Source organism: Poromitra crassiceps, assembly GCF_964638095.1.
Source record: "Poromitra crassiceps genome assembly, chromosome: 7".
NCBI lineage: Eukaryota > Metazoa > Chordata > Actinopteri > Beryciformes > Melamphaidae > Poromitra > Poromitra crassiceps.
This window is the reverse complement of record NC_139628.1, coordinates 12499496-12571584: the sequence shown is the minus strand read 5'-3', so window position 1 is coordinate 12571584 and position 72089 is coordinate 12499496. Positions and strand designations below refer to the sequence as shown.

Here is a 72089-nt window from a genome sequence, read left to right as displayed (position 1 = left end):
GTTCAAACCTTAATACCATGGTGCTGCGTCTATACGACAATATAAGACAATGCAGAGCCCACAAGCAGAACCAGCTGAGCGAGGCGGCGTGCAGCGTGTCGGTGGGTTTGATTTGATTTATTTATTTCGACGGGACAATGTATTAATTAATACACAGGACAAGATGTTACTATCCCTTGTGCCAAAATCCGAGGAAAAACACATTTAGAAGCCCAATCCAGAATAAAACAAGCTAACAGGCTAACAAACTAATACACAAGACACAAATCACCAGTTACCTACCCTAGCCAACAGCAGTATGAAGCATGTCATTGGGGTTTTCAAGTGGGCACCTTCCTTCACCGACGTTTCGTTAAGTTAGGCCCACGACACCTCAAGAAGGCTTAACGGTGTAATCCAGCGTCCTGGAAACACCCCCCTCCATGCTACCACCGCACAACTGCATATTACCTCACTATCTAAGCCTAGCTATCCAGGTCGATTCGGTATGACATTCCTGACTACACCACCACTGTCAATGATTCAGCCCTGTTGATGCGGACCGTTAATCATGACCACCAACAAACAATCCCTAACTACACCACCACTGTCAATGATTCAGCCCTGTTGATGCGGACCGTTAATCATGACCAACAAACAATCCCTAACTACACCACCACCGTCAATGATTCAGCCCTGTTGATGCGGACCGTTAATCATGACCAACAACAAACAATCCCTAACTACACCACCACTGTCAATGATTCAGCCCTGTTGATGCGGACCGTTAATCATGACCAACAACAAACAATCAATCTGACCTTAGCGAGCTCCCCAGCTAGCATGTTTCCTCCTTATCCACAGCCATTCACTTGCTCGTTCTGCTGCCTGAGACATGTTGCTAACCGCAAGTTTCAGGCTCCGTCCCCGAATGCCCAACTCAGTTAGTAAGGCAATAACGGACTTTGCCACAAAACCACGGCAGCCCACCTCTACAGGCCGCACTCGAGCCCTCCAACCTCGCTGCTCTGCCTCTGCTGCCATTTCAGCATACCTAGCTTTCTTGCGCTCATAAGCCTCCTCAACTCGATCTTCCCACGGGACTGTGAGTTCGATAAAATAAACTCTCTTCTCTACCTCAGACCACAGTAACAAGTCCGGACGTAGCCGGGTGCTAACTATATATGCTGGGATGACTAGCTGTTCATTCAAGTCAACCCTCATTTCCCAGGCTCCACCTACACTTAGCTGCCCTAACTTGTGCCTGACCTTAATTGGTCTAATCTTTTCTCCCTCACGTACAAATTTGATCTGTCTATTCTCTTTGCTAGCAACTAGAGAATTTACTTCTAGCCGCTTTTCCTCAACTGCAGCTGCCAAACATTTCAACACCTGGTTGTGACGCCAGGTGTATCGCCCCTGGGAGAGACTGACCTTACACCCTGACAGTATATGCCTCAATGTACATACACTAGAACACAACGGGCAGGCACCATCCTCGCCCAACCACTGATTTAAGTTCTGGGGAGATGGCAGCACATCATAAGTAGCCCCTAGAATAAATCTAATTCTGCTGGCCTCCATGCTCCACAACTCTCTCCACTTCAACTTTCTCTTCTCTACACTCTCCCAGTTCACCCACTGTCCTTGCTTTGCCTGCGACACTGCCTTAGTACATCTTACTGCCTCCTCTTGCCTATGTACTTCTTCAACTACCATCTTCCTCTTTTCTATTACTGATGCCTTGTTCCACACAGGTTTCCCTATGCACAACCCTAAGCCTCCACGCCCATGCTGCACCTGACCTATGATATCCCTGTGTCTAAGAGCTGACTGTGCTTGCTGTACTGCCTCCTTTGGGTTCCACTTCCTCCCTGTTTTAACTGTGGGCGCTACACTCCTAACCACTGGATCCTTTGACTGAGTCAGAGTCATTTCCAGTCTAACCTTAGCACACTTGAACTCCTCTGTCAGGCTAGATAATGGCAATTCCAATATGCCTTTCCCATATAAGGCTACACTGCTTAGCCAGCGTGGGACTCCGAGCCATTTTCTAATGAATGTGTTAATCATCCTTTCTAGCTTTTCTACCTTTGAAAGGGGAACCTCATACACTGTCAGTGGCCACATCAACCGAGGCAACAATCCAAACTGCAAACACCACAACTTTAACTTTCCTGGGAGCCCTGACTTGTCTATACTTGAAATACCTTGAATCATTTCCTGCCTCACCTCCTCAAACTGTCCCTTATCACTGAGACTTGCATCATACCATCTTCCCAAACTCTTGACTGGTTTCTCTAACACTGTAGGCACCACCTCATCATTTATAACAAACTTCTTACCTACTACCCTCCCTTTAATGATTGAAATACTCCTGGACTTACTTGGCTTCACTTTCATTCTAGCCCACTGCAGATTACTATTTAACTTATCCAACAATCTGCTAGTACATGGAGCGGTTGACGTCATAGTCGTCATGTCATCCATGTATGCCCTAATTGGAGGGAGCCGCAGCCCTCCCTGCAGCCTTTCTCCACCCACTACCCATTTTGAAGCCCTAATAATGATCTCCATTGCCATGGTAAAAGCTAATGGGGAAATTGTACACCCTGCCATAATGCCTATCTCCAGCTGCTGCCAAGCTGTAGTGTACTCTGCTGTGGTAAAGCAGAGTTGAATATCTAAGAAGTAGGCTTTAACTAAGCTCTTTATACTACCTGGCACTCTAAAGAAATCAAAGGCCTCCCATAACAGACTATGCGGCACTGACCCGAAAGCATTAGCCAGGTCCAAGAATACTACATGCAGGTCTCTCTTCTCACGCCTAGCTGACTGGATTTGGTGCCAGATCATGCTGGTGTGCTCTAAGCACCCGGAGAAGCCGGGAATTCCAGCCTTTTGCACCGAAGTATCTATTAGCCTATTCTTTTCTAGATAACTAGACAGCCTCTGTGCCACAACACTAAAGAAAACCTTCCCTTCAACATTAAGTAGACTGATAGGTCTAAACTGACTTATCTCTAACGAGTCCCTTTCTTTAGGAATGAAGATTCCCCCTGCTCTACGCCATGCCTTAGGAATAACCTGCTTCTTCCAGACTACCTTCATCAGCTTCCATAGAAACTGCAACACATCTGGAGCACTCTTATACAGCCGGTAGGGGACTCCATTAGGACCCGGGGCTGAAGAGGCCCTTGCACGTCTCACTACTTCTTGAACTTCTTTCCACCTTGGTGGGCTATCATCACACTGGCTCTCTATTTCACCAATAGGTGGAATATCAGCTGGGACTGTCATCTCTCTAAACCTTTCCCTATCTTTGTGAACCTCCTCCAAATATTCCTCAAGCTTCTGCTTAGGTACCATAAGGCTACCATTCTTTTCCTTACTAAACAATGACTTCACAAATCTAAATGGATCCTTATAGAATGCTATTCTAGCTCGCTCTTTCTTTTTCCTATTTTTCCTAATGCTCTCTGCTCTTCTTAAAACTGCCAACCGATCCCTCACATCTGACTGCAAGCAATCAATGCCTTCCTTCTCAACCTCTGTAGCTTTCCTCCACTGCCTCTTAAGCTGTCTTCTCTCCTGGATAAGTCTATCTATCTCTTGTTGGCGCCTAGATTTAACTACCTCACCCTCTAGTTTCGTCCTTTTCTCAAAGACGCCAAACCTTTCCTTACCATAATCATAAATACAATCTCCCATTTTCTCCAACTTACTCTCAGCAGTTCCTTTAAGCTTCTCTAACATCCTAACCAAATCACTATTGATATCTTCCCACTTCCTACTTTCCGCTGCACCTGGCCACTTAACTCTAGGCTTCTGACTGCTAATCTTCTCCCTTTTTGGCTGGCTGGCCTCTCTGCTTTCCTCGGTGCTAGGACCTGCCTCAACATCAGGGGTGCTGATGTCCTGCGAGCTGTGGGTTACTTCCTGTCGCTGGACTTCACCCGACTGACTTGATAAACTTCTTAAGAAATAATTATCAATGCGGGGTCCCTGTGTTCCCTCTACCAAGCACCTCTTCCTGCCTTGATGGATTCTAAGGCCCCTCAAAGTTGTTACCTTCTGCCAGCCACACAAGCAAACCTGATGCTTCTTTCCATCTACATCTGAACTAGTGGCTTCCACTGACATGTTTTCCCTACTCATAGTCAAGTCCGTTCCAGAGTCAATAACCGTGTCAACCATAGGTGAGTCATCTTCCGCCCCCGCTCTCGCAGACTCTAGGGGTGTTTTTTCATAATTCTGTTTCGTAGCAAGTTTGGGTGTAACCAATGGCCTATTGGCCTTGGCTACTGCCACAATGAGCAGCTAACCCATTGCAGCCCCGGTGGGGTCTAATCCCTCCTGTCAGCTGTCTTTCCATGCTGTCACTAGGTCTTTCCCTAGTTGTCAGCTGCACTATTCACAACAGTCACTAGCCTAAGCTAGCTTTAGTATTAATTAATACACAGGACAAGATGTTACTATCCCTTGTGCCAAAATTAATGAACACAATAACCATGGAACAGATAAAAACATCTGGAACATAATAAAAGTGTAAAAATCGCCGGATTTAGCACAAGGCTAGTTTCCATCCGTTGTCCCGAAAGCATAAAACACAAAAACATAAAAACAGAATATATAAAACAACACTGGACTGGACTGGCTTAAGCTCCTGCACGGCTCCAGCACGCTGGGCTCCAGCCCTAACCCCTAACCCTACCGGGCTGTCGGCTTTGCCGGTTGTCGGCATTGCCGGTTGTCTGCATAGTGAGTGGACCCAAATACCATTCCATGATAACAGATTAACCGATCTTTCCATTGAATTTGGAAATTCTAAAGAAACAATAGCTATGGTTTTCTTTGACTAAGATAAGACTATAATACTCAGACTTTCAGTCGACTAAAACGACTAAATAACAACAGGAAGAGTTTGACTAAATCTAAAACTGAGGACATTCGACACGGGGCTAAGACTAATAATAATTTAAAAAAAGCAAACAAAAGTGACCCCGGCCTTTACGTAAAGCACATTACGCGACTCGTAGCACGACGTAATACTGAATGTTGATAATATTTTATTTCCATTCGTTTTTTTGTGTCTTGAGCTTGTGAGTTTGTCTTGTACGTATGTTGTTCAAAAAAGGTGAAAATAAAATATTGGAAAAAAAAGTGTCACGGCCAGTGCTTCTAGCATTAACAGTAACAAACGTTAATACTATGCTGCATACTATATAGTATACAAACGTGTATACTATATGCCGACAACCCGCAATGCAGAGCCCACAAGCAGATCCAGCTGAGCGAGCTGAGCGGTGCAGCATGTCGGTGGACTGGCTTTAGCTCCTGCACGGCTCCAGCACGGTGGGCTCCAGCCCTAACCCCTAACCCCTAACCCCTAACCCTACCGGGCTGTCGGCAATGCAGGTTGTCGGCATTGCGGGTTGTCGGCATAGTGAGTGGACCCAAATACCATTCCATGACAACAGATGAATGGATCTTTCCATTAAACTTGGAAATTCTAAAGAAACAATAGCGATGGTTTTCTTTGACTAAGATAAGACTATAATACTCAGACTTTTAGTCGACTAAAACTTGACTAAATAACAACAGGATGAGGTTGACTAAATATGATATATAACTAAGGACATTTGACACGGGGCTAAGACTAATAATTAAAAAAAAGCAAACAAAATTGACGCCAACCTGGCCTGCTGCCACCACTGTGGGGAAATAAGGGAGCTAGTCAGGAAATCTAATATCTGTTTTGATTTTAACTTGTAGATTCCATCACCTGTGAGCGATGCCATCCTGAATTCTGGTCAAATGAGAAAAGAGATGACTGTGAAAAGAAGGACACAGAGTTTCTATCATATGAAGAGACTATGGGAGCACTGCTCGCGGCGGCGTCCCTGTTAGGAACTGGCATGACTGTTATGGTGGCTTTCATCTTCTTCAGATACAGGAACAGCCCCATAGTCAAGGCCAACAACTCTGAGCTGAGCTTCCTGCTGCTCTTCTCCCTGGCTCTGTGTTTCCTGTGTTCTCTGACCTTCATAGGCCGGCCCTCTGAGTGGTCCTGCATGCTGCGACACACAGCATTTGGGATCACCTTTGTCCTCTGCATGTCTTGTGTTCTGGGGAAAACTATAGTCGTGTTACTGGCCTTCAGGGCTACACTTCCAGGGAGTAATATCATGAAATGGTTTGGCCCTGCTCAGCAGAGACTCAGTGTTGTGGCTTTCACTCTCATACAGGTCCTGATTTGCATACTTTGGCTAACTATCTCTCCTCCTTTTCCTTTCAAGAATTTTAAACATTTTAAAGACAAACTCATCTTAGAATGTGCATTAGGCTCAGCTGTAGGCTTCTGGGCTGTGTTGGGCTATATAGGAGTCCTGGCTATGTTATGTTTCTTTCTAGCTTTTTTGGCTCGGAAACTTCCCGATAATTTCAATGAAGCCAAATTCATCACCTTCAGCATGCTGATATTCTGTGCGGTCTGGATCACCTTTATCCCTGCGTATGTCAGCTCTCCAGGGAAGTTCAGTGTTGCTGTGGAGATATTTGCAATTCTGGCCTCCAGTTTTGCACTGCTAATCTGTATTTTTATTCCAAAATGTTACATAATCTTATTGAAGCCAGAAAAGAATACAAAAAAGAACATGATGGGTAAAATGCCATCAAAATCATCATGACGAGTGAATATAATAAGCATAGTAGAATGACAATAACTTGTTTCAATAAAAACACATTTAATTCATGAATGCAATAGGGTACTATTATAATTAGCTGTGCTTACTGTCATTGATGTTGGTGAGCCCAGGAATCGAGCGAGCGAGATGCCTAGTTGTTTTGAAAAGTACTACAAATAAAGTTATTATTATAAAGTTATTATTAATCCCAATCATTGATACAGTACACTGCCCCCCTGTGGCAAACAATGGAGGCCAGCTTTTATTGCAAACTCCTCCCTGTCAGCAATGCTATTTTCTAAGCTAGAGACGCCTGGGGCTTGAAGGAATCTGAGTTTTGTTGTGAAAAACTCAATCAAAATACTGAACCAGCTCAACCAGGTCAGGAGGGTTTTGAGTATACCAGATGTTTCTGTCCACACACCAATTTGTTTTAATCATTCTTTTCTAGCTCCATGGTCAGACAGAAACTACCATGCCTGGAGTGAGAAGGGTCTAGTTTCCGTTAGAGACCTATACATAGATGGTCATTTCGCATCTTTTGAACTTCTGAGGGGGAAATTTGAGTTGCCCAGCACGCATTGGCTCAGATACCTACAAGTAAGACATTGGTCCCTATCGTTGCATCGGCGCTGTTTCTAGGCCGAACGCCTGGCGCAGCGCAAATCAGTGGGCGTGGACCAGCGCACTTGATATCGTCGTGCTGGCGCTAGACGCAGCCTCAACCATTACAACCACGCCTTTTAAGCGTAAAATTATGCACCGTCATGCTCATTGGATAACTGCAATAAACGAATCCCACGCTTGCCTTTTTAGCTCCAATTCCAGTGATCCCGCAAAACCAGACGAAAGCCCTTCATCCAGTCTGTCTGTCATTATAGGCTATTATTCTGCAGTTTAAATACTGCAAGCATGTACGCTACACTATAGCAAGATCAAAGTGAAAAGAATGTTCTAAATGCATCAGCTAGAAAAATATAGCCTATCCCTATATGATGAGATTAATTTTATATTGGTGAAAGTTTGTCCAGAACGATATCGTTTTCTCTCCCCTGCTGCAGGTAGAATGATGTACATAAATATACCCTACATTATGTAAAGTCATTGCATAAATGTGTTTTTATTGTAAAACTAAATGTGAGGTTGGGCTAAGTTATTGGAGCGGACATCACAGTATAGCACATGACAGTAGAAGGCGTTCTGCAGCGCGTTCCGCTGTCACTTATCTAAATCACGTTAAATCCACACAGGGTATATATAGGCTCAAGAGGACATATATGTTTCACATAGGGTGGTGTTTCATTTTGATGTTTTATTTGGTCCAATATTGAAATGTGTACAATTGCAGGTTGTGTTACCATTACACATTAATTTAGATCGACCTTTTATATCTATTTCGCCTCATTTGGTTGCTATTTAGTAGCGAAATGGAGAAGCACAATGCATGCTGGGACAGGCCAGACAACAATTTATTTTTCCTATATGGGAAGTGTGTTGTGCCTGTCTAAGCTAGGGAGTCAGAGAGAGAGAGAGAAGGGTGACAGAGAAGAGGAAGAAGAGCACTGGCGCACTGAATAGGCCTGGTTTCAGAGAGAGACAGAGAAGGGTGACAGGGGAGAGGCAGCAGAAGAGCACTGGCGCACTGAATAGGCCTGGTTTTCAAAGGCGCAAAGCGCTAAATTTAAGGCAGGTGCCAAGATATCAGTACGCCGAGATTTAAGGCCGACACGCCCACTTTGGCCCATTCTGGGACTGCGCCACGCCCATTCGGCCTAAAGCGCAATTGGCAGCGTAAAGCCATATTGATATCGTCCCAAAACAGGCGCAAGGCACGTTTTTTTGCGGTTAAGGCCCGTTTTAGTGCCGAAGGCCTGTGGGAGAATAGGGCCCATTATGTTCGATCCAAGTTTCGTGACTTTGAAGTTCTCCCAAATGAACATGCTTTTTTTTATGTTTTGTTGAGTCCCCCTGACTCCAGGCATATTATTTCTAGATTTGTGTATCTGTTTGATGGCTGTATCAGGGCCTGATAGGATTAGAGAGGTATGGCAGGAGGAACTTGGTGTTGAATTGTCTTATTGAATTATATGGGACAGGAGTATTTCTGTGGTCCAACAGACACCAGCTGATCCAATTTAAAGTCACTCACCGACTAACATGATACAATTCCTTACGATAGCCGCACCGTTTCAATTTTCATTATCATTAAAGCCGTGGTACCGCGATTACCGTGGTACCGTGATTACAGGGCTTTGAAAAACATGGTAAATACTGTCCATCATCAACCAAAGTTGGCAACAGTCTCCCAGATGCAAACGTGCAGCCTTGGAGAAATGATTTCAGTGAGTGTATCAATCCTTTTTGGGTCTGAGTTTTCAATATAAAACGTTGTAAAATGATTTCAGTGAGTCTCTCAGTACTTTTTGAAAATGTTCAGCAATTGTTTTTTACAAATACCGTGATAATATGATAACCTTCATAATTTTGGTCACGATAATCGTGATGTGAAATTTTCATACCCTTACATCTCTAGGCCTAAGTGATGGAGACATACAGACAATGGATGGATGTGGCTACAGCCTAAGTGATGGGGGCGGTGTCCACCCGCTATGCCGACCACCCGCAATGCCGACCTTAGGTTTAGGCGTGGGGGGTGGGAGAGGTTAGGTTTAGTAAACTTGGCATAAACTTTTATTAACCACAGACCTTATTTGATGCATTAAGTGAAATCCACATTCTAAAACCCCATAGCCTTTTCCATAGGCGATTATAGACCATCGTATCTAATGCCCGGCCTGAATTATGGTTCCAGTCCGCCCCTGTTTCCAGACCTGCGTCTGTGTAAGGATGGGGTTCTTGAGTTGGAGGGGCTCAATAAAGAAGGCAAGGGGTGCCTGGTTGTGCCCCGTTACCTGCGAGAAGGGGCGCACAAGGGCCCTGGATCCAGTCAACCCAGTTAACTCTGTTAAAAAAGCTCTCCTGCCCGTATCCGACGTCCGATTGCAGAAGAAGACCATGGATGGCCCAGACTATTTCGCACATGCCGCGCATGGGTGTATTAAAAGAACTGGATAGGGGGCGAGCCACGCCCACCCATGCATTCGGACGGAGGCTGCTCACTGGCGCATGAAGGTGTTATTTCGAAACCCACATAGCCAAAACCACGCCCTGTGCCCGCCTGCACAGCAGTCAAGCGCCGGGATTGGCCAGGAGCAAGTATGCAAGTATGATTCAAGTTGTTCAACGCAACAACACCAACAACTACAGCAAAGCTGCAATGAGGATATTGAAAGACAAAATCCTACATCGCACCAAAGTATACAATGTACCGCAGTTATTTAACTTTCTGACCACCCGCCTCAGTGCTTATTATGAGGCCAGAATAACAGATGCTGGCCTTGGCCATTATGAAGGCTAACCCTTTACTTTTTGTTGTATTGATTGTGTATGATTCAACTTTTTATCTATGATTTTATATTATTGCATGTTTTTGTAACAAACGGCTGGACTGGGGGGAATGAATAGCTGTGCCAAAAAAGAAGAAGCTAGGCCTATGTGCTGTAGCCTATTGTATTTTTAATTTTATATTTTTTATATTTTTCCTTTGCAAGTTCAACTGTCAGCTGAGCTCTGTTATTGAAGCTTTGGCTAAAGCCCTGAATTTTACAATGATGTTTTGAAATAAATATGTTTAAAAATCGATTGTGTGTTAAAAGCTTGTGTTACGTTTTCATTAGCGTTAATATATTACAGTAATTTATTTTCAATGTCCGCTATCAAGAGCAATTTGGTTAATAAAATCGCTGGGCTGGGCGCAGTATTTGTGGTGTGGGAAATGTGTTAAAAGCTTGTATTACGTTTTCATTAGCGTTGAGGAAGGTATGTGACCATAATTCATTTCAATGTCCGCTATCAAGAGCAATTCAGTTGGTTCATGAAATCGCTGAGTTGCGTGCCGTGCAGTGTTTGTGGTGTGGGAGATTCGAGCTGTCAAAAGAAGACAAAAGACTTGCTCCTGGCCAATCCCGGCGCTTGACTGCTGCGTAGGCGGGCACAGGGCGTGGTTTTGGCTTAAGTCATCATGGGGGGGTTTTCTTCCTGGTTTTACTTCCTGACCATGCGGCCTAAGGCAAAGTGCGCATGTGTGCCATGACGTATTCCATGAAGTCTCCCACCCCTCGCACCCATGGATGAACTAAAAGAAGAAAATACACCCGTATACGGCTCTTAGTGGCTTCTGAAGAAAAAATGCCCCATAACAAATCATTTGATAATTAAAAGAGTCGTTTTATACTTTGAGTGACACCTGGAAAAAATTCCCCTGGGTTTAACAGCTGCTGCAAGTGGATGGGAATGTTCCTTTCTGGGCTGCATGGCGTCACGTGACTTGCAATACAGAGCTTCGCCACCATGTTCAAATGGCTTCACAGCCCAGCTCTATTCCTGGGGGCTTGGTGCCGTGTTTTATTTCTGATGGCGAAGGCTATGCGAAGGCATAACCCGCCCCTCTCTGCCTCTGATTGGGCTAGCGTCAAACTTCCATCCAAACACATTCACTTAGCTATCTTGCATTAGGCTAGATCAGTGCTGACCAATTTGGGGCCCGTGGGCCAGCTCCGTTTGCTTTGGCCCGCCACGGATTTGGGAAAAAAAAAGTTTTTTTTTTGTTTTGTTTTTTCCCCCAGATTCTTTATCCCATTTTTTATCCCCCATTAGTGCTCTTAATTTATTTATCCTGGTTGCTACTCCACCCTCTGCCGATCTAGGGAGAGCCGAAACTGGCTCCATGCTTCCTACGAGACATGGGCAGTTAGCCAGCCGCTTCTTTTCACCTGACAGAGGAAGCTTCACCGGTAGGACATAGCACATGGGAGGTTCGCGCTATTCCAACCAGTTCCCCTCCCTCTGAACAGGCGCCCTTAACGACCAGAGGAGGAACCACATTAGCAACCAGGGTATAGCATGTTTTTGTCAAATTGTCATGGCAAATTGTTTACAAAAGATGGACAATAAAGCTGATTTTCAAAGTACCTTGAGGATTTTTCAAGTTGTGAAAAGTCAAATTTCTCTCTTGATTACAAAGGTGGAAAATACAACTGTTTTTAACGGGGTGTTTACTGATTAAATGTTTAAGCTCCCCACAAATGCAGATGTTTTTTTTTTTATATATATAACCAATTGCAAATTATTACAATTACCAAACAGATAAAAAGTAGATTATTATATTGAAATGTTATTTTAGATTTAGAATGTAAATTTTCTATAAAACACAATACATTTGAATGTAATTCCACAACATTTATTTTTGGCCCTCGGCCCTCCACCCAGATTGAGTTTTGGCCCTTCATGGGAAAGAATTTGGGCACCCCTGGGCTAGATCTTCTACAGTCTGTGGTCAGACCGTCAGACTCAGTGGGTCAGACTCAGACAGACAGCAGTTACGCTTGCTAGCCTGCATGAAAGACGCCAGTGTGTTTATGTTTTTAATATAGTCATATCTGGTTTATAACACTGCCGCTACTCTTGGCAGTGCACGTATGTAGCCTATAGACAGAGAATTGATCAAGGGTAATTTACAGTGAACTAATTCAGCTCATTGTAACACAAGAATGACATGTATTTGAATTTAAATATTAATCAGAGGAAACAAGGTGATGACATTTAGAATGACAAGGAAAAATACAAGTCATATGCCTGTGCAATAAGTAGGCCTAAATAACTCAGTTACGGTATACGGTTTGCAATTGTAACATTTAATATAATAAAGTAAGATCTCACACATAACCTTTTGATTCTATATGCTGCCATCTGCCATCTCATGCTTGTTGATTTAATTATTGTTTTGCACCTGCTGCTCACGTTATGAACAAATGCTTAGATGACCATTATATCTTAGTTTCTTCCAATGCCCATAGCGGCCACACCGAGCGCATTGGTCCATTGCCAAAGGCTGATATTGCCCTCCTGACTGACCTCTGCCGCTGTTCCCTCCACGACCAAACTGTCCTCTTCGTCGTGGCCACCCTCATCCTCTAGCTCCGCTTCGGCCTCCAGCTCCGCCTCGGCCTGTCTGCATGTTGCTGTTATGAAGCAGTGTCATCATACTCTCATGCATCGCAGTTTCTCGCTTGTTCTTGGTCTTCTTCTCAATGTTCTTTTGCACGTTCTCCGCATGAGCAGCATGTTTCTCGATATCCTCAAGTTTTGCTCCCATCCACCCGATGCAATGTTTCTTCAAGCTCTCTGCGATTTCTGGTCTCATGTTCATGAGGAAAACGTTGCGCAAATGGGCTTCATACGTTCTCACAACTGCGCTTCCCCAGGCTGCTTCATCTGCCACCTCTATGCCGCTGCAATTGTTGAAGACCTCTGTGAGACGAAAGCGAAAGTCATGCACATCCTCATCTTCCTTCTGCTTAGTGTCTGTCACTGTCTTCATGTTGATGTGAAATGGGAAAAGCAATCAGCATGCGGTCACAGATGCCTTTAACCATCTCTCTGTATGCAGCATTGTCAGCATGTGCATATTCTTCTCTCTTCAGTCTCAGGTCTTCTGCTGGTAGCCCCTCCCCCACTCTCTGCCATTTGCTCACTTGCATGTTTGTCCTCAGCAAGCGTTTCAGTTCAGCTGACGTGGGGCGATGCTCTTGACAGAAGGCATTTAATTCCACATTGAACTTTCTTCCTCCCACAACTGCTGGGTCAGGGAGGAGGCTCGCAGCCTTCTGCATGTCCACTAGAGTCTAGTGCCCACGGGCGGTGGACTAACATCACTCCATCGTGTCCTGCCACCTCTATCATTGGTGCTGTAGTATGCCCAAATGCAGAGGCGGCAGGCAGGAACACACTGTCTTCGGTGGGGTGCTGCTCTTTACCGGATTGTGTTCCAGGTGCTGTATCACCTGCGGCGCTGCGGCCCTGGCTTGAAGCACGAGACATGCTGGGGGTTCGACATCGTCCCCCATGGCGGCCATCCCGGCTTGGGTTGACGCCGTGTTGGAGTGTGTATTCCATTCCAGATCGCGTTGTCCTGGGTGACGCGCTGGGCTCATCCAAGTGTCCCTTCTCTTTCGCCGCACGGAGTTCATCTGTTGGATACAGTGAAGCTGCCTGTGCCGGTGGAGCCAATCCTGAGCTGTGTGCTGGTGTTGCTGTGCTGGGGAGGACATACAAGGGTGGCACGTTTGGCATTGTAGGCACTGCTCCAAAAGGTGCAATAGGGAGAATATAGGAGGGTGGCACTGGTGGCATTGTAGGCGTTGCTCCAGCCGCTGCTCCAGCCGCTGCTTGTTGTACAACCTGGACAGCTGGTGGTGCCTGCACTGCTGCTCGGGGTGGGCAACCGTCCAAGTCCAGGTCAAGAACCTTTCAGACACATTGGGAGACACGAGCTGCGTTATCTGTTTTCACATGAGATTTGTCATGCCTGGTTCTAGCCTCCTGTTCCCATTTCATAAATGAAATCCAGTCTGGCTGGAACTTTTTCAATTCACCTTTCTTGTTTTCTTTTGCTTTTTCCCCATACTCAATCATTTTAGCCTTGAGTATTGCCAGCTGGTCCAGACCACTGAGATATATGAATGGAGGGAGTGTCCCTATCTCCTCCCTGTATGTTTTATTGAAGCCAAAATCCGGCCAGATCAGTGAACCAGAGTCTGCGCAGTAGCTCCCTTGATTTAGAACCTCTGTGGGCTCCCCGCCCCTCTGAACTTTCTTATGTAGAGCTGCTGTTTCTAGAATGCGCACAGTGCGTTGCGTATTTATATACAGTCTAGCTCTGTAAATATTGCAATTTAAGTTGTAATATATTTTGTCTCGCCAAAAGTAACCAGGAAGATTCCCACTATGAGATCAGTTTATCAAAATGACGCCTGTATGAAAATCTGATTTCCGTTGTCAGAGATTGAGTTGTATCAGCCAGACAAGTCAGACCTCCAGGCTGCTCTCAGCCCGTGCTCTGAGAGCAGCCTGGAAGAGGAGCCTCTCAGCCCAGAAGAGGAGCCAGGGCTGCTTGGCTCTCAGCCTCTCACTGGGGGAAATTCTCGGATGAACAGCTCTGTGTTGATTAGCCTAATGTTTCCGTGGCATTTTGATTAACTTTATGATTACATTTCTTTTGGCGCAAATGTTGGTTTAACAAATCTAATCGTGAGGCTACGTTGTTGTACCCCCCCCCCGGTACAGTGTGTGTAGGGCAGCCCAACCTAACGTTAGCCCAGTGCATGAGCCAGGCTGCCTGGTCTATTCTCCGACTCTGTATATCCCACTGAGCTATATCTTATTTATGCCTGGTATATCGTTACTAAGAGAGGAGCTTGTGAAGAACAAACATCCCCACAGTCAAAGCATTTCCCCGAGATATGCATATAAAAACGTTTGTTGCTTTAATAGCCTACAAAAAATAAAATGTCTGTTTGTATGTGATGCTAACCCGTTAGCGATGAGCTAATGGTGGTTGTGTACTACTAGGCTCTACAGGTCGACGCCGCGGCTCAACTGGTCGACGCTCCACCAAACGACGACGACTTCATCTTCTCCCCTCCCCTCCTCTCTTCCACCCCCCCTTTCACTCCCATCTCCTCCACCCCCCCTTCCTCACTCTTTCCCCCTCCCCTCCACTCTCCCACCTCCCTCTTCTCGCCCCCCACCGCAGCTCAACGGCCTGATGACCCGGCGGAGAGCGACGCCCCCCCAGGTGTTTCCTTGGACCCGGCGGGGAGCGACGCCCCCCCAGCCGTTTCCTTGGAGACCTCATTTCCCCCCCCCCTCCACTCCTCCACCTCCCTCTCATCGCCCTCCTCCCTTTCCCCCTCCCTCCACCTACTGCCATTCTCAGCTGGCATGAACAAGCTAATTGAGGAGGTTAATGTTAGTCTAGCTAGCCCGCTCCGCACCTCCAACAAACTGTTTGAGCGGGCTGACGCTGGACTAGCTAGCCTGCAGTGCACCCCTCCGCCTGGCCTAAAATAACTGGCTAATCAGCCCTCTCCATCTGTCATGAACACACTGGCTGAACAGACTCACGCCAGAATAGCCAGCGCCCCCTGCTCCTCCCCACCCTCAACACGTACCTCCTCCTAGCCCGCAGTGCACCCCTCCGCCTGGCCTAAAATAACTGGCTAATCAGCCCTCTCCATCTGTCATGAACACACTGGCTGAACAGACTCACGCCAAAATAGCCAGCGCCCCCTGCTCCTCCCCACCCTCAACACCTCCTCCTCCTCGCCCCTCCCCACCCCAAAGACCCCCTCGCTTCATAGCCAGCACCCCCTGCTCCTCCCCACCCCCAAGACCTCCTTGTTCCGACCCCCCACCCTCGAAACCACCTCCCCCTCCCACCCGATCACCTTTCCCTCAATCTCCCTGCCCGCCCCAAAGGGGAAAACTGAAGAAAAAACCATTTCCTGCCCCAAAAACAAGGTCACACAGCATCATGAAACGATCAAATGTCTAGCTATCCCCACCCTGATTAGCTACAGAACAAACAAAGATTATCTCTCAGCACGTCCTGTTCCAGGATCAAGCCTAGTATCTGTTCTCCAGGGACAGTCTGAAAAGCATTTACAAAATCAACCCAGCAATGCAACTATCAAGGCTGCACTGCTAAATATTAGGTCACTTGTAAGCAAGTCGCTTCTAATAAACGATCTGATTACGAGTCATAAACTGGACCTCATGTTCCTCACAGAGACCTGGCTTGATCTAAACAACAGGGAATATGTTCTTAATGAGTCAGCCCCACCTAACTTTAACTACATTGACGCCCCCAGAGTTGGTAAGAAGGGGGGTGGAGTAGCTATTATTTTCTCTGATGTTTTTCAATGCAAGCAGGTATCGTTTGGCGACTTTTCATCGTTTGAATATCTGGCCGCTGTTCTGAAGTGCTCTCCCTCTATTTTACTACTGATTATATACAGACCACCTAAGTACTCTAGTAGTTTTTTCGATGAATTTTCAGAACTCCTTTCTATAATCTCCATAGAACATGACTGTTTAACTATTGCAGGAGATTTTAATATTCATATTGACAACCCCAATGATAATAATACCAAAGAATTGAATAACCTCCTTGACACTTTTGACCTGTTACAACATGTCTCTGGGCCCACTCACAATCGAGGCCATACCCTAGATTTATTTATCACCAAGGGCTTTGAGTCATCGTTTATTTCAGCTAGTGATGTTGCTCTGTCTGACCATCTCTGTATTTTTCTTGAACTCAAGATCACCCCTATCACTCTTACTCGGTCAAAAACCATCAAAAAGCGTCACATCAACGAGAGCACTAGCACACGGTTCATGGAGGCTTTCTCGCTGGCCCCTTCCCTCTCCTCAGCCTCTGTCAATGATCTCCTAGATAACTTCAATTCTAAAACCCTAAAGGCTATTGATGCTGTAGCTCCCATTAGATCTAAACTAATCTCCGGTAAGAAAAAAGCACCATGGAGAAACGCTCCCTCTGTAAATAACAAAAAAAGAGATTGTAGGAAAGCCGAGCGCAAATGGCGGAAAACTAAACTTCACATCGATTATGACATCTATAAAAATAGTCTTCACTCCTACAACCAGGAACTAAAAAATTCCAGAAAATTCTTCTTCTCCGACATTATCAGCAAAAACACCAATGACGCTCGCACTCTTTTTGCCACTGTTGACAGGCTGACAAACCCCCCCCCCACAAATTGCCCCTGATCTTCTATCCAATGTCAAATGCAATGAATTTGCGACCTTCTTTAGCGATAAAATTATAAACATCAGACTAACTATTTCCACGTCAAGAACAAATGTGGCTCCGCCGCACCCACAGAAAAGGTGCTCAATTAACATGACTCAGTTCAATGTCATTGACCACAAGAAACTAGAAGAAACGATACGAGGCCTTAAATCCTCATCGTGTTGCCTAGACACCCTGCCAACAAGCTTTCTAAAAAATGTCTACAGTTGCCTGGCGACCGACATACTGAAGATAATTAATACCTCTCTTCTTACAGGTATTTTTCAAAAATCTCTAAAAACTGCAGTTGTTAAGCCCCTGCTAAAGAAGTGTAGCCTTGCGCAAATTAACTCATTCACCGCCAATGACGTCTTTGACGTGTTATCAGAAATAGCCCTCCCCGCCAATGACGTGTTTGACGTGTTTTTGTTTTTATTGGTGCAGCGCCTGCAGCAAACACTTGCCCAGCCTGTGACACAGACACAGGTCCCTGCCTTCAAAGGGTAGCCGACAGCACGCGATCAAACACATACCGCAGCTGTTGTTTTGAAATTGAGCAAGAGGAAAAGCAGCAAAACGGGTAACGCTTCCTTGTGCAGACAGGAGAAACGCCATTGAAACGCCCTCGGCGCGCTGCACGAGCTGGAGTCGCCTTCCTCTGTGCCAGCCAGGAGAAAACGGGAGAAAGTAATCAAGAGATGTGTTTGATCATCGGAGGAATGAGGAAATGATCGATCAGTTTGCGAGGGGGGTGAGGACGTGTTGAATAGCCGAGGGGAAAACGGGAACGATCAGATAGCACAGGGAGGATATGACAGGGAGACATGGACGAGGATGGGTGCAAAATAAACACACAACAGCAAGGCACAAGGCAGAAGCGGGAGTCAGAGCAGCCCGCTGTCCTTTCTCAAGAGCTATTCAGTTCATGAAATCGCTGGGCTGCGTGCCCTCCAGTGTTGCTCCTGGCCAATCCCAGCGCCACAGGGCGTGGTTATTGCTTATCCTATGTGGGGTTAGAAATCTAAAAGGGGGATCGTGTGTGTGTGTGTGTGTGTGTGTCTGTCTGTCTGTCTGTCTGTCTGTCGGTGTGTCTGTCTGTCTGTCTGTCTGTCTGTCTGTCTGTCTGCACACTCACTCACACCGAGTAAACTGTATTGCTGAATGTAAAAAAAAAGCACTTCATGTGTATATATATATATATATTTTTTTTTTTTTTGTCATTTGTGTCCTAACGAATAATATTTACATGTCTGATGTCAATACAGTTCAAAATAAAAGAATTGAGAGCGAGTTCTGCATGAGATTGTGTGCATAAATACATAAATGCCATTTTCTGCTATTTCTTTTCTCAGAGAGACATTTTGGGGGAAAACAGGGTGTATATAAATGGCTATAAGTAGAGTACAGAACATGCTAAAAGCTCACTTTTTTTTTCCTGGTGAACCCAGAGACGTACATCTTCATTTTGAGGTATTGCAAATCACTCTGGTGCTAATAGATAATTTACTGTGGGTCTTGAAAGATGACCAACAATTATGAAAATCTTTGGCCTGTGCTAAATATTGGCAGTCCTAAACTGGCGGTGAATGAGTTAATGATTGGATGTGCCAGAATTTTCTCCAACTTAATAAAGACAAAACAGAGATAATTGTCTTCGGCAAAAAAGAAGATAGGCTCAAAGTTACTGCTCACCTCGAATCCCTATCTTTGAAGCCAAAGGACGAGGTAAAAAATCTTGGCATTATTATTGACTCTGATCTAAATTTCAACTCCCACATCAAGCTTATAAGAAAATCTGCCTTCTATCATCTAAAAAATATAGCAAGGATTAGAGGCTATGGGCTCTATTCTCCCACAGGCCATCGGCGCTATTACGGGCCTTAACCGCAAAAAAACGTGCCTTGCGCCTGTTTCGGCAAGATAGCAATAGGCTTTAGGCTGCCAAATGCGCTTTAGGCCGAATGGGCGTGGCGCAGTCCCAAAGTGGGCGTGTCGGCGCTAAATACCAGCCTAGTGATATCTTGGGACCTGGCCTACATTTAGCGCTTTGCGCTTTTGAAAAGCAGGCCTATTCTGTGCCTTCACTGCTTCTTCTCTGTCACCCTTCTCTCTCTCTCTCTCTGAGTTCCCAGCATGCATTGTGTTTCTTCATTTCGCTACTAAATAGCCACCAAATGAGCCAAAATAGATATAAAAGGTAGTTCTAAATTAATGTGTAATGGTAACACAGCCTGCCATTGTCAACATTTCAATATTGGACCAAATAAAACATCGAAATGAAAACACCACCCTATGTGAAACATATATGTCCTCCTGGGCCTATATATACCCCTTGTCGAGTTAACGTGATTTAGAGAAGTAACAGCGGAACGCGCTTTGGAACGCGCTTCTAATGGCATCTGCTATACTGTGATGTCCCTCCAATAACTTGGCCCTATTTCACATTTAGTTTTACAATAAAAACACATTTATGCAATGACTTGACATAATGTAGGGTATATTTATGTGCATCATCCTTCCTGCAGCAGGCGAGAGAAAATGATATCTTTCTGGACAAACTTTCACCAATCTAATAGGCTATATTTTTCTAGCTGATGCATAGAACATTATTTTCACTTTGATCTTGCTATAGTGTAGCGTATTTACATGCTTGCAGTATTGAAACTGCAGTTAGATTGGTTTGAGAAGCATAATAATATGGAATAATAGCCTATAATGCAGACAGACAGGCTGGATGAAGGGAGGGGGGGGGGGGGGCAGAGCGTTTGGCTTTCGTCTGGTTTTGCGGGATCACTGGAATTGGAGCTAAAAAGGCAAGCGTGCGATTTGTTTATTGCACTTATCCAATGAGCATGACGGTGCATAATTTTACGCCTAAAAGGCGTGGTTGTAATGCTTTGGGCTGCATCTAGCGCCAGCACGACGATATCAAGTGCGCCTGTCCACGCCCACTGCTTTGATCTGCGCCTGCCGCTCGGCCTAGAAACTGCGCCGATGCAACGATAGGGGCCTATATGTCCAAACAAGATCTTGAAAAACTAATTCATGCTTTCATTTCTAGCAGGCTAGACTACTACAACAGTCTTTTCAATGGTCTTCCCAAAAAAGCTATTAAACAACTACAGCTCATTCAGAATGCGGCTGCTAGAGTTCTAACAAGAACCAAGAAAGCTGAACACATTACACCAGTTCTCAAATCCCTGCATTGGCTGCCAGTAAATCTTAGAATAGACTTTAAAATTCTGCTAATAGTTTACAAATCTCTCAACGGGTCAGGCCCACACTACATCTCTGAAATGCTTCTACACTATGAACCATCCAGATCCCTGAGATCTTCAGGCACTGGTCTACTAATTGTCCCGAGGACCAAATCAAAACATGGTGAAGCCGCGTTCTCCCACTATGCCTCTCATAACTGGAACAAACTCCCTGAACACATTAGATCTGCCCCTACTCTGCCTATTTTTAAATCCAAGCTAAAGACCTTTATGTTTACTCTTGCCTTTAACTGCTACTAAACTACTGCCTCTCTCCAGCCCGGCAGAATAAACCTGTATTCGGCCTGTAATTTTTAATTTTTTTTCCTGTACATTTCCAACAAATGGACTGTACATGTAATAATAATACTGAAGAATGCCTTGTAACTTATTTAAAACAGAAATAATGTTTCATGTTTGTTAATTTGAGTATATATTCTAACTAAAACTGTCGGCTGTGTTTTTTATATATGCATTGCTTTGCTGCTTGTTTTTTTGATTATTTTTTTGTAAAGCACCTTGAATTGCCTTTGTGTATGAAAGGTGCTATATAAATAAATTTGACTTGACTTGACTTGACTTATCTTATACCCGGGACGGGAGTTAACGTTATAAAACACATTTCCTGTCAGTTGGACAACCTGGTCAGTTCTGAAAATATGTGTCTATTATTGTGTTATTCCAGCTATCGTTATCGGTTGTTAAGTTATATTAAAGGAGAATTTCGTTTTTTTTTAACCTGGACCCCTCTCCTCACATTAATTATGATCTGACGACTCACCCAACGATCTCCGCAGCATTTCTATTTCATAATCTCATCCCGCAACAACCACCAGACTGATATTTCCTCCCGGGCTGTTCCCTGGAGTCTCCCAGGGATCAAATTACCTCATTCGTGATCTCGGTCACCAAGTCTCGTCAAGTCCCGCGATACTTTCCTGCCGGCTGGCCAACTACCTGTAATTTGATTTGATTTGATTTAGTCAAATAACTACTTAAAAACAAACTGATCAGAAAAATGACCACTTGCACAGGCATTAGCATGATAATGACTATCTAAAATGATACAAACCACCTTTGGAAAAAAATTATCTGACGTATACTGTGATTATTTCGGTTGTGATTTTCCCATCCACTAACATGGGGAGGCGGGCCTTGTGACCTAATACTGGATTCACTAACACAGACCACACCATACTTCGAAACAAAATTAATTTATTGTAGTTTGAGTGTTTGGGTGCAAGTCGTAATGGGGTCGGGGTGAGGGTGATGTTGATGATGTTCGACGTAGTCAGGAACCCGGGGGGGGGGTTGAGACTCAGGGTGGGGGTAATGTCTCCGGTGAAGCGCCTCTTCCGTGTGGAGCGCGGCTTCACAGGGATGGAGTCCCGGCTCCATCAGCCCCCCCGTGGTTTCTGTGGGCAGAGGATAGAGATGCAAGGTTATGCAGATGCCAACAGCAGCCCTAGCTAACATGTTAGAATTGTTGTGGGAGGAAACCGGAGTACCCGGGGAAAACCCACGCAGCACGGGGAGAACATGCAAACTCTGCACGTGCTGCCCGTAATGGAATAAAATAGGGTTGGGCGGGCGGGTTGTTACATCTGATGCAAACAGGGTTTGGTGGGATTGTGGCATTATATATAGGCTACAGTAGATTGGGTTGATTGAGCCCAGGTGAATGGATTGGAGGAGGTACAGGTGATTACGTTTACGTGGTGATGAGTGACAATGGTGTGGTCTCATGTTCCTGAACCTCAGTTATCTCAATAACTCAATTTCACTAACACAGACCACACCATAGTTCGAAACAAAATTAATTTATTGTAGTTTGAGTGTTTGGGTGCAAGTCGTAATGAGGTCGGGGTGAGGGTGATGTTGATGATGTTCGACGTAGTCAGGAACCCGGGGGGCATTGAGACTCAGGGTGGGGGTAACGTCTCCGGTGAAGCTCCTCTTCCGTGTGGAGCCCGGCTTCACAGGGATGGAGTCCCGGCTCCATCAGCCCCCCCAAAAGTGCTTCACATGGCCATGTGCGCATGGGCTCTTTGGACGTCTTTGAGGTTGTTGTGGATGTACGTGTGATAGGCTTGGGAAGACCAGCGGCCCAGGATTCTGACGGTGTGGTCCGGGAGGCCTTGTCTGGATGCCGTGCCAGGAGAAACATGGCTTCAAGGGTGGAGTCGATGGCGGGAGTCGAGTACCCTGCACGGAGAGTGAGGATACACCTGGTGAGGAGGTCGGTTGTCAGGGGAAGGCGTTTGGGAGGAAGTCGAGGCTCTGCCTTTCGAAGGCCTTTGATGAGCATGGTGACGTGGGGGTGAGAGATGGAGGCTGCAGGTGCTCCGGTGAGTAGTTTGATGAAAAAGTTTATGCCGCTGAGATAAACTTGGATGGTGGAGGTTCTGATCCTGAGAACTGTGTGAGCGTAAGTGATGAAGCTGGTGACAGAGATGGTATTGACGGATGGGAAGGGGAGGTGATGGGCGTTATGGAATGCTTTGAAGGAGCACCAGCCAGAGTAGTATGAGGACAGGGTTTTGGGGGCTAGGCTGTTCAGGATGAATTGTTGCGTGACGGCAACCAGGTGGAGGAGCGGAGGATTCAGGGGAAGATGGTGGTCGAAAACGGAGGGATCGGTGTTGGGTGCGGGTCTGAGTCGGGTGCTAAGGATCTGAATTTCTGGAACGAGAACCGGGAGAGGGAGTCAGCAATGGAATTGCAGTGACCGGGAATGTGGGCGGCTCGGATGATGAACTGGTGTTGGGCAGAAACCAGGGTGAGTCTGCGGATGAATTTCATTATGTCCAGTGATTGTGAGGGTCCTTTGTTGATGATGTCGACTGTGCTGAGTTTGTCTGTGTGAATGAGTATGACCTTTGTTGACCATTCGTGCCCCCATAAGATAGCTGCGATAATGATGGGGTACAGTTCCAGGAGTGCAGAGGATGGTGTGAGGAGGGACATCTCCGGCGGCCAACCGGAGGCGAACCAGCGGCCGTTGTAGTATCCGCCGAAGCCGGCGGAGGCTGCGGCGTCCGTGAACAGCTGGATGTCGTCTGGCTGGGTTATTGCGTCCTCGTAAAATAAAGAGATGCCGTGCCACGATGCGAGAAAGTCCCGCCACAAGGTGAGCTCCAGCCTACACCCGTCGTCTAGGGTGATGTAGTTGTGTAGGGATGGAACGGTGGTGGCAAGAGACAGCAGGTGGGAGATGAAGGAGCGGCCTTGGGGGATGATGCGGATGGCGTAGTTGAGGTGCCCAAGCAAAGACAGGAGCTGGCGCTTAGTGCAACGGCAGGCGAGGAGGTGGTTGGAAATGTAGAGGGAAATGCGGTGGAGTTTCTCGGTCGGAAGGGAGGCCTGGAAGGTGACTGAATTCAGGGTGATTCCGAGAAACTCGAGGGACGTGCAGGGCCCTTCCGTCTTCTCCGGGGACAGCGGAACCCCAAGCTGGAGGAAGACGGACTTGAGGGTGGAGAGGTCTTGTGCAGGGGGAGCTGATGGTGGTGAGACTGTGAGGAAATCGTCTAGGAGGTGGACGATGTATGAGATGTGGTGTTCGTTCATCAAGATCCAGCACAGTGCCTCGGAGAGAGTGTCGAATACTTTTGGGCTGCTTTTGCAACCAAAAGTGAGGCGGACGGCGAAATAATAGGACCCCTTCCATAACACTCCGAAAAATCTCCAGAATTCTGGCTTGATGGGCAGCACCTTGAAAGCACTGGTTATGTCGGCCTTCGCCAGCCAGGCACCACGGCCGGCGAGGCGGATGAGTTTGATGGCGTGGTTAATGGTGTGGTAGTTCATGGAGAAGTCCGGGCTGGGAATGAGGCTGCTAATGCTAGGAGTGGATGAGTTGTGGGGGGAGGAGAGGTCGATGATGAGGCGCTTTTTTCCGGAGTATTTTCGTGTTGTGATTCCTATGGGGCTGATGCGGTAAGTGATGAAGGGAGGGGCTGGGAATGGGCCAATCATGAATTTGTCAACCACCTCCTTGGCCAAGAGCCTGTCTACCGTGTCTGGCTCGGTGAGGGCCAACTGGAGGTTATGGCAGGTGAATGATGTGGTGGGAGAGGTCATGATGCCCGGGTGAAAACCAAAAGTGAAACCGTGGGTGAGGAAGTGAACGAACTGTGGGTCGGGATGATTCCTTAAGGCGTGTGTAAGTGCTGTGATGTTGACCGGGGTGCTGAGGTAGTGGCCTAGTCACGATGCGTGTGTAGTTGGACTGTGAGGGCAGGTGGGTCTTGAGTTGGCGCTGCCGCAGTATGAGCATGTGTGCAGGAAGCGGCATCCTGATACGTAGCAACCTTGGCTATTGAAGTTATTGCATATCATGCGGCCTCCTTGGTACAAGATGGCCCGCCCCTGTTTGTCTGTTCCACCCCGTGAAGTCGGGCCTTGGCCCTGCATGAGTGGTTTGGGAGTGATGGAGGGAGGAGGGGCGTTGCCGAGCCGTGAGAAGACTGAGGGGGTGGGAGCGGGAGGGGCCGTGGGACGAGGTAGTGTGGTGGCGACGACGCAGATGGTGGCTGGGTGGGAGGGTGCCCCGCACAAGATGCAGTTGATGGCACTGCGTGCCGCAAAGACCCTGCAGTACAGCTCTGCGTCAAGTGTGCCCCAGTAAGTTCCCTGGTTAAACTGCTGCCTGGGAAGCGAAGAGGATGTGATATGTGTAGAACGCTGTTCCCCCGAAACGCAAGGCCAATTCCAAGATGGTGGAGAGGTAGGCGTCTAGTTCGGCCCTGCGCTCGGGGTACACTGTGCAGATGGTGTCTCGGAACAGGGAGAATGAATATGCAAATTCGATGGAGTTTTTTTTTGGGGGGGAGGGTGTCGAAAGGGGTAAGAACAGGAGGAAACGAGTTGATGATGATGTTGGGGGCCGTGGTGGCCGGGCGGGGGGGGCGAATGCTGGGGGGGGGGGGGGGGTCGAGGGTACGGAGCCGCGATGGCAGGCGGAGCTAGCAGGGCTCCGGTGTCATGGGCAGAAGGAAGAGGATGAGAGAGGAGGGGATGCATGTGCTCGGGTTGCTAGTGGGTCTTCACCCTGTTGGGAATTCAGGGAAGACGTTAGCTGTATTGGCAGAGGGATTTGCAGTGGGAATGGGTGCTGATACAACCTGGCTCACGGAAGCAGCAGCAGTGTGGTGGGCGGTGACGTCACTGGGTAGATGGGAACGTTGGGCTTGGTTGGGTGTCGGAGCGTTTGCCGGTGGCACCAAACCGGAAGTCAAACGCCGGTAGAGGGTTGCTTTGTTGTCGGATCGGATGTATGGGATCCCTTTGTCGCGGAGTGCCTGTTGGAGGCGTACAACAGTCCAGCTGGAAATGGTTTGTTGGCGGGGAGAATCGGCCTGTGACGAGGCGCCGGCGGAGCGGTGTTGAGGCTGGGGGGACGGGCCAGCGGGGCGGTGTCGAGGCTGGTGTGACGGGCCAGCGGAGTGGTGTTGTTGAGCCTGGGGGGACGGGCCAGCGGAGTGGTGTCGAGGCTGGTGTGACGGGCCAGCGGAGTGGTGTTGTTGAGGCTGGGGGGACGGGCCAGCGGAGTGGTGTCGAGGCTGGTGTGACGGGCCAGCGGAGTGGTGTTGTTGAGGCTGGGGGGATGGGCCAGCGGAGTGGTGTTGTTGAGGCTGGGGGGACGGGCCAGCGGAATGGTGTTGTTGAGGCTGGGGGGACGGGCCAGCGGGGGAGGTCGCAGATCGGCGGCCGAGCCGTGATGGTAGGCTGGCGGTCGTGCCTCCTGAGCGGTGGCCAGCTTGGGAAGAAGGGCCAGCTGGCACGCCGCGGTCGGGTGGTGGCCCGGCACGACGCCTCTCGTGGCGGCCGCCTCTCGTCCTCGGACCCCGGCGTGTTGGTGGAGAGGACGGGGGTGACCTTGCCCACGCTCGTCTGTACGGCGCTGCTCGCCTGACCACCCGATTTCGGCCCCGGGACTCCCGTGATGTTGGAGTGGGAGACATCGCGGAGCTGGTGGAAGCGGAGAGGGTGGCGGCTCGCGGTGGAATCTGCCCCGGCGCCAGGGATGCGCGGGACATCGGAGACTCCGTCACCGTGGTGGGGCTGCCGAAGAGGTCCTCGTCGGACGCTAGGAGATTGAACTCCCCTTCGCCCGGCTCTGCTGCCATGGTGGGCTTCTTTGCTAATCTAATTCAGCTTTCCGTGGCTGTGGGTCTAATTTGTTGTTTGTCGTCGTTCGTTTCGAAATGTGTTTTCGTTTTGCTTAGCGATCAGCTTGTTACATCTGATGCAAACAGGGTTTGGTGGGATTGTGGCGTTATATATAGGCTACAGTAGATTGGGTTGATTGAGCCCAGGTGAATGGATTGGAGGAGGTACAGGTGATTACGTTTACGTGGTGATGAGTGACAATGGTGTGGTCTCATGTTCCTGAACCTCAGTTATCTCAATAACTGCATTTCAACCGCCAGAGCGGCGATCTAACATGCAGCAGCTTCACTGAACGGGACCAATGCTCAGTCCATCTTATAATATGTCCATGGTCCAGACTAAAACTCCCATCATTTGGGAACCCAAATGTCACCCCGATTGGCACCTGTTCAACACTTCCTTCCCCATAGTTTTTTCTCATGAAATTAATGTTGGGGGCTTTCATGTCTAGCCTGACTCTGCCAGACGGGGGCGGCATTGTTCCACAAATTCACAATCCCACCTCCGTCTGGACCTGGCTCAAGATAGGAGTTTAAATCGGCCGCCACCCAGGCGAACCAATCAGCGTGAGCTACGGGCGGGCTTTAGGCGAGACCGGGTGTGACGCCACCGAGAGGCACCTGTGCGTTTGTAGTTCTTTCACTATTCAACATGGCGGCGGCTACCGAGGCTAGCTCCAGTGAGCTAGTCAAACATTCTATTCAAAACAATAAGCTAACATAAACGTTAAACACTTGATCTTACAGTGAGTACGAAACCGTAACTGTATTGCTGTAACGTTATCAACTATGAACGTTAGTAAACAAGACAGTGTTGTAGAATTTGGGGAGATAGCCTTCAAACCGTTGCTAGGCTGGGAGAACTTATTAGCAGCTAGCTAGTGAATGGCTAGCCGTTAGCCATTCACGCAAGTCACACAAACACAAAGCCCTTCTCACCACTGCCCAGTAAACATGCAATCTGTTAAACCATCATTTTTGTTCCAAATAGAAATAAATCATAACGTTAATCAAAATGCCACTGAAATATTAGCTAATCAACACAGAACTGCAAAGATCAGTGTGATGTCCCTTTCCTGCTAGCTGAATGCAGTGTCTTCTGCTATGATTGGAATGTTGGCTGCTGTTTAATAAACCACGTTAACTCACGTTGGTGTCCGAGTGACATATTATGTTATACAGGCGAGATTAAAGATCTCAGGATATAACAATCAGTTTATCTGATATTTTCCCCCATATGACGCTTGCATACATTATACTGTGAAGTGTGAATATAGCTCTCACAAGCATATAATATAGTAGTCCTTTATGTCTGATATTTTGGAGCTGTTACTCGAGAAATTGGTTCATCGATAGAACATAGCTTAAGATTTTGCACTTGTACTTTAGATAGGGGGTAAACAAACGGCATGGGAGCCAATACTAGCAATAAATCAACAAGGAACCATTCTTAAAGTTTGAGATTATATCCAAATACATGCTGCATGGTGTAACCTAAGGGTGTTTTTCCTCTTCTCTGTTGACGTCCTCTGGGCTCCAGGCAGCTCCCTTTCGCAGATTCATCTGACATCAACATCTTTATGAATTTACATCATCTTATCATTTTACCCAATCGTGCCTCAAGACCAGCAGATTATGTAACAACAACACCACACGGCTGTCTTTTCTCCCTTTAGTTTATTATCACAAAAGTAAGCAAATAACATTCTTCAGTCATGCATAAACATCTACCATTCCACTGACAGATATGCTAAAATTCACCAGTCCTTAATGCTAAATAGTAGCGTTAAATCATTATATTGTATAAAAGCATTTGGTTGTTATTGCCATGATCATAAAGGCTAGAGAGCGTTGCGTCTCCATGACGTTAGCTGTCCAGGGTGCACGCCACTCGGTGTCATATCGTGTCATCAGTTCCCTGAAGAAATGAACAACGATATGTGTTAGTAATGAATCGCTGTTAACGTTAACATTAATCATCAATCATCAGACGTAGAACCCCAACCTCCAAATGTTGCTAACGTTAGCGTAACATCAGTTAATCCAATCAGTTACATTTAACGTGCAAAATGGCCTACCTGCACTTCATCCTCAGTCAGACATCTGCACTAATTCTTCTTTCTTTTGGCAAATTGAATAGTCAATGGTTGCACCCAATATTCACCTTACAAAAACAGCAAAAAATCTGCGACCTCCATGCTAACTATTTAGCAATTGTAGTCCTAGCTGTTCGTGTGTTTACCAGGCGCTGCTACGTCATGAAGGGAAGTCGATTGGTTGGCGTTGGCAAGCCCAGACGGTGACAGACAGACGGTCCATCCAATCACCTGCCTAGTAGCTTGAAAAAAGTGACCGCCCTCTTCAGCAATGTAGCTTGGCCGAACCCAGATGGATGTCGTTTGTGAAAAAGAATGTGAAGCAAACTCATCCATCTGGCAGCGTCAGGTTATTTCATGTCAGCCCTTTCCAAGCTTTTGTCATTATTGTTTCCCATCTTTTTTTTCTCTTTCTTTTTTTTGATGACAAGTTAGACCATAAATGTTTTACAGTCTATATATATATATATATATATATATATATATATATAGACTGTATGACTGTGTGACTATATATATATATATATATATATATATATATATATATATATATATGGCTCAAAATGTGGAAATGTTGGTACCAATCAATCAAAACATAATATATGTATATGTTTTAACTGGTGTGGTTTGGTGCAGGCTACTGTGGTTTTTGTGTGTGTGTGTGTGTGTGTGTGTGTGTGTGTGTGTGTGTGTGTGTGTGTGTGTGTGTGTGTGTGTGTGTGTGTGTGTGGGTCTTAGACCATGGCACTCAAAACGAACACTAAACCCACCATGGATTTGCAAAACAAATAAACACACCCTCTTATCTTGCCGGCCGGCTTATTCAAACACTTATGAAACCTTAAAACCCAAATAAAAGTAGGTTTTGTGAATTTTATACCTCCTTTCGCAAAACTCAGGTCTGGGTATGTGTTTTTTTTTATCTTTATACTGCAGTTTGGACGTCAAGCATACCTTTCAGCTTGCGTCTTTGGTGCCCGTCGACAACCAAGCCGTTTTTTTTTCTCTAAACCTTGCTTAAAACGAGTACGGCTCTAGTAAGCTCCGTTACGCGTGCGTCCCCTCCTGACGCAACACCTCACCCTCTTCTGGATAATATAATTACCCAAGGCAGTGAGTATATCCGTAGTACGGCAATAATGAGTTTTATATATATTTCACACGAGCGTCCCCTCTGGACCCCCGCACCACTCTCTTCTAGACAAAAGATTTGGCTAAGGCAGTGGCTATATCCGTTACACACACCATCCCCCAGACCTGCAGTTTTTAGCAGAAATTACAATTGTCTATGTTTTAAAACCAATTGTATAACAATATTCAAAATTTGGTAGCTAAATAAAATTTGGCATAATTGATCAATCAACAACAGTGCATTCCATGCGTCTCACCGGATTTTTGTAGATCACAGTCACCGGGCAGGGTTGTGCGGGGTGGGCCGACCCCTCCACTCTCAGTGCTAAGTCGAGGTTTGAGGTCCTGACAACCAGGAGATGATCAATCAGTCGACTCCCCGCAAACAGCCTGGTCCAGCAAAAAGATTACTTCCCGGAGGAGCCCCCAAGTTGTTGTAGAAATGTCAGCCGTGGACGAAGAGTAGACAAACAGGGACATTTTCGGAGACAGCTCCAGCCGGGGACAGGTCACCAAAGGGGACTGTCCATGAAATATCTGGAAGGTCTGGTCACCTTATATGATTACTGTATAGTAACAGTTGAAATATATTTTGCAATATGAATGTTATGAAATACAGTTGTGGGACATTTCAGTTAAAAGCATAACTAAACCCTAAAATACATTTGTCCCAGCTTTAAACCAAAGTATGGCTTTTGAGTGGTGTTGCTGAAGGATTCTGGGCAAAATCTCCGTAAACTGTTTTACACTCAAGAATTCTACACTATTATTGTCATGCAGTAAGAGTGCCCTCTAGGGGTTGAAACCCACTTTCGCAGTTGGGTCTGCCAAGAGGCTGATCTTCGGTTCATGTTCATCAAGACCGCCCCTCACAGCACCAAAGCAACCACAACTTGTTGGCCCTTTTCACAGCAACCAACCATGTTGATGTTGCGTTGACTTCCTGATTTATCACCAAAGGTTGCTGTGAAAAGGGTCTCCAGATGTAACGTTCTACAGTTGACCTATAGTCAGTGATTGAGTCGGGTGGTTATAACTATTGTGCTGTTTAGACAGTTTAGAGTTAGACACACTATGACCATGTTGCTAATGCAGCTAGCGCTAGCTAACTACTAGTTCATAGTTGTAATGTAATGTTACAACCAAGGAGCTGGAATAAAACAGACACATATTTCCAGAACCAACCACTCAGTCCAACGAACTTGCTTAATCCCCTCCAAGCTACAGGCCATGTCGAAGCCACCATGAGGCGTTATTATGAAACCCACAGCACTGGCGGAGAGTGTCCTCTGTTACATGTGAGAGGATCCTCCGCTACATGTGACTGTGGTGGGGACTTGTGATTTGTGAGGGCGGGGACAGAGCGGGGTGAAAAAGGCCACGTCCTAAGCCCCGTCCCCCAACCCAAGATGAGACGTTGACTCTGGGGGTTTAGTTTAGTTTAAAATATAATTTTCGAGGCTTTACCGCTCCTTCACCCCACATTATTTTTAAGTACTGCAAACAGACATTCCAAATAGAATGGAAAAACACCACAATGTTATGTGACTGAATGTAGGCTACTAATGATAAGCTCCAGCCAAAACCCATTAAAAACTTTCCAGTTTTGCACCTCCCTCCTCTGTCCTGTCCTCCCTGTGGAACCCTAACGTCACTGTACATTACTATGTGTGGTTCTTTAATATCTATAAATACAGATGCAAGCTCTGCTCTGCTCCTTTTAGGGTGCACCTGCTGGTGCCCTGCAGTTTCTCTCTTAAGGTCCTTACACACGCGCTGTTGGGTTTTTCATAGTGCGATTAATTGTTGCCCGTCAATAAGATTTTTTGAACCTATATCAGTCAATGTTTCTTTTTTCCCCAGACAAGGGTAAATTTGTCAGAAATTCACTTCCAACGTGAACACATCTGTTGCTGTGATTGACAGGTGGGTCAAAATTTGCATTGCATTTTCGTGCTGTGTATTTGCATCGCTCTTGGTGTGTAAACAGTCTTTAGTATGATGTCCACCCAAAGGTGGACAGAGCAGGGTTGGGCCCTTCTGCAGCTGCTAGTGGCATCTCTCTCTGGGGCTGAGCAGCCGGTGTGTCGGCTGATAGGGGAGCCGGAGATCCCCCAGCTGTCTAAGAATGGAGACATTATTTTGGGTGGACTCTTCCCTTTCCACAGCAGCTGGAAAGACAGACATGACACCTACATGTACAGACCACCACCACTGCAGTGCACAAGGTAAATCACACTGTAGCAAGCTGCTTGACATAAGTAAGATAGAAGATTAGAAGAGCTGGGTAGATAAAATGTATTAAAAAAGGTTATCACACTGAGTTGTCAAATAAGAAATATTTACTGATATAGTTTCACTTTTGTTTAATTTCAAGGACATACTGAGTATACTACAGTAACACCAACTATGTATGTGTCAAGGCTGATATTCTCAGGTTTCCAGGTTGCTCAGGCTATGCTCTTTGCCATTGAGGAGATTAACAACAGCACAGACTTGCTGCCTGGCATCTTTCTGGGCTACACGATCTATGATGGATGTAGCAACAGTGCAAGAGGAATAAGGGTGGCACTGGCCTTGGCTAATGGTAATGAGGATATATCCACAGCCTCCAAGGCACCCTGCACCAGACCGGCCCAAGTCCTGGCCATTATAGGACCGGACTCCTCCTCTCCTTCCATGGCTGTATCCACTGTCATTGGACCTTTTCACATCCCATTGGTGGGTAGTTTACCCCCCCCCCCCTTCACCTAATGTATAACATGTACTGTAATGGACCTTGGCCACAGTTTGATCAATTCATTTCGTTTTATTTCCTCAATAATACAATAATTATTATTCTGCAATTTGTCCGACTGCTCACAGTAAAAGCACTTTTAAGATGATTAATGCTAATGTGCTCTGAGTTTTGTGTACATTGTTTTAGAATTTGCATCCTCATCTTGTGAATCTCATTCCTTTCTACTCCCTAGATCAGCCACTGGGCCACCTGTGCTTGTCTCAGTGACAAAGTCCGGTACCCATCCTTCCTCAGAACAATACCCAGTGACTTCCACCAGAGCAGAGGTCTGGCCCAGTTGGTAAAGCACTTTGACTGGACTTGGGTCGGGGCAATTAGGAGCAATAATGATTATGGCAATAATGGCATGGCCATATTCACAGAGACGGCCCAAAAGCTGGGCATCTGTCTAGAGTACTCTGTATCCATCTTTAGAACAGATCCACCAGAAAAAATACAGGCAATAATTGAAATTATCAAGGCTTCCACTTCCAAGGTGATTGTCACTTTCCTCAACTCCCCTGATTTGGAAATACTAATACATGAGATGGCCAACCACAACCTAACTGGGTACCAGTGGGTCGGCACTGAGGCCTGGATCATTACCCCTTACTTTGCAACTATGAATGGACACCACATCCTGGATGGTGCTATAGGGCTGACCATGCCCAAGGCCCATGTTACAGGCATGAGAGAGTTCATCTTGGATTTAAAGTCACTCAATTCATCTACTGATACTGAATTGTTCACAGAATTCTGGGAGACAATCTTTGATTGTAGGTTCAAGCAGATGAAGGGCTCAGAGGGGAATCAGAGATACTGTACAGGCTCTGAAGATCTGTCAGGGCAGCAACACATTTTCACTGATATGTCAAACATGCCCTACTTTGCCAATGTCTATAAAGGAGTGTATGCTGTGGCTCACGCTCTACATAGTATTCTTGGCTGTAAAGAAATGTGTGACAATAAGGTACAGCCAGATCCATTCACAGTGAGTTGTTATTGTTTAATACATTGTTGCATGTCCATCATTCTCCAGAGCAAGAATGAGGTCGTTTATATTGAATGGAGTAAGTAAAGTAATATCTATCTGCTTAGATTTTGCAGCACATAAAAAAGGTTCAGTTCAAGACAAAGGACGGGGAGGACGTTTACTTTGATGAGAACGGAGACCCAGCAGCAAAGTATGAAATCATAAACTGGCAGCCGGACGAAAATGGCAATGTGGAGTTTGTCGTCGTTGGTCTTTACGATGCATCTTTACCTGCAGAAAAACAGCTAAATCTGCACACTAAGTCCTTAATTTGGGCACAGAACTCAGAGCAGGTTAATACCATATATGATCATTCATGGATTCTTAGGAGATTATTGCATTCTAATGTCGATTTGATCAGAATTCCAAATGGTGAGTTGTAAAGACAACAGCATATCAAAGTGTATCTCATAGTGCTTGTTTGTTCATGCAGGTGCCTGTGTCAGTGTGCAGTGAGAGCTGTCCCCCAGGAACCCGTAAAGTCCTCCAGAGAGGAAAGCCGGTCTGCTGCTATGACTGTATACCATGTGCAGAGGGAGAAGTCAGCAACACCACAGGTACTCTAGCATTATTTAATGGATCAGAGGATAACGCCTGTAAATTCAATATCAGCAAATAAATATTCAAATATAATAGCAGTATTTAGATGTTTATACACTTCAAGGTAAAAATGTAGTTAATCATCGAGGCATTTGAATATGAAATTTGGGAGTACTGTGAAGTCTTGTTCTGATTTATAGAACATGGCTGAGTAGCAACAACGTGTAAATTAGTTGTAGATAACGAACAACTAATTAGTTATTATTCAGGGTTTCAGGGTCAGGAGGCTGGAACCTATCCAAGCATACAGGCGCAGACTGCATAATCGGGCACGTTGGGCAAATGCCCGGTGGCCTGGCCTGGCCTGGCCTGGCTTGCAAAAAAAAAGACTCACTGAACAGCAGGCCAGGCGCCGCCTACTGCTTTACTAGTGGTGTTATTACTTTATTAGTTAGTCTGAAGTAATAATTACACTTCAGGGTTAAAGTGGGTGCATCTCATTGTAAAATTGGACTCTGCCCAAATTGGGCTTCAAACGGCCCAAATTGGGCTTCAAACAACCCAAATCTGGCTTCAAACGGCTCAAATTAGGCTTCAAACGGCTCAAATCTGGCTTCAAACGGCCCAAATTGGGCTTCAAACGGCCCAAATTGGGCTTCAGACGGCCCAAATTTTTCGCCGCACGCATGTCGGCCCGTATTGGCCTGGCCTTCTTGGTATCTAATGCCCGGCCTGAATTATGATCCCAGTCCGCCCCTGCAAGCATACATTTGGTGTAAAATTCTGAATCAATTAACTACATCAATAGGTAGTGTACATTCTCCATCCTTATAGTCAAATATACAGTATTCCTTGCATGACAAAGATGATCACACTTGGCCTAACACCACAACTTTATGTTCTCCCAAAAATGAAAATTCAGTCATTATCTACCCACCACCATCAATCATACATACATCCATACATACATTACATACATACATACATACATACATACATACATACATACATACATACATACATTGTACATACATACATACATACATACATACATACATACATACATTGTACATACATACATACATACATACATACATACATACATACATACATACATAAATAAAAGGAGGAAATGGACAGGTTTTTTTATTGAGGCTCTTGCGAAGCCTTTTTTTCGGGGGGTCAATGTGGCTCCTGACATGCTCAACGACTGACTGTCTAGTTTTTAGACAGGCCCGGTTTTACAGGGGTGCAAAAGTACGCATTGTACTCTTATTTTAATTCTTTGCATGCTCAGTTGAAAAGAGTGGTACTTTTTTGTATAAATGCTGCAGCTGCACACTTACAGTTTAAACTTGAATTATAATTGTTGTTTTTCGTTGTTCTTTGATGTGAATTTATGGATTTTTGGCACCTACATGTAACCTTTTAAGGTTGAGATAATTATATTATCATTATATGGTCCAAATATTTCAGTAAAGCACTTGAAACACTAGAAATATTCTTGCTTGGCTGGTATACTTGAAATGATGGTAAAATGCACTATTTGTAGTAAAATAACATGTCAATCTTTTGCGGGTCAGCCCGTGCATGTCCACCCCTTCCTATCTAGGATGCATCCCTAGTCATCTTGTTCTGGAACCGGCCCTGTTTTTAGAGAACAAATAAATCACTTAACACGTTCACTGCCATTGACGAGATATCTCGTCTTACAAAATCCAACGGTTGACTGCCAATGACGAGATATCTCGTCTTAAAAAAAAAAAAAAAAAATTGACGGTGGGACGTGGATCAACGCCCCCCACGTCTCCTATAAAAATATTGGAGCCACCGAACGTGTACAACCCATTCCACCGACCCACTAAGTGGCGACAGTGCTCTCCAGACTAGAAAAAGCCGAGCCAAAACTGCAGGGGAACGCGCGAGGAAACCATTCTCTCATACTGTAAAATGGATTGGCGAAAACGCTTTCGCTTTCGCGCATTATCGCGCTGGGAGCTGGCGGTGGGGGATTGCAAATTTGCATAATAGATTATGGGTGAAACACACTTTGAAACACCAGCAGAAAGCGCAGAATCGCACGCAGCTTCATTCCAGCTGAGCTCAACCGAAAACCCAGAAACGAACGAGCCTCATTCTCATACTGTAGGCGAAAACGCTTTCACACTGGTGCACACGGGCGCACAACGGTGGGGGGTTCCAAAAATAGACTGGGTGGAAAACACACTTTGAAACACGCAGCATAAAGCCTAGAATCGCACAAAGCTTCATCAAAGCTCTCAAACCCAAGAAACGAGTGAGCCCCATCCACACTCGCCGACGAGGGGGCCGCCAGGGAGGGAGGCTGCTCACTGCTCAGACAGGCAGTAGAAACTCGCTTGTGACAAACGCTGCTGAAAGCCACCAGACATGCCCACGGAGGGAGGAGTTTGAAGGAGAGGGCGTTCAGAACTATATTGTTTAGATGTCTGATCTCTCACTGATGCCAAAAATAAATGGTTAAAGTGACTGTTCTGCCTGTTTGATTGAATTTCACAAAACTGCGATTATCTCAGCTTTCAGTCTCAGACGCTGAAACCATGCTGTACTCAACGGCTAATATCTACATAACTACTAACTCTACAAACTAACTCTTTTAGACAGAGAAAGCACACATTCTATTAGTACTTTTGTGAACTTTGTGTTCACAAAGTCCAAGCAGAAGATAATCCTCGGCTCTTGTAAAATGAGCCAGAATCCTCAAAAAAACCCTCTGGCAGAAGCTACCTACAGTAAAAAAAAAACGGCTGGCAGTGAATGTGTTAACAGCGGCTCAAAAAATGCTTCTTCTCTCAGTTAATAGCTACCGATAGCTCCCTTGATGTCTGTAACACTAGTTTGATAGCTCATGTTAAAGCAGGGAGTTCCCCAAGCCCCGGCAGCTGGGTATTTCTCCGCCTACTGGCCTCTGGCCTACCGGTTACTTTATACACTGTAATTTTTTTATTTTTTTTATACAGTGCACCTGAACGACACATACAAGATACCCGCTGAATAAGTGTCCAAATGTTTATGTAATTCTGGCCAATACTCCACTTCTGTTATAACATTTCAGTCTGGAATATCTTTCAATAATCTTTATGACTAAAAGGCTAAAAGTAATCTCATGTGTAAGAAATGACTGTTCTACAATGAAGTAAAACTGTAAATAATTAACTTGTTGGTTTTGGATTTATTTAGCTTCAAGAGTGCATTTTTGTTCTTGTGTGACCCTCAACACAGGCTTTGAGAATCCCGGGCCACTTACTGATACTTATGTTTAAATTAACCCACTCATATTCTGGTTTATTTCTAGAAAAACATTTTGGCTAGTGGAAATTCTAATTGGCTGGCAACTTCTAGCAGCCATATTGGCAGGTGGTCAAAAAAGTTAATTTCAAGCCCTGCAGGGAGAGCAAGTGGTGACATAGGAGTGAGTGAGAAAAGGATCAAATATTGGTGTTTAAGACTGAATAATGACATCACAACTGTTAATTTAAAATGAGTTATTCCTCTAAACCTGACTTCAAATGCACAACATTTTTCCGCGCCGGCGCCATTTGGCCCCTAACCCTCAGCAAAATCTGGCCCTCTGGTATCGAGGACATTTTTTTGTGGTCCTCTCTATCATCAAAGTTCCTGGGTTACGGCATGACAATATTTGTTCGGCCCCCAGCAACAATCTGGGTTTCTCATGTGGCCCCCCATGAAAAATAATTGCCCACCCCTGATCTAGCCTCTTAAATTGGTTCTCAAAGTGAACCAGATTCATGCATTTTAGTTTAAAATGTACAAAGTTTTCTTACAGGGGGCATGGCCCCCCGAACCCCACAAGAGGGTCCAAGCAAGGTCTACCCACCCCAATCTCTCCAAATCCTGTGGGAAACATAGTTATTAGTATTTTCTTTGTTCTTAAAAATATACATTGCCTGTGTTTTGCAATATGGATATTGTTTTATTTATAATTAAATTGAGCATTGGGCCTTTATAAGAATGTTTATTTGTATTATTTCAATTGTCACACTCATGGATACATATTTGAGGTTTGTTTATTAATTGGGAAAAGGACCACTGGAACAAACGCCGTGAACATGAGCTGGCTACTTTTTCAATCTGACTGGCTACTCAAAAGTTTGGGGAACTCTCTGTTAAAGTGGCTGTTAGTTTACATATAGTTGGTAACAAACTGCAGGAGCTTAAAGGGGGACTTACCCACCAGATATGTAACAAAACGGTGATTTGAAAAAACCTATGAAAAAAAACAAGAAGTGACATATACTCTTGTCTATACTATACTCTTTGGCTGTGCTCAGCTCAGGAATTTTTTTCTGAAATCAACGCCATTACAGTTTGCCCACCGCCTCGAAAATAATTTATATGAGAGCTGCAATATCTTTATAAATATCAACAACTAGCCAACGCTGGTGGCCTGTATGGAAACACCATTGCTCAAAATGGTTGAAAGTTATATCAATTTGGTAATTCAGTGGCGAACTAGAAATTTAATTATTTTTCTGCATGTATGTGTATGTGGCGTCTGTATCTATCGCTAAAAGAGCATAGTGAGGCGAGGCTCGTTACCGCAGCACCCGGCACAATAGGACAAACCCCCCGCTCTGGGGTAACACAATGAGAGATTTCTCCACGTCACTCCCTCGTCCAACTTGCGATATACCGCACATATTTAGGAAAAGTCATGGACATGCAGGGTCATATCTTTTATTGAAATAGTTACATGCATTGAAAATATCAAAACGGTCCCACTGACCACAGTGGCGGTTCTAGTGTTAACAGGTCAAGTGACACAAACAGCCAATGAGCTGTGTGTATTGTAGCACCATATTGGTAGGATAATGCTTGTGACATCATGGGAATAGGCTTGGAGTTGTGAGGAGCCGAAAGGGTACAGGGGGAGTAGGGGAGTAACTATCTTGAAATCCCATAGTCTTTGGTTCATCGTGACGTCACGTATCAAATATCCCATTCATTTTAGGGCACAAAAAAAAGCAGTGTTCCACCCATAGAGGGCACTTATGCCAGTTACGCTGCGGAGAAATGATACAAATGGTAAAATGGCAACAGTTTGGTCTCAAATGTGAAAATTTTGACCAGCATTTTTCACACACCACCCCCAAAGTCATATATATTTGATTGATTGATTTTCTTTATTTAAGTGTCATGCTTCGAATGAAGCCCAGCCCACATGGGCTTATGGGCTTACAGGACACTTTTACTGTTCATCATTTAAACAAACAATGATCAAAACAGAAAACCAACAGAAAACACCCAAAATACATACAGTAAAGTTGTACAGCATGGTCATATATATTGGTTAAAAGCTGAAAAAAAGTGTTTTGGGGGTTAGTTACACTTTAAAGTTATAACTCATCAAGGCCAACAGCCAGTCCCTCCAGGATTTCTCCTCCAGTTTTTTTGTGATTATTGCGATCATAAATGTTAGATTTTGCAGCGGCTTTTCTCAAAATTTGCAATGCAATTTGTGACATTTTATGTAAATTTTTGAGGTAAAGTTGCGGGAACTGGCAAAAATTGCGGAGTTGCAGAAAAATTCCGATTTTATTTTTAATTTTTTTATTAAAAAAAGTATTGTCCTCCATCATTTCTCTTCTCCTTTCTTCCTCATCCTCAATGATGCTATTATCACTTTGCCTTTTCTCATACTTTTTGCTTAGTGCTTCATATTTTTCCTCTTATAGAATAGAATAGAATAGTACTTTATTTGTCATTGCATAATAAAATCATCCAGCGAAATTGCAGTTGCAAACTCCCCTTTGTGCAGACATACAGTACAACCAGACAATTCACCAACGATTCACCAGACCCCACAGTAGATAGACTTAATAATAAATAGGGTAGTAATGGTAGTAATAGTAGTAAATAACTATATGCAATATAAATCTATATATATACTCATATATACATATATACATATATACACACATATGACAGCAGCATAATACTTTATACTTTATAATTTGGGAAGTGATTGTGATGTATTGAGTATTGTGACGGCCCTTGGGAAGAAGGAGTTATGGAATCTGGAAGTGCGAGTTTTTAGTGTCCTGTAGCGCCTTCCGGAGGGTAGGGGAGTGAACAGGTGGTAACCGGGGTGAGTGGGGTCTTTCTCCCCGATTTTTTTTTTTTTTTATCCCATTTTATCCCGGTGTAGTGCTCACTTGATTTCTCAATCCTGGTTGCTACTCCATCCTCTGCCGATCTGGGGAGAGCCGAGACTGGCTCCATGCTTCCTCCGAGACATGGGCAGTCAGCCAGCTGCTTCTTTTCACCTGACAGAGGAAGCTTCACCGGTAGGACATAGCACGTGGGAGGTTCATGCTATTCCAACCAGTTCCCCTCCCTCTGAACAGGCGCCCTTAACGACCAGAGGAGGAACCACACATTAGCAACCAGGATATTGCATGTTTTTGTGAAGGGGGTTCCTATATGAAGGAAACCCCCGGGAGGCACGGGGAGAACATGCAAACTCCACACAGAAAGGCCCTTTTGCCGACCCCACCCGGGCGGTGGGCACTCGAGGACATGCGGACAGGCACGCATTCCTTCAGCGTTCACCTCGTCCCAGGTGGGAATCAAACCCACGACCTTCGAGCTGTGAGGCGATAGTGCTTACCACTGCACCACCGTACCTCCCGTGAGTGGGGTCTTTGAGGATGCTCTTAGTTCTGTTCAAGCAGCGGGTGTTGTAAATGTCCTCAAGGGTGGGGAGTTGTGTTCTGATGATCTTACCTGCTGTTTTGATGATGTTATGTAGTGGTTTATTGTCCTGAGCTGTGCAGCTGCAGTACCAGGCAGGCAGTGATGGCATATGTCAGCACGCTCTCTATTGCACATCTGTAGAAAGACACTAGCAGGTCCTTTCTTATATGTGACTTTTTCAGTGTGCGGAGGAAGTACAGTCTTTTTTGTGCTTTTTTTGTTATTGCTGCTGTGTGTTGTGACCAGGTTGCATCCTCGGAAATGTTCGTTGTTGAGTAGTAGTGGTGCTGCAGGGTGGGGTTTCTTTTTCCTAAAGTCCATGATGATTTCCTTTGTTTTTTTTGCATTGAGGTCCAGGTTATTTGATGCTGACCACTCTTTGATGTGTGTGACTTCCTGCCTGTATGCAGTCTCATCATTGTTCTTTATTAGACCTATGATGGCCGTGTCGTCCGCGAATTTGATCAGGGAGGTGGAGCTGTGGGAAGCCAGGCAGTCGTGGGTGTACAGTGTGTAGAGCAGAGGGCTGAGAACTCGCCCTTGTGGTGTACCGGTGTTGATGGAGAGAGTGGATGTGTGTGCCGAGCCGTACTGTTTGGCGACGGTTCGACAGGAAGTCCAGTATCCACCTGCAGATGGAGTGGTCCAGACCGATGTTGAGTAGCTTGGGGATGAGTAAGGGACCGTTCATTATTTAGAAGGGGGGTCACTGGAGGGATTTGGTGTGCTCTGAAATAAAAAGCTGTGCCCCTTCCCCAATCAAAATATATTTTTCCTTGACCCTCCCCAAGTGATTTGAAAAATATGATTAACCCTCCCCCAAACAATATTGTGGCGAGCGTGGAAGAATGCAGACTGACACCGATATCTTACTTTTAACCAATATGCAGAAACTCCGGCCAGAGGTGATCGAACACACTAACAGTCTCAGTTGTGGTGGCTACATTGATAGTAAAACTAAACATCCTGGCCACACAAACATTGCCATTACCACATAATGCAATCAAAACATGAGCACAACATCACTAAACCACGTTTTTAACTGTAACAGTAATAAGCTTCCCACAAGAACATGAACTCCCATAATCCTTTGCGCTTCTTAGAGCAGAACTGTCACCAATCAGAGCGACCGCCTCCTCTGGTCGCTACATAATGCTATTTTCGCTTGTGAAACAATCTTCAGTCTGTGTATATCAATATTTGTGTTTAAATAGCAGTCAATGACTGATGGAAAAAAGTTAGCCGGTTCTATGTGGCGGACTCTCCACTCTCTGTCCCCCCTCTCTCTCTCTCACTCCCTCAGCAGACAGGCACAAAGCCACACATGTAAAATCTCCCAGCATCCATTGAGCTACATTTCGATAACAAATAGCATCCAAATTAGCCTAAATAGATAGAAAGGTAGATAGAAATAATGTTAACACAACATGCAATTGTCGAACATTTCAATATTGGACAAAATAAAATCTCTAAATCAAAACACAACCCTATGTGAAACATATAGCCTATGTCATCCTGGTGGTATAAATATCCCTTGTAGACTTAACGTAATTTAGGAGATGAGTGAGCCGTAACGTCGGTTCTACTGTGACTTCCTAGACTTATCTGGCGCAACGATAGAGCCCATATATATTTTGTGATGCCATGTCTGTTTGTTTGCTCGACATATATATTTTATGATGCCATGTCTGTTTGTTTGCTCGACTTTTCGTGCTGGAAATGTAGCCTACTTCCATATTGTGGCACCTAGAGACCACAGCCACTGGCTCCAACGCCATTAAGGCACACACACCAAGACGCAGCTTAATATTAAAATAGGAATCTTTATTATCGACAAATATATATATATATGTTTTAATTAAAACAGCTCATAGCATCACAGCACAGGTTGGTTGACACTTGTTACATATCACCACGTCATGATAGCACGCAGCAACAATAATTACGTGTAAGGGCTCCCGCAGGATGGTGGTCTTACACAGTAAGTTATACAATCAAATCAAACTAATGTATCACAATGAGTCTGCCACTCATTACGAAAGACACCTCTGGGGCTCGCGCTCCCGAAAGAAAGCAGCAACAGCACACCAGCCTGTCGCAGCCTCGCTGGTATGACCCCAGCGCAGACCGCCGCCCTCCGTCGAGGCAAACAAACAGAGCCCAGCAGCTGCGGAATCACCAGAAAAGCGCCACTGATTCGCCAGATACTGTACACGCCTACTGTCTGGATAGGCCAAGCACAAAGATCGACAGATCAGACCGCCAAAGAGAAACAATGCACCGGGACATACCAAACAGTTTGGACAGGAGGGGTGTAAATGAAGCAACTCAGTAGTTGTTGAAGTCCGAAAAGCAAACATTACACACAAACAAAAAGTTTATATATTTTTATCTAATCAAAATTGTATACCCCTCCCCTGGACTCAAATTAAAGAGAGTGTACCCTGCCTCAAACTCAATTTAAAACAAGATTACCCTCCCCTATTTTCCTCCAGTGGCCCCTTCCCTAAATAACGAACGGTCCCTAACTGGGGGCTTATTGTATCGAAGGCAGAGCTGTAATCAATGAAAAGTATCCTGTATATCGTATCCTTGTTTCCTCTTCATGCCTTCCCTGTCCTCCTCATCCCTTGTTCCTTGTTAAATTTTCAAACTACTAGACCCGGAGCTAAATATATAATTGTAATTGTGCATCCTTTGATCTTCTGAAAAGGAAGTTTGAATTGCCTGGCAGGAACTGGCTCACATTCCTGCAAATCAGAAATTATGTTCGATCGAAGATTCATACCTTTGAAGCCCTCCCAAATGAACCTGCTTTTTTCGATGTTTTGCTGGGCCCTCCTCACTCCACCTCATCTCTAGATTTGTGTGTCTGTTTGATGACTGTACCATGGCCTCTACTGAGAGGATTAGAGAAGCATGGCAGGAGGAACTCTGTACTGATTTATCTGACATTATATGGGAAGGAGTCTGTCGGTTGTACAACTCTACTCAGTTAATAGCAGACACCAGCTGATCCAATTTAAAGTTGCTCACCGTCTCCACTACTAAGCAGAAATTACACAAGATCTTCCCTACTGTATCACCACTGTGTGAAAGGTGTCAAGGCCTACAAAATAACCCTTCAGCCGGAGGCAGAACTCACCATCTTCGGCTGCTCTGAGTCTTCTCTGAACTTCCCTACAGCTGTGCAACAGTCTCTGACACAGGGGACAACTGAAACTCATCAAGAAGGAATGGAAGTCCCCCTATTCACCCTCCGTTCAATTGGATTTGACCTCTGTTATACGGATGGAGAGACTTACGTTCCTGAGGTCCAACTCACTTAAGAAATTCTCTGCTATTTGGGACCCGTTTCTAGCCTACCTCGTTGAGGTTGGGGGGGACGGGTGATTCGCCTGGCTGGTTTCTCATGTACCCCGTGTGGGATTCCGGGCACAATACCTCTTACATGCATATAAGCACCTTACGCGACTCGTAGCACGACGTAATACTGAATGTCGATAATATTTTTTATTCATTCGTTTTTTTGTGTCTTGAGCTTGTGAGTTTGTCTTGTACGTATGTTGTTCAAAAAAGGTGAAAATAAAATATTGGAAAAAAAAGTGTCACGGCCAGTGCTTCTAGCATTAACAGTAACAAACGTTAATACCATGGTGCTGCGTCTATATGCCGACAACCCGCAATGCAGAGCCCACAAGCAGATCCACCTGAGCGACCTGAGCGGTGCAGCATGTCGGTGGACTGGCTTTAGCTCCTGCACGGCTCCAGCACGCTGGGCTCCAGCCCTAACCCCTAACCCATAACCCTACCAGGCTGTCGGCAATGCAGGTTGTCGGCATTGCCGGTTGTCGGCATAGTGAGTGGACCCAAATACCATTCCATGATAACAGATGAATCGATCTTTCCATTGAACTTGGAAATTCTAAAGAAACAATAGCTATGGTTTTCTTTGACTAAGATAAGACTATAATACTCAGACTTTCAGTCGACTAAAACGACTAAATAACAACAGGATGAGGTTGACTAAATATGTTGAAAACTAAGGACATTTGACAGGGGGCTTAGACTAATAATTAAAAAAAGCAAACAAAATTGATGCCGACCTGGCCTGCTGCCACCACTGTGGGGAAATAAGGGAGCTAGTCAGGAAATCTAATATCTGTTTTGATTTTAACTTGTAGATTCCATCACCTGTGAGCGATGCCATCCTGAATTTTGGTCAAATGAGAAAAGAGATGACTGTGAAAAGAAGGACACAGAGTTTCTATCATATGAAGAGATTATGGGGGCACTGCTTGCGGCGGCATCCCTGTTGGGAACTGGCATGACTGCTATGGTGGCTTATATCTTCTTCAGATACAGGAACAGCCCCATAGTCAAGGCCAACAACTCTGAGCTGAGCTTCCTGCTGCTCTTCTCCCTGTCCCTGTGTTTCCTGTGTTCTCTGACCTTCATCGGCCGGCCCTCTGAGTGGTCCTGCATGCTGAGACACACAGCATTTGGGATCACCTTTGTCCTATGCATGTCTTGTGTTCTGGGGAAAACTATAGTGGTGTTACTGGCCTTCAGGGCTACACTTCCAGGGAGTAATATCATGAAATGGTTTGGCCCTGCTCAGCAGAGACTCAGTGTTGTGGCTTTTACTCTCATACAGGTCCTGATTTGCATACTTTGGCTAACTATCTCTCCTCCTTTTCCTTTCAAGAATTTTAAACATTTTAAAGACAAACTCATCTTAGAATGTGCATTAGGCTCAGCTGTAGGCTTCTGGGCTGTGTTGGGGTATATAGGAGTCCTGGCTATGTTATGTTTCTTTCTAGCTTTTTTGGCTCGGAAACTTCCCGATAATTTCAATGAAGCCAAATTTATCACCTTCAGCATGCTGATATTCTGTGCGGTCTGGATCACCTTTATCCCTGCATATGTCAGCTCTCCAGGGAAGTTCAGTGTTGCTGTGGAGATATTTGCAATTCTGGCCTCCAGTTTTGCACTGCTAATCTGTATTTTTATTCCAAAATGTTACATAATCTTATTGAAGCCAGAAAAGAATACAAAAAAGAACATGATGGGTAAAATGCCATCAAAATCATCATGATGAGTGAATATAATAAGCATAGTAGAATGACAATAACTTGTTTAAATAAAAACACATTTAATTCATGAATGCAATAGGGTACTATTATAATTAGCTGTGCTTACTGTCATTGATGTTGGTGAGCCCAGGAATCGAGCGCGCGAGATGCCTAGTTGTTTTGAAAAGTACTATACAAATAAAGTTATTATGTTGAGCTGAACCAGCTCAACCAGGTCAGGAGAGTTCTGAGTATACCAGATGTTTCTGTCCACACACCAATTTGTTTTAATTGTTCTTTTCTAGCTCTATGGTCAGACAGAAACTACCATGCCTGGAGTGAGAAGGGGCTAGTTTCCGTTAGAGACCTATACATAGATGGTCATTTCGCATCTTTTGAACTTCTGAGGGGGAAATTTGAGTTGCCCAGCACGCATTGGCTCAGATACCTTCAAGTTAGACATTATGTTCGATCCAAGTTTCGTGACTTTGAAGTTCTCCCAAATGAACATGCTTTTTTTTATGTTTTGTTGAGTCCCCCTGACTCCAGGCATATTATTTCTAGATTTGTGTATCTGTTTGATGGCTGTATCAGGGCCTCCACTGAGAGGATTAGAGAGGTATGGCAGGAGGAACTTGGTGTTGAATTGTCTTATTGAATTATATGGGACAGGAGTATTTCTGTGGTCCAACAGACACCAGCTGATCCAATTTAAAGTCACTCACCGACTAACATGATAAAATTCCTTACGATAACCGCACCGTTTCAAATTTTCATTATCATTAAAACCGTGGTACCGTGATTACCGTGGTACCGTGATTACAGGGCTTTGAAAAACATGGTTGATACTGTCCATCATCAAACAAAGTTGGCAACAGTCTCCCAGATGCAAACGTGCAGCCTTGGAGAAATGATTTCAGTGAGTGTATCAATCCTTTTTGGGTCTGAGTTTTCAATATAAAACGTTGCAAAATGATTTCAGTGAGTCTCTCAGTACTTTTTGAAAATGTTCAGCAATTGTTTTTTACAAATACTGTGATAATGATAACCTTCATAATTTTGGTCACGATAATCGTGATGTGAAATTTTCATACCCTTACATCTCTAGGCCTAAGTGATGGAGACATACAGACAATGGATGGATGTGGCTACAGCCTAAGTGATGGGGGCGGTGTCCACCCGCTATGCCGACCACCCGCAATGCCGACCTTAGGGTTAGGCGTGGGGGGTGGGAGAGGTTAGGTTTAGTAAACTTGGCATAAACTTTTATTAACCACAGACCTTATTTGATGCATTAAGTGAAATCTACATTCTAAAACCCCATAGCCTTTTCCATAGGCGATTATAGACCATCGTATCTAATGCCCGGCCTGAATTATGGTTCCAGTCCGCCCCTGTTTCCAGACCTGCGTCTGTGTAAGGACGGGGTTCTTGAGTTGGAGGGGCTCAATAAAGAAGGCAAGGGGTGCCTGGTTGTGCCCCGTTACCTGCGAGAAGGGGCCCACAAGGGCCCTGGATCCAGTCAACCCAGTTAACTCTGTTAAAAAAGCTCTCCTGCCCGTATCCGACGTCCGATTGCAGAAGAAGACCATGGATGGCCCAGACTACTTGTCGCACATGCCGCACATGGGTGTATTAAAAGAACTGGATAGGGGGCGAGCCACGCCCACCCATGCATTCGGACGGAGGCTGCTCACTGCCGCATGAAGGTGTTATTTCGAAACCCACATAGCCAAAACCACGCCCTGTGCCCGCCTACGCAGCAGTCAAGCGCCGGGATTGGCCAGGAGCAAGTATGCAAGTATGATTCAAGTTGTTCAACGCAACAACACCAACAACTACAGCAAAGCTGCAATGAGGATATTGAAAGACAAAATCCTACATCGCACCAAAGTATACAATGTACCGCAGTTATTTAACTTTTTGACCACCCGCCTCAGTGCTTATTATGAGGCCAGAATAACAGATGCTGTCCTTGGCCATTATGAAGGTTAACCCTTTACTTTTTGTTGTATTGATTGTGTATGATTCAACTTTTTATCTATGATTTTATATTATTGCATGTTTTTGTAACAAACGGCTGGACTGGGGGGAATGAATAGCTGTGCCAAAAAAGAAGAAGCTAGGCCTATGTGCTGTAGCCTATTGTATTTTTAATTTTATATTTTTTATATTTTTCCTTTGCAAGTTCAACTGTCAGCTGAGCTCTGTTATTGAAGCTTTGGCTAAAGCCCTGAATTTTACAATGATGTTTTGAAATAAATATGTTTAAAAATCGATTGTGTGTTAAAAGCTTGTGTTACGTTTTCATTAGCGTTAATATATTACAGTAATTTATTTTCAATGTCCGCTATCAAGAGCAATTTGGTTAATAAAATCGCTGGGCTGGGCGCGGTGTTTGTGGTGTGGGAAATGTGTTAAAAGCTTGTATTACGTTTTCATTAGCGTTGATACACTAAGGAAGGTATGTGACCATAATTCATTTCAATGTCCGCTATCAAGAGCAATTCAGTTGGTTCATGAAATCGCTGAGTTGCGTGCCGTGCAGTGTTTGTGGTGTGGGAGATTCGAGCTGTCAAAAGAAGACAAAAGACTTGCTCCTGGCCAATCCCGGCGCTTAACTGCTGCGTAGGCGGGCACAGGGCGTGGTTTTGGCTTAAGTCATCATGGGGGGGTTTTCCTCCTGGTTTTACTTCCTGACCATGCGGCCTAAGGCGAAGTGCGCATGTGTGCCATGACGTATTCCATGAAGTCTCCCACCCATCCCACCCATGGATGTATTAAAAGAAGAAAATACACCCGTATACGGCTCTTAGTGGCTTCTGAAGAAAAAATGCCCCATAACAAATCATTTGATAACTAAAAGAGTCGTTTTATACTTTGAGTGACACCCGGAAAAAATTCCCCTGGGTTTAACAGCTGCTGGAGTCCCCATGCAAGTGGATGGGAATGTTCCTTTCTGGGCTGCATGGCGTCACGTGACTTGCAATACAGAGCTTCGCCACCATGTTCAAATGGCTTCACAGCCCAGCGCTATTCCTGGGGGCTTGGTGCCGTGTTTTTTTTCTGATGGCGAAGGCTATGCGAAGGCATAACCCGCCCCTCTCTGCCTCTGATTGGCCTAGCGTCAAACTTCCATCCAAACACATTCACTTAGCTATCTTGCATTAGGCTAGATCAGTGCTGACCAATTTGGGGCCCGTGGGCCAGCTCCGTTTGCTTTGGCCCGCCACGGATTTGGGATTTTTTTTTTTTTTTTTTTTTTTCCCCCCCCAGATTCTTTATCCCATTTTTTATCCCCCATTAGTGCTAACTTAATTTATTTATCCTGGTTGCTACTCCACCCTCTGCCGATCTGGGGAGAGCCGAAACTGGCTCCATGCTTCCTACGAGACATGGGCAGTTAGCCAGCCGCTTCTTTTCACCTGACAGAGGAAGCTTCACCGGTAGGACATAGCACATGGGAGGTTCACGCTATTCCAACCAGTTCCCCTCCCTCTGAACAGGCGCCCTTAACTCATTGAATGCCATGGACGTCCTTCGACGTCCAATTAAATAGTGACGTAGAATGCCACGGACGTCCTTCGACGTCCAATGCGTTTTTTGACGGTGGGACGTCGATCAAAGCCTTCCGCAGCTCCTGTACAACTATAGTAGCTATTGGAGGTGTATAACCTATTTTACGGACTCATTAGGTGGCGACAGTGCTTGCTCGGTGCAGTCCAGATTAGAGACAGGTCCGAGAAACAGCCTAAAAGCCGTGGATCAAAGACAACCCGATGCATGCTCCCAGAGCCATTTGCTCTGTCGCGGGAGCTGACATTGGCTCCGAACAGGAGTCAATCCGCGCTCACAACTGAGCCCCTCTGTCCCTGTCTGTCTGTCTGTCTGTCTGTATAGTTTATCCAACCGATTAGCAGCCAGGAAAGCAGCCCCTGACGCCAAACCATTCAGCAATCCGGGTTGGCTCTTCCCTGCTGTGGCGCTGAGAGCCGACAGCAGCACACAAACGCACCACTCCGAAAATATAATGGTTGCGTGAGGCTGTGTGCAGTGTGGGGAGGAGTTTACGGGGGGAGGGGGGGAGGGGGGTGGTGCACGCAGGGCATCACACAACAACTACGTCACTACATCAGAAAATATTATCTTCAGACTCAGTGAATGTGCTTGAAATGCTGCATTTCACAAAAGGCGGATTATCTCAGCTAATAATTTGAAAAGCCTGAAAACGCTGAAAACAACCTATCTTCTCCGGCTCATAACTAAAGAACGGAAAATGGTATCAATAAACTTTTTTTTGCTGATGATACAATAGAGCCAGCTCGTTCTTGTGCGTGTTCGGTGTTTACATAGTAATATCACACAATATTCTGTGGGCCTCGAGAAATCACTGAAAACGCTCTGAAAACTCTGGCACTGGGAGCATCCGTTCTCCAAAAGTGGCTGGCACTGAATGAGTTAACGACCAGAGGAGGAACCACATTAGCAACCAGGGTATAGCATGTTTTTGTCAAATTGTCATGGCAAATTGTTTACAAAAGATGGACAATAAAGCTGATTTTCAAAGTACCTTGAGGATTTTTCAAGTTGTGAATTAAGTCAAATTTCTCTCTTGATTACAAAGGTGGAAAATACAACTGTTTTTAACGGGGTGTTTACTGATTAAATGTTTAAGCTCCCCACAAATGCAGATGTTTTTTTTTTATATATATAACCAATTGCAAATTATTACAATTACCAAACAGATAAAAAGTAGATTATTATATTGAAATGTTATTTTAGATTTAGAATGTAAATTTTCTATAAAACACAATACATTTGAATGTAATTCCACAACATTTATTTTTGGCCCTCGGCCCTCCACCCAGATTGAGTTTTGGCCCTTCATGGGAAAGAATTTGGGCACCCCTGGGCTAGATCTTCTACAGTCTGTGGTCAGACCGTCAGACTCAGTGGGTCAGACTCAGACAGACAGCAGTTACGCTTGCTAGCCTGCATGAAAGACGCCAGTGTGTTTATGTTTTTAATATAGTCATATCTATGGTTTATAACACTGCCGCTACTCTTGGCAGTGCACGTATGTAGCCTATAGACAGAGAATTGATCAAGGGTGATATAAAGGGTCATTTACAGTGAACTAATTCAGCTCAATTGTAACACAAGAATGACATGTATTTGAATTTAAATATTAATCAGAGGAAACAAGGTGATGAAATTTAGAATGACAAGGAAAAATACAAGTCATATGCCTGTGCAATAAGTAGGCCTAAATAACTCAGTTATACGGTTTGCAATTGTAACGTTTAATATAATAAAGTAAGATCTCACACATATTTGCTGGATTCACTATCAGTCCGTGCTGGCTGAGCCTCATAAAGAGGGTCTGGAGATGAGACAGGTGCTCGTCAAGTGCTGCTGGCGATAAGTATATCGTCCAAGTAGACGAAAACGAACGGAAGCTCACGGCACACTGAGTCCATTAGGCGCTGGAAAGACTGGGTGGCATTTTTGAGACCAAATGGCATGCGGAGAAACTCAAACAGCCCGAACGGCATGATCACTGCTGTTTTGGCGAGGTCCGGTGCATGCACGGGCACCTGATGATTTCTGCGCACCAGGTCCACTTTAGAAAAGACACGGCTACCCGACAGATGTGCCGAAAAGTCCTGGATATGTGAGACCGGGTAGCGGTCAGCCATGGTCGCATCGTTAAGGCGGCGGTAGTCACCGCACGGGCGCCATCCGCCACCCACCTTGGCGACGATGTGTAGCGGGGATGCCCAGGGACTGTCCGAGCGGTGAATGATGCCCATCCGTTCCATATGTGCAAACTCCGCCTTGGCGACAGCCAGCTTGGCGGGGTTAAGGCACCTGGCCCTGGCGTAGACGGGCCGGCCCTCGGTGGCGATGTGATGCTCAACCCTGTGCTTTACTGTGGGCTCCGAGAATGTGGGCTGGGTGAGGCCGGGGAAACATAATCAAAATAATATATAATTATTTTTATTATGTTTCTCCCCTATACTTATTTATAGGCCTACTTATTATTCTTTGTTCCCAGCGTGTCAATATTTATTAGTGTTTAGACATGTACTATGCATTTCCATTTGCCTTGTTTTCCCCCCTATATTTCTATGACCTGGTAGTCTATTTTTGTTTTCTACATTTTTACGTCACTGCTGCGTCAGACTTACCTTCCGTATGCCACGTCACCTTACCTGTTTGCCACGTATGCCCCTTTATTATAGGAGCGGTAGCCAACGCTCAGCTGCCATAGCCTGATGAAGACCCAGTGAGGTTGAAACGCGTTGCGTTTTCCTGCCCGTGTCTCTTATTGTGTATGAAGTTGTACATTGTATGTAAACCTGTGGTTACCTGTGTACCAACACTTATGGATTAAATTTCTCGCAAAAAAGTTACCAGTAAGCTCCTTTTTCCACTTTTGTATTCTACTTGACTTTGAGCTTGCTTGCTGCCACTTTCTCTACTCCTCCCAGCTTTAAACCAAAGTATGGCTTTTGAGTGGTGTTGCTGAAGGATTCTGGGCAAAATCTCCACAGTAAGTAAACTGTTTTACACTCAAGAATTCTACACTATAATTGTCATGCAGTAAGAGTGCCCTCTAGGGGTTGAAACCCACTTTCGCAGTTGGGTCTGCCAAGAGGCTGATCTTCGGTTCATGTTCATCAAGACCGCCCCTCACAGCACCAAAGCAACCACAACTTGGTGGCCCTTTTCAGAGCAACCAACCGTGTTGATGTTGCGTTGACTTCCTGATTTATCACCAAAGGTTGCTGTGAAAAGGGTCTCCAGATGTAACGTTTTACAGTTGACCTATAGTCAGTGATTGAGTCGGGTGGTTATAACTATTGTGCTGTTTAGACAGTTTAGAGTTAGACACAATATGACCATGTTGCTAATGCAGCTAGCGCTAGCTAACTACTAGTTCATAGTTGTAATGTAATGACCAAGGAGCTGGAATAAAACGGACACATATTTCCAGAACCAACCACTCAGTCCAACGTCCTTGTTGAATCCCCTCCAAGCTACAGGCCATGTCGAAGCCACCATGAGGCGTTATTATGAAACCCACAGCACTGGCGGAGAGTGTCCTCTGCTACATGTGAGAGGATCCTCCGCTACATGTGACTGTGGTGGGGACTTGTGAGTTGTGAGGGCGGGGACAGAGCGGGGTGAAAAAGGCCACGTCCTAAGCCCCGCCCCCCAACCCAAGATGAGACGTTGACTCTGGGGGTTTAGTTTCGTTTAAAATATAATTTTAAAGTCTTTACCGCTCCTTCACCCCACATTATTTTTAAGTAGCCTACTGCAAATCAGATGTTCAAATAGAATGGAAAAACACCACAATGTTATGTGACTGAATAGGCTACAAATCAAAAGATCCAGCCAAAACCCATTAAGAACTTTCCAGTTTTGCACCTCCCTCCTCTGTCCTGTCCTCCCTGTGGAACCCTAACGTCACTGTACATTACTATGTGTGATTCTTTAATATCTATAAATACAGATGCAAGCTCTGCTCTGCTCCTTTTAGGGTGCACCTGCTGCTGCCCTGCAGTTTCTCTCTTAAGGTCCTTACACACGCGCTGTTGGTTTTTTCATAGTGCGATTAATTGTTGCCCGTCAATAAGATTTTTTGAACCTATATCAGTGAATGTTTCTTTTTTCCCCAGACAAGGGTAAATTTGTCAGAAATTCACTTCCAACGTGAACACATCTGTTGCTGTGATTGACAGGTGGGTCAAAATTTGCATTGCATTTTCGTGCTGTGTATTTGCATCGCTCTTGGTGTGTAAACAGTCTTTAGTATGATGTCCACCCAAAGGTGGCCAGAGCAGGGTTGGGCCCTTCTGCAGTTGCTACTGGTGGCATCTCTCTCTGGGGCTGAGGAGCCGGTGTGTCGGCAGATAGGTGAGCCGGAGATCCCCCAGCTGTCTAAGAATGGAGACATTATTTTGGGTGGACTCTTCCCTTTCCACAGCAGCTGGAAAGACAGACATGACACCTACATGTACAGACCACCACCACTGCAGTGCACAAGGTAAATCACACTGTAGCAAGCTGCTTGACATAAGTAAGATAGAAGATTAGAAGAGCTGGGTAGATATATAAAATGTATGAAAAAAGGTTATCCCACTGAGTTGTGAAATAAGAAATCTTTACTGATATTGTTTCACTTTTAATTTTGTTTCATTTCAAGGACATACTGGGTATACAGTAACACCAACAATGTATAACTGCTTGTGTCAAGCCTGGTTTTCTCAGGTTTCCAGGTTGCTCAGGCTATGCTCTTTGCCATTGAGGAGATTAACAACAGCACAGACTTGCTGCCTGGCATCTTTCTGGGCTACACGATATATGATGGATGTAGCAACAGTGCAAGGGGAATAAGGGTGGCACTGGCCATGGCTAATGGTAATGAGGATATATCCACAGCCTCCAAGGCACCCTGCACCAGACCGGCCCAAGTGCTGGCCATTATAGGACCGGACTCCTCCTCTCCTTCCATGGCTGTATCCACTGTCATTGGACCTTTTCACGTCCCATTGGTGGGTAGTTCCCCCCCCTTCACCTAATGTATAATCATGTACTGTAATGGACCTTGGCCAAAGATCAATTCATTTCATTTTATTTCCTCAATAATTCAATAAATATGATTCTGCAATTTGTCCGACTGCTCACAGTAAAGGCAGTTTTAAGATAATTAATGCTATTGTGCACTGAGTTTTTTGTACATTGTTTTAGAATTTGCATCCTCATCTTGTGAATCTCATTCCTTTCTACTCCCTAGATCAGCCACTGGGCCACCTGTGCTTGTCTCAGTGACAAAGTCCGGTACCCATCCTTCCTCAGAACAATACCCAGTGACTTCTACCAGGGCAGAGCTCTGGCCCAGTTGGTCAAGCACTTTGACTGGACTTGGGTCGGGGCAATTAGGAGCAATACTGATTATGGCAACAAAGGCATGGCCATATTCACAGAGACGGCCCAAAAGCTGGGCATCTGTCTAGAGTACTCTGTATCCGTCTTTAGAACAGATCCACCAGAAAAAATACAGGCAATAATTGACATGATCAAAGTTTCCACTTCCCAGGTTATTGTCACTTTCCTCAACTCCGAGGATTTGGAAATAATAATACATGAGATGGCCAACCACAACCTGACTGGGTACCAGTGGGTCGGCACTGAGGCCTGGATCATTACCCCCTCCTTTGCAACTATGAATGGACACCACATCCTGGATGGTGCTATAGGGCTGACCATCCCCAAGGCCCATGTCACAGGCATGAGAGAGTTCATCGTGGATTTAAAGTCACTCAATTCATCTACTGATAATGAATTGTTCACAGAATTCTGGGAGACAATCTTTGATTGTAGGTTCAAGCAGATGAAGGGCTCAGAGGGGAATCAGAGATACTGTACTGGGTCTGAAGATCTGTCTGGGCAGCAGCACATTTTCACTGATATGTCAAACATGCCCTACTTTGCCAATATCTACAAAGGAGTGTATGCTGTGGCTCACGCTCTACATAGTATTCTTGGCTGTAAAGAAATATGTAGCAATAAGGTACAGCCAGATCCATTCACAGTGAGTTGGTATTGTTTATTACATTGTTGCATGTCCATCATTCTGCAGAGCAAGAATGAGGTGGTTTAAATTGAATGGAATAAGTAAAGTATTATCTACCCACTCAGATTTTGCAGCACATAAAAAAGGTTCAGTTCAAGACAAAGGAGGGGGAGGACGTTTACTTTGATGAGAACGGAGACCCAGCAGCAAAGTATGAAATCATAAACTGGCAGCCGGACGAAAATGGCAGTGTGGAGTTTGTCACCGTTGGTCTTTATGACCCATCTTTACCTGCAGAAAAACAGCTAAATCTGCACACTAAGTTCTTAATTTGGGCACAGAACTCAGAGCAGGTTAATACCATATATGATCATTCATGGATTCTTAGGAGATTATTGCATTCTAATGTCGATTTGATCAGAATTCCAAATGGTGACTTGTAAAGACAACAGCATATCAAAGTGTATCTCATACTGCTTTTTGTTCATGCAGGTGCCTGTGTCAGTGTGCAGTGAGAGCTGTCCCCCAGGAACCCGTAAAGTCCTCCAGAGAGGAAAGCCGGTCTGCTGCTATGACTGTATACCATGTGCAGAGGGAGAAGTCAGCAACACCACAGGTACTCTAGCATTATTTAATGGATCAGAGGATAACGCCTGTAAATTCAATATCAGCAAATAAATATTCAAATATAATAGCAGTATTTAGATGTTTATACACTTCAAGGTAAAAATGTAGTTAATCATCAGTGCATTTGAATATGAAATTTGGGAGTACTGTGAAGTCTTGTTCTGATTTATAGAACATGGCTGAGTAGCAACAACGTATAAATTAGTTGTAGATAACGAACAACTAATTAGTTATTATTCAGGGTTTCACGGTCAGGAGGCTGGAACCTATCCAAGCATACAGGCGCGGACTGCATAATCGGGCACGTTGGGCAAATGCCCGGTGGCCTGGCCTGTCCTGGCCTGACCTGGCCTGGCCTGGCCTGCAAAAAAAAAGACTCACTGAACAGCAGGCCAGGCGCCGCCTACTGGTTTACTAGTGGTTTTATTACTTTATTAGTTAGTCTGAAGTAATAATTACACTTTAGGGTTAAAGTGGGTGCATCTCAATGTAAAATGGGTTTCAAACGGCCCAAATTGGGCTTCAAACGGCCCAAATTGGGCTTCAAACGACCCAAATTGGGCTTCAAACGGCCCAAATTGGGCTTAAAACGGCACAAATTGGGCTTCAAACAGCCCAAATTGGGCTTCAGACGGCCCAAATTTTTCGCCGCATGCATGTCGGCCCGTATCGGCCTGGCCAGCTTGGTATCTAATGCCTGGCCTGAATTATGATCCCAGTCCGCCCCTGCAAGCATTAATTTGGTGTAAAATTCTGAATCAATTAATTACATCAATAGGTAGTGTACATTCTCCATCCTTATAGTCAAATATACAGTATTCCTTGCATGACAAAGATGATCACACTTGGCCTAGCACCACAACTTTATGTTCTCTCAAAAATAGTTGAAAAGAGTGGTACTTTTTTTTTTTTTGTATAAATTCTGCAGCTGCACACTTACATTTTAAACTTGAATTATAATTGTTGTTTTTCTTTGTTCTTTGATGTGAATTTATGGCTTTTTGGCACCTACATGTAACCTTTTAAGGTTGAGATAATTATATTATCATTATATGGTCCAAATATTTCAGTAAAGCACTTGAATCACTAGACATATTCTTGCTTGGCTGGTATACTTGAAATGATGGTAAAATGCATTATTTGTAGTAAAATAACATGTCAATCTTTTGCGGGTCAGCCCGTGCATTAGAGAGCTGCGCGGGCCTGAAATTTCTGCCCGAGCCCTCCCCGGCCCGTGACATGCAGACCCGTGCCCGGTCCGGCCCGGAGGAGTTATAAAATTGATTGGCCCGAGCCCATGGCGAGGCCCGAAGCCAATATTACGATATAATGACACATCTCTCTCCCTCTCTGTTCCGCGTGCTGCGTCGCCGTGCGGCCGTCCTGCGCAGCCTCTCTCTGTCTGTCTCTCTATTTGACTCTCTCTCTCTCTGTGTTCGGGAGCTGTCCGCTCACTGTACATGGACGGACACGGCACAAACGGCTTGTTTTTTCTCTCTATCTCTCTTCGGGAGCTGTCTACAGCTACTAACGTCACGTGAGGGTCTGTGTGTGACTGTGTGGCTGGGGGAGTGTCTGTGCACTCCTCCTCTTTGTCTGACTGTGCTCTGCTGTGTCAAATCAAGCGAGACCGCTAATACAACATTATTTACCGTAAATTCCGGACTATAAGCCGCACCTTTTTTCCCGTTTTTTGGGCTTTTTTGGCCCCTGCGGCTTATATAACGGTGCGGCTTATCTATGGATTAAAAAAAAAAAAAAAAAAAAAAAAAATCTCTCTTTTTTAGCACTCTTTCTAACTATAAATCCACTTCTGTTTTAATTTCCTCTCTTGCCCTCTTTTCACCACACTGTATGACACTGTATGACACTGTATGACACTGTGTGCACTGTAAATAACAACACAGGTGGTGTTGTGTTATGTTGTTTTGTTGAAATGTTAATAAATGGGAGCTTCCTCAAACAGCCATCTCTTTCCCGACAATCCCCTCTGTGCATGAACCCTTACATATGGTAATTAAACATTAAAACACACAAAAAAAAAAAAAAAAAAAAAAAAAAAACATTAAAACACCCGCGGCTTATAGTCCGGTGCGGCTTATATAAGAAAAAAATAGTCAACTTTGCAGGTGCGGCTTATACACCGGTGCGGCTTATAGTCCGGAATTTACGGGTAATTGAATTATTGAAACGGCCCGACCCCGACCCGGCCCGGACATATTAATTAAAAATAAATAAAAAACAAGCCCGGCCTCGGCCCGTTTTGGTCGGCCCGAGGGGCCCGTGAGGGTACCCTCGGGTTTGCAGCTCTCTACCGTGCATGTCCACCCCTTCCTATCTAGGATGCATCCCTAGTCATCTTGTTCTGGAACCGGCCCTGTTTTTAGAGAACAAATAAATCACTTAACAGCGGCTCAAAAAATGCTTCTTCTCTCAGTTAATAGCTACCGATAGCTCCCTTGATGTCTGTAACACTAGTTTGATAGCTCATGTTAAAGCAGGGAGTTCCCCAAGCCCCGGCAGCTGGCTATTTCTCCGCCTACTGGCCTCTGGCCTACCGGTTCCTTATACACTGTAATTTTTTTATTTTTTTAATACAGTGCACCTGAACGACACATACAAGATACCCGCTGAATAAGTGTCCAAATGTTCATGTAATTCTGGCCAATACTCCACTTCTGTTATAACATTTCAGTCTGGAATATGGAATATCTTTCAATAATCTTTATGACTAAAAGGCTAAAAGTAATCTCATGTGTGAAATGACTGTTCTACAATGAAGTAAAACTGTAAATAATTAACTTGTTGGTTTTGGATTTATTTAGCTTCAAGAGTGCATTTTTGTTCTTGTGTGACCCTCAACACAGGCTTTGAGAATCCCGGGCCACTTACTGATACTTATGCTTAAATTAACCCACTCATATTCTGGTTTATTTCTAGAAAAACATTTTGGCTAGTGGAAATTCTAATTGGCTGGCAACTTCTAGCAGCCATATTGGCAGGTGGTCAAAAAAGTTAATTTCAAGCCCTGCAGGGAGAGCAAGTGGTGACATAGGAGTGAGGGAGAAAAGGATCAAATATTGGTGTTTAAGACTGAATAATGACATCACAACTGTTAATTTAAAATGAGTTATTCCTCTAAACCTGACTTCAAATGCCTAAAATTTTTCCGCGCCGGCGCCGTTTGGCCCCTAACCCACAGCAAAATCTGGCCCTCTGGTATCGAGGACATTTTTTTGTGGTCCTCTCTATCATCAAAGTTCCTGGGTTACGGCATGACAATATTTGTTCGGCCCCCAGCAACAATCTGGGTTTCTCATGTGGCCCCCATGAAAAATAATTGCCCACCCCTGATCTAGCCTCTTAAATTGGTTCTCAAAGTGAACCAGATTCATGCATTTTAGTTTAAAATGTACAAATTTTTCTTACAGGGGGCATGGCCCCCCGAACCCCACAAGAGGGTCCAAGCAAGGTCTACCCACCACAATCTCTCCAAATCCTGTGGGAAACATAGTTATTAGTATTTTCTTTGTTCTTAAAAATATACATTGCCTGTGTTTTGCAATATGGATATTGTTTTATTTATAATTAAATTGAGCATTGGGCCTTTATAAGAATGTTTATTTGTATTATTTCAATTGTCACACTCATGGATACATATTTGAGGTTTGTTTATTAATTGGGAAAAGGACCACTGGAACAAACGCCGTGAACATGAGCTGGCTACTTTTTCAATCTGACTGGCTACTCAAAAGTTTGGGGAACTCTCTGTTAAAGTGGCTGTTAGTTTACATATAGTTGGTAACAAACTGCAGGAGCTTAAAGGGGGACTTACCCCAAAGATATGTAACAAAACGGTGATTTGAAAAAACCTATGGAAAAAAAACAAGAAATTACATATTGTCTATACTATACTCTTTGGCTGTGCTCAGCTCAGGATTTTTTTTTTCGGAAATCGACGCCATTACAGTTTGCCCACCGTCTCGAAAATAATTTATATGAGAGCTGCAATATCTTTATAAATATCAACAACTAGCCAACGCTGGTGGCCTGTATGGAAACAGCGTTGCTCAAAATGGTTGAAAGTTATATCAATTTGGTAATTCAGTGGCGAACTAGAAATTTTATTATTTTTCTGCATATAATGTGTATGTGGCGTCTGTATCTATCGCTAAAAGAGCATAGTGACACGAGGCTCGTTACCGCAGCACACCGCACAATAGGACAAACCCCCCGCTCTGGGGTAACACAATGCGAGATTTCTCCACGTCATTCCCACGTCCAACTTGCGATATACCGCGCCATGAAATCCGTTTTTAATTTTCGTTTGGGGGCTTTTCGTGATTCTTGTTAAAAGTTGTGCAAAAGTTTTCCTCTCAGCGCAGAGCTGCAGGCTGCATTCTCCCCCTCCCTCCCTCCTCCCAGACCCCGGCTGGCGAAACAGCCTCCTGCATGGGGCGCTCAACAACAAACAAACACAGACAGAAATAGCTGGTGTGCGATTTTTCTGCTCAATCAGTGTCTGAGATTGGATACAGGATTGCGGGAATCCCGCATCTGTTTGCGAAGGTGCGACTGGACAGGACGCTTTTCACAGACAGGGGCACAGCGTCAGTGAGGCTGCAGTAGCTGAGTAGCCTGCTATAGTCGGAGCGAGGTGAGTGTCACTTCACCATGCCTTCTCCGAGTCCTCCCCGTCGAAAGTCAAGCGACAGAGAAAGAAAGGACGAGAGAGAGGGGAAATGTTCCGTGCGCTGCAGGCAGAGGGGGGGAGAGAGAGAGAGAGAGACAAGTGCACTGGCTGCGCTATAGGCTACACTCTCCATTCACAAACTGCACTGGTCTATAGCTGTGACCGCGATGGCGCTCCAAGGATTAAATTATTATTACTCTCTTGCCTTTCATGACACAACTTTAAAACGTAGATAGATAGTAAAAAACACATATTTAGGAAAAGTCATGGACAGGCAGGGTCATATCTTTTATTGAAATAGAGTTACATTGAAAATATCAAAACGGTCCCACTGACCACAGTGGCGGTTCTAGTGTTAACAGGTCAAGTGACACAAACAGCCAATGAGCTGTGTGTATTGTAGCACCATAGGAGTTGTGAGGAGCCGAAAGGGTAGGGGGAGTAGGGGAGTAACTATCTTGAAATCCCATAGTCTTTGGTTCATCGTGACATCACGACGTATCAAATATCCCATTCATTTTAGGGCACAAAAAAAAGCAGTAGTTCCACCCATAGAGGGCACTTATGCCAGTTACGCTGCTGAAAAATGATACAAATGGTAAAATGGCAACAGTTTGGTCTCAAATGTGAAAATTTTGAGCAGCATTCTTCACACACCACCCCCAAAGTCATATATATTGGTTAAAAGCTGAAAAAAAGTGTTTTGGGGGTTAGTTACACTTTAAAGTTATAACTCATCAAGGCCAACAGCCAGTCCCTCCAGGATTTCTCCTCCAGTTTTTTTGTGATTATTGCGATCATAAATGTTCGATTTTGCAGCGGCTTTTCTCAAAATTTGCAATGCAATTTGTGACATTTTATGTGAATTTTTGAGGTAAAGTTGCGGGAACTGGCAAAAATTGCGGAGTTGCAGAAAAATTCAGATTTTATTTTTTTATTTTTTTATTAAAAAAAGTATTGTCCTCCTTCATCATTTCTCTTCTCATTTCTTCCTCATCCTCAATGATGCTATTATCACTTTACCTTTTCTCATACATTTTGCTTAGTGCTTCATATTTTTCCTCTTATCCTTATTTCCTCTTCATGCCTTCCCTGTCCTCCTCATCCCTTGTTCCTTGTTAAATTTTTTCAAACTACTAGACCCGGAGCTAAATATATAATTGTAATTGTGCATCCTTTGATCTTCTGAAAAGGAAGTTTGAATTGCCTGGCAGGAACTGGCTCAAATTCCTGCAAATCAGAAATTATGTTCGATCGAAGATTCATACCTTTGAAGCCCTCCCAAATGAACCTGCTTTTTTCGATGTTTTGCTAGGCCCTCCTCACTCCACCTCATCTCTAGATTTGTGTGTCTGTTTAATGACTGTACCATGGCCTCTACTGAGAGGATTAGAGAAGCATGGCAGGAGGAACTCTGTACTGATTTATCTGACATTATATGGGAAGGAGTCTGTCGGTTGTACAACTCTACTCAGTTAATAGCAGACACCAGCTGATCCAATTTAAAGTCGCTCACCGTCTTTTTTATTTTTATTTTTTTATTTAACCTTTATTTAACCAGGAAAATCCCATTGAGATTAAGAACCTCTTTTTCAAGGGAGACCTGGCCAAGATAGGCAGCAGCAAGTACAAAAGTTACAGTTACAAAAATTTCACAGATAAAACAAACAACATAACGTATTGACTTTTCAAGCAGATCATGAAAAACAAGCACATGTAGTGGAATCGGCCACAAGTACACTCAATTTGGATTTAAAGGCGTTCAAAGAAATTAACCCTGTTAGTTTCCAATCATTCTGCAGCATATTCCATGCTAAAGGTGCAGAGTGGACAAAAGCCTTTTTACCCAATTCAGTACGAGCATATGGAACAGAAAGCAACAAGTAATCTTGAGAACGGAGGGAGTGAGGACCAGCACTTCTCTGTGCAATTAAGGCACAAATGTAGGAAGGCAGTAGACCAAGTAATGCCTTATATATAAAAGTATACCAGTGACTGAGCCTTCTCCACTACTAAGCAGAAATTACACAAGATCTTCCTTACTGTATCACCACTGTGCGAAAGGTGTCAAGGCCTACAAAATAACCCTTCAGCCGGAGGCAGAACTCACCATCTTCGGCTGCTCTGAGTCTTCTCTGAACTTCCCTACAGCTGTGCAACAGTCTCTGACACAGGGGACAACTGAAACTCATCAAGAAGGAATGGAAGTCCCCCTCTTCACCCTCCGTTCAATTGGATTTGACCTCTGTTATACAGATGGAGAGACTTCAGTTCCTGAGGTCCAACTCACTTAAGAAATTCTCTGCTATTCGGGACCTGTTTCTAGCCTACCTCGTTGAGGTTGGGGGGGACGGGTGATTCGCCTGGCTGGTTTCTCATGGACCCACTGTCCCCTCTTACATGCATATAAGCACCTTACGCGACTCGTAGCACGACGTAATACTGAATGTCGATCATATTTTTTTTTCATTCGTTTTTTTGTGTCTTGAGCTTGTGAGTTTGTCTTGTACGTATGTTGTTCAAAAAAGGTGAAAATAAAATATTGGAAAAAAAAAGTGTCACGGCCAGTGCTTCTAGCATTAACAGTAACAAACGTTTACCATGGTGCTGCGTCTATATGCCGACAACCCGCAATGCAGAGCCCACAAGCAGATCCAGCTGAGCGGTGCAGCATGTCGGTGGACTTGCTTTAGCTCCTGCACGGCTCCAGCACGGTGGGCTCCAGCCCTAACGCCTAACCCCTAACCCCTAACCCTACCGGGCTGTCGGCTTTGCAGGTTGTCGGCATAGTGAGTGGACCCAAATACCATTCCATGATAACAGATGAATCGATCTTTCCATTGAACTTGGAAATTCTAAAGAAACAATAGCTATGGTTTTCTTTGACTAAGATAAGACTATAATACTCAGACTTTTAGTCGACTAAAACTTGACTAAATAACAACAGGATGAGGTTGACTAAATATGATGAAAACTAAGGACATTTGACAGGGGGCTAAGACTAATAATAAAATAAAATAAAAAGCAAACAAAATTGACGCCGACCTGGCCTGCTGCCACCACTGTGGGGAAATAAGGGAGCTAGTCAGGAAATCTAATATCTGTTTTGATTTTAACTTGTAGATTCCATCACCTGTGAGCGATGCCATCCTGAATTCTGGTCAAACGAGAAAAGAGATGACTGTGAAAAGAAGGACACAGAGTTTCTATCATATGAAGAGATTATGGGAGCACTGCTCGCGGCGGCGTCCCTGTTAGGAACTGGCATGACTGCTATGGTGGCTTTCATCTTCTTCAGATACAGGAACAGCCCCATAGTCAAGGCCAACAACTCTGAGCTGAGCTTCCTGCTGCTCTTCTCCCTGTCCCTGTGTTTCCTGTGTTCTCTGACCTTCATCGGCCGGCCCTCTGAGTGGTCCTGCATGCTGCGACACACAGCATTTGGGATCACCTTTGTCCTATGCATGTCTTGTGTTCTGGGGAAAACTATAGTGGTGTTACTGGCCTTCAGGGCTACACTTCCAGGGAGTAATATCATGAAATGGTTTGGCCCTGCTCAGCAGAGACTCAGTGTTGTGGCTTTCACTCTCATACAGGTCCTGATTTGCATACTTTGGCTAACTATCTCTCCTCCTTTTCCTTTTAAGAATTTTAAACATTTTAAAGACAAACTCATCTTAGAATGTGCATTAGGCTCAGCTGTAGGCTTCTGGGCTGTGTTGGGCTATATAGGAGTCCTGGCTATGTTATGTTTCTTTCTGGCTTTTTTGGCTCGGAAACTTCCCGATAATTTCAATGAAGCCAAATTCATCACCTTCAGCATGCTGATATTCTGTGCGGTCTGGATCACCTTTATCCCTGCGTATGTCAGCTCTCCAGGGAAGTTCAGTGTTGCTGTGGAGATATTTGCAATTCTGGCCTCCAGTTTTGCACTGCTAATCTGTATTTTTATTCCAAAATGTTACATAATCTTATTGAAGCCAGAAAAGAATACAAAAAAGAACATGATGGGTAAAATGCCATCAAAATCATCATGACGAGTGAATATAATAAGCATAGTAGATTGACAATAACTTGTTTCAATAAAAACACATTTAATTCATGAACGCAATAGGGTACTATTATAATTAGCTGTGCTTACTGTCATTGATATTGGTGAGCCCAGGAATCGAGCGTGCGAGATGCCTAGTTGTTTTGAAAAGTATTATACAAATAACGTTATTATTATAAAGTTATTATTAATCCCAATCATTGATACAGTACACTGCCCCCCTGTGGCTAAAAATGGAGGCCAGCTTTTATTGCAAACTCCTCCTTGTCAGCAATGCTATTTTCTAAGCTAGAGACGCCTGGGACTTTAAGAAATCTGAGTTTTGTTGTGAAAAACTCAATCAAAATACTGAACCAGCTCAACCAGGTCAGGAGAGTTCTGAGTATACCAGATGTTTCTGTCAACACACCAATTTGTTTTAATCATTAATTTCTAGCTCCATGGTCAGACAGAAACTACCATGCCTGGAGTGGGGGCTAGTTTCCGTTAGAGACATAGATGGTCATTTCGCATCTTTTGAACTTCTGAGGGGGAAATTTGAGTTGCCCAGCACGCATTGGATCAGATACCTACAAGTTAGACAGTGGTCCCTATCGTTGCATCGGCGCTGTTTCTAGGCCGAGCGTCTGGCGCAGCGCAAATCAGTGGGCGTGGACCAGCGCACTTGATATCGTCGTGCTGGCGCTACACGCAGCCTAAAGCATTACAACCACGCCTTTTAAGCGTAAAATTATGCACCTGACGTCATGCTCATTGGATAACTGCAATAAACGAATCGCACGCTTGCCTTTTTAGCTCCAATTCCAGTGATCCCGCAAAACCAGACGAAAGCCTAACGCTCTGCCCCCCCCCCCCTCCCTTCATCCAGTCTGTCTGTCTGCATTATAGGCTATTATTCCATATTATTATGCTTCTCAAACCAATCTAACTGCAGTTTCAATACTGCAAGCATGTAAATACGCTACACTATAGCAAGATCAAAGTGAAAAGAATGTTCTAAATGCATCAGCTACAAAAATATAGCCTATATATGATGAGATTAATTTTATATTGGTGAAAGTTTGTTCAGAACGATATCGTTTTCTCTCCCCTGCTGCAGGTAGAATGATGCACATAAATATACCCTACATTATGTAAAGTCATTGCATAAATGTGTTTTTATTGTAAAACTAAATGTGAAGTTGGGCCAAGTTATTGGAGCGGACATCAGGACAGCACATGACAGTAGAAGCGCTTCTGAAGCGCGTTCCGCTAACACTTAGCTAAATGACGTTAAATCGACAAAGGATATATATAGGCCCAGGAGGACATATATGTTTCACTTAGGGTGGTGTTTTAATTTCGATGATTTATTTGGTCCAATATTGAAATGTTCTACAATTGCAGGCTGTGTTACCATTACACATTATTTTAGATCGACCTTTTATATCTATTTCGCCTCATTTGGTTGCTATTTAGTAGCAAAATTGAGTACCCAATTGCATCCTGGGACATTCACAGGCAGTCAGAGAGAGACAGTCGTATTGTGCCTGTCAGACTGTGGTACACGGAGTTGTTTTACCCAGGCTGGACGCGTTGTCACACAGGCTTGTGACAGTAACTCAACGCGGAAGGATTTATTTCACAATAAACTGGTAAACGCACACCAATGCCTGCTCCTGTCAGTAGGAGAGAGGGAAAGAGTGACACAGAGAAGGGTGACAGAGGAGAGAGGGGAGGGAGAGAGCCAGAGGGGAGCGCTCCGCGCAACTGGCCCACTGAAATAGGCCTGCTTTTCAAAGGCGCAAGGCGCTAAATTAACGCCAGGTCGGAAGATAGCAGTACGCCGGTATTTAGCGCCGACACGCCCACTTCGGCCCATTCTGGGACTGCGCCACGCCCATTCGGCCTAAAGCGCATTTGGCAGCGTAAAGCCATATTGATATCGTCCCAAAACAGGCGCAAGGCACGTTTTTTTGTGTTTAAGGCCCGTTTTAGCGCCGAAGGCCTGTGGGAGAATAGGGCCCATTATGTTCGATCCAAGTTTCGTGACTTTGAAGTTCTCCCAAATGAACATGCTTTTTTTATGTTTTGTTGAGTCCCCCTGACTCCAGGCATATTATTTCTAGATTTGTGTATCTGTTTGATGGCTGTATCAGGGCCTCCACTGAGAGGATTAGAGAGGTATGGCAGGAGGAACTTGGTGTTGAATTGTCTGAAATCATATGGGACAGGAGTCTTTCTGTGGTCCAACAGACACCAGCTGATCCAATTTAAAGTCACTCACCGACTAACATGATAAAATTCCTTACGATAACCGCACTGTTTCAAATTTTCATTATCATTAAAACCGTGGTACCGTGATTACCGTGGTACCGTGATTACAGGGCTTTGAAAAACATGGTTGATACTGTCCATCATCAACCAAAGTTGGCAACAGTCTCCCAGATGCAAACGTGCAGCCTTGGAAAAATGATTTCAGTGAGTGTATCAATCCTTTTTGGGTCTGAGTTTTCAATATAAAACGTTGCAAAATGATTTCAGTGAGTCTCTCAGTACTTTTTGAAAAATTTCAGCAATTTTTTTTACAAATACCGTGATAATGATAACCATCATAATTTTGGTCACGATAATCGTGATGTGAAATTTTCATACCCTTACATCTCTAGGCCTATGTGATGGAGACATACAGACAATGGATGGATGTGGCTACAGCCTAAGTGATGGGGGCTTTTGTGTGAATAAATGATGCCCATTGAAGCCCAGTGTTGCGTTTTTGCAACATTGAAAAAGATTAATCCAAATTATGTGTATTATCATTTCTTTTTATTCACGTTTTCTATGACTTAACATCTTTAGAAAATGGGAAAACATACTGCAGGTCAAATAACACTTGGAAAATTGTTGAAATTGTTCCAAAAGAGAGGGTTGGGGGGGATGGGGGGTTCTATGATGGGCAACGGGAGGCAGCCATCTTGTTTGCACTTGGCGGTATGCCTTACAGTGTTAGTAGCTATAGATTACTGCAGGGATGATGTATATTTTGTTGGCTTAACCAACAATCGCCACCATGTTGGATCATATGGGGGAAATGGTTATGGGGTTTTAGAATGGCGAATTTGCTTAAATGCATAAATTATGTCTGTGGTTAACCAAAGTTTATGAAACTGCTGCCTTTTTGTCAGCACGATAATCTTCACAAACGTGGACAACTTGTATGACTTTTGATGCGTAAATGCATTTTTTTCATGCGATTTTCAGAAATCATTTCAAAGATCATAAAAATGGGCCTCGTTTGTGAAGATTATTGTGCTGAGACAAAGGCCGCAGATTCATAAACTTTTATTAACCACAGACCTTATTTGATGCATTAAGCGAAATCCACATTCTTAGCCTTTTCCATGGGCGAATATACACCTTCCAAACAGGGGTTACACCACCCAGAAGTCAATAATACTCCGGTAGGGGGGTCTCCTGGATAAAGACATTTTGTAAATTTTAAAATAAAATGCATTAATCTGGGGCACTATGCTGTGGCTTTACAATGATGAAAAAATAATTATTATATAAGCAGGTGTTTGCAGTCAACTACTTGAAATTAATATGTGGCAGTCAAAATCTATTTGTGGTGCTCAAAATCTATTGTGGTGTACCTCCACAAATAGATAACTGTATAGGAGACACTGAATGTTATAGTAGGATGACAACACATTCTCCAACAACATATCACAATATGCTGAATGACACTTACAGTAGATGCAACTTTACCCAAGCTGCAGTCAGGTCACATGTGATATCTCGATCTGTTCTCACACTACTGTCTGGAGAAATGACAGTTCAATCTAAGCAGAGGTGGAGCTTTCAAACTGCCACATTGTGACAGTCGCAGCCTGCGTGGTTGTCACTGTCACCGGTGGTCCACCGCCGCTTCTCCCCTCTTCTTCGTCGCCCGAACTGAGAACAACAATGTTGCTGCTGCCGCCGGCTGCTGCTGAGGTGACCGGCATGGTGATATTGTTGCAGTCATGTTTCTCTGTATCAGTCCTAGTTTTCTTAGAGAAAAATCGGTCGAGAGTTTGGTTTACCCTTTTAGCCATGTTAAATATCTCTGTCTCGTCTGTCTCGGTATGTTTCCTTTGTTGACACGCTGTCGCTGACGTCTGACGCAAGCACGTAGTAGCACGTAGTACCACGACCAGCGAGCATCACGTGAGCTGAGTTGAGACGTCAAGTACAGATTTATTTTCTTCAGAAACACAACACATGATATATATAATATATTCGATTAGATTTGGTTTAAATCGTTTATGTAAAAAAAAAAAAAATCATCTGGCCACTAGGGGTTGCACGTGCAGCCAGTGCACCAACGTATAATCGCCCATGGCCTTTTCCCCTTATGATCAAACATGCTACTTCCTGACTCATTCCTGCGGTTCTCCATTTCCCCCCCAAAAAATGTTGCAGTGTTACAGTTTAGGGGTGTTGGAATATGTAGTTTTTGGTTCAATTCAGTTCAGGATAGGTAAGCTAAACCTTCGTTCAGAGCATCTTCAGTTCAGACGGTCCTCCACAAACGATCCAGCCAAATTTTCTGGAATTATCATAAATTGAGCCCACAGTGTGCAATGGTTTAGGTACTGTAAACAGCTTTATTTAGCTACTCGCTAATAGAGATGAAATGATATGAACATTTCATATTACGATTATAGTGACAAAAATTATCATGGTTATCAGTATTTATAGAGCGAATTTTATTAGATTGTTTAAGTTCCTTTTTAGACACCACTGACAACCAGTTTGGGTTTAAAGCCAAGCATGGCACAGACTTTTGCATATATGCACTGAAAGAAGTGATTGATATGTATAAAGGTAAGAACTCCTCTGATTTGGTGCGCTTTATTGATGCCTCTAAGGCTAAGCCAGGCATTCGATAGAGTCAACCATCAGAAGCTGTTTTTAAAGATGAGAGAGAGTGGTGTGCTTATAGCATTATTAGAATCTTGGCATTCTGGTATGCCAACCAGACCATGCAGATCAGATGGGGTAATTTGGCCTCTGCACCTTTTGGGGTGGGGAACGGCATCCGGCAGGGGGGGCTTCTTTCCCCTGTCCTCTTTTTTACATGAATGACCTCTCTGTACAGCTCAGTAGCTGTAGAACTGAATGTGTGCTGGGTAACACCTGGATAAATCATTGTATGTACTACACTGACAATCTGACCATCCTGTCTCCAAGCAGTGCTGGTTTTCAACAGCTGCTGAATATATTTGTTCTGCGTATGGAGTAGATTTTGATGTGAAATATAATGCTAAAAAGAGTGTCATTATGGTTTGCAGAACAAGAGATGATAAGGATCTCTCCTTCCCTTCTTTTTATTTGTCAGGACTGGTTCTTGAAGTGTGCTGTAGAACCAAGTACCTGGGTCACATTCTTACTGATCAAATGAACGATGATGATGACATGTATAGGCAGCGGCGTGTCTTGTATGCAGAAGCTAATATGCTGAGGAAAAGGTTTTATTTTTGCTCTGATGAGGTCAAGATTAACCTGTTTAGAGCCTATTGTACTCCTCTTTATACTGCCCCCCTGTGGGTCAAGTTTAAGCAGGCTAGCATTCAAAAGCTTCAGGTTGCCTACAATGACTGCACGAGGATTCTGCTCAGAAAGCCAAGGTGTTGCAGTGCTAGTGAAATGATTTGTGGTGCAGGAGTCTACACCTTTCATGCCCTGCTGAGAAATCTGACGTACAAGTTTATCTGTCGTCTTAATGTATCTCAGAACTTTATTATGCTGTTGTCTCAACCTGGTCTCAGTGCTATTACGTACCAGTCTAGCATTTCGGCAGATTGGTACAATCTTTTAATGTAATGTATTGGCGTATGTATGTTGGGATTGTTTATGTATTGTCTGTTTTATACTGGACCTTGTGTCTGCTAATAAAGTGATGATGATATTATCACCGTATTATTAAAATGTGCTGAAAATGTTCAAAAAGTACTAATACACTCACAGAAATAATTTCACCAAGTTTTATATAGAAAACTCAGACCCAAAAAGGACTGATATCACTGAAATAATTTCTCCAAGGCTGCGCGTCTGCATCTGGGAGACAGTTGCCAATTTTTGTTGATGATTGACAGTATTTACTTACCCCACTAGCCGGGCGCTTCTCGCTCATACTGAGCATTAGCGCCCGGCAAACGTAAACGCATTTCCCATCAAACTATCTGCCGCTTTCACGTCTAGGTATTAAAGCCAACCCTTACCTGAGCCAAACACGTGAAGTGAAGACGCTATCCGATGACCAACATCCTCTTCTTTTAATAACATATACTGGCCTCTTCCAAATTGTTGCATAAAATCCACTTTTCCATCTTAGAAAAACCGAAAAAGCCAGAGGTTCTCTATTTCATGCCAATGAAGCACATTTGACCTATGCATGTGGAATCATAGGATGGAAAAGAACAAAAATAACATGAATTCTGAGGGTATTCAATTGCTGTTGCAAAATACTGGAGCTGCTGATCGAGGGTTTTTGGTGTTGTGAGTGCTCTTAATAAAGGCATTCATTTTTTTTGAACCAGTAGCCTTATGGTGAGATATATATATATATATATATATATATATATATATATATATATATATATATATATATATAAGGAGATGACCATAAGGGATGTGGATGTAGGCGAGTGGAGACGCAGACAGGAGGACGACGCTGACATCGGACCGGTGTATGCGTGGGTGGCAGCACGACGCCGACCGACGTGGGATGAGGTGGCCCGGTGTTCCAGCGCCACGAAGGAACTGTGGGAGATGTTTCCAGACAGGCGCGGACTGCATAATCGGGCACGTCGGGCCGATGCCCGGTGGCCTGGCCAAATGTTGTTGTTTTTTTGCAGGCCAGGCCACTCACTGAACAGCAGGCCAGTAT

General features: G+C 44.6%; 3 protein-coding genes across 3 annotated transcripts in view; all 3 read left to right on the top strand.

The window, feature by feature from the left end:
• Window positions 1–6668, top strand: part of LOC310779413 (extracellular calcium-sensing receptor-like) — a gene marked incomplete at both ends in the record, with an annotated part of 20452 nt that extends 13784 nt beyond the window's left edge. Inside the window, one exon of the mRNA XM_083639948.1 lies at window positions 5755–6668. Coding sequence (XP_083496074.1) covers window positions 5755–6668 — 914 coding nt within the window. The remainder of the gene's footprint in view (window positions 1–5754) is intronic.
• Window positions 6669–32445: 25777 nt separating this feature from the next.
• On the top strand, window positions 32446–46242 carry LOC310779412 (extracellular calcium-sensing receptor-like; the record flags this gene model as incomplete). The annotated part of the gene is made up of 5 exons (XM_083639947.1): window positions 32446–32757; window positions 33009–33785; window positions 33923–34141; window positions 34282–34405; window positions 45329–46242. The coding sequence occupies 5 exons, from the start codon at window positions 32446–32448 to the stop codon at window positions 46240–46242; spliced, it is 2346 nt and encodes a 781-aa protein (XP_083496073.1).
• A 5799-nt stretch (window positions 46243–52041) lies between these two features.
• LOC310779411 (extracellular calcium-sensing receptor-like) lies at window positions 52042–65162 on the top strand (the record flags this gene model as incomplete). The annotated part of the gene is made up of 6 exons (XM_083639946.1): window positions 52042–52177; window positions 54500–54747; window positions 55026–55823; window positions 55931–56158; window positions 56298–56421; window positions 64249–65162. The coding sequence occupies 6 exons, from the start codon at window positions 52042–52044 to the stop codon at window positions 65160–65162; spliced, it is 2448 nt and encodes an 815-aa protein (XP_083496072.1).
• Between the last annotated feature and the right edge of the window lie 6927 nt (window positions 65163–72089).